The sequence below is a fragment of the Benincasa hispida genome, chromosome 1, assembly GCF_009727055.1.
Source record: "Benincasa hispida cultivar B227 chromosome 1, ASM972705v1, whole genome shotgun sequence".
In the NCBI taxonomy this organism is placed as follows: Eukaryota; Viridiplantae; Streptophyta; class Magnoliopsida; order Cucurbitales; family Cucurbitaceae; genus Benincasa; species Benincasa hispida.
In genome coordinates, this window is record NC_052349.1 from 26,607,196 (window position 1) to 26,679,284 (window position 72,089).

Here is a 72,089-nt window from a genome sequence, read left to right on the forward strand (position 1 = left end):
CGTTTAGTGTCCGCCACAACTAAACAATCGCTTAGCTCTATCATATAGAACATCATCGCGTCGTTCAACATCGTAGCTAAACGATCGTTTAGTTCCATCGTATAAAAACTTCAACGCATCGTTTAGCACCGTATCTAGACGATTGCTCAGCACTGCATCTAGACGATCGCTCAGCGCTATCGCATAACACTTCATCGCATCGGTTAGTGCACGCCACAGCTACACGATCGTGTAGTGCCATCATATAGAAAATCCAACGTATCATTTAGTTCCCACACAAAAGCTAAACGATCGCATAGTGCTATCGTATAGCATTTGAACGCATCGTTCAGCTCTCGTAGGTATACGATCATTTAGTATTCAACATCACAACGACCAGCACCCATTGCTATACGATCGTCTAGCTTTTCTTCACATTGTGTAACGCCTGGAACTAGATGATCGCTTAGTAACTGAACCCCAACAATGATTTTGAGCAGAAGCTGAAAAACTGGAACAGCAGGTCGGCCTCCTTCACTTGTTTCTTTAATTACATCTTAATTTCAAATCTAATGACTCTAAATAAATTACAGATTCTTGCTAACACATAAAAGCTCATCAAACAAGAGCCAATTACAAATTTAAATGAGAAATTAAAGAGAATTAAAATGCCAAAACTCAGAACAGAAAACCATATCAGTGCATCAGTTTCATATAACTTATATAAAACACCCACTACACCAAAATTAAACCGAATTCAATGCTTATATGATGCTCTGAAACTAATTGTAGGAATGTATCAGCAACAACGGAAGCAACAAGGATCATTTAAGCACTCTAATTCATTAATTTTGGCAAAATATAAAGCATGCTCTTGCAGAAACAAGTGAGTTTCATGACATACCTTTGTAGAACTTCTTCAAAGCTTGATCTCCAGTTGCAATCTTCTCCAAATCTTGTTATAGACCACCTCAAGATCTTCCTCACTATTCTCTTGGTGCTCTAGATTGAGTTGTGGGATTCAAAACATGCTCGAATCAAGGGATGAAGGAGAATTGCTCACATGAGCAATCTTGTTGAAGAACACTTTCTTCAGCATGAATTTTCTCTAAAATTCTCTCTTGATTGCATGCCTTAAATTCACTCCAATCTCTTCAATATATTATAGATCATCATGCAAGGAAGAGAGTTGCATGAGTTGCAGCTCATGCTTGGAGTTAATGAAGAAAAGAAATGAAAAATGTGTGAGCAAGAAGAAGATGGATAATGGAAAAACTTGTTTTTTCATTTGTGTATTGTTTTTCTAATTTTCCAATTTTATCACAAAATCAAAACTTGATTTTTTAAAAATTCATTTTGATTTTAAACTGAAAATTTTAATTTTATAAAATTAATTTCTAAATAAAATTTAATTAATTTAATATCATCAAATATTAAATTAATTTTTACATACATCCATCTTTATATATTTAAATATAAATTCTCCTATTCCCTTTAATTCTCAAATTAAACTCGAAATTATATCTCATCTAATTATTAATTCCCTTAATTTTAATTTGAACGTTTCAAATTAACTCATCACGCTATTCTAGAGCTAGTCCAATTACGAGCTAGTAGGGGGACCTCGTGGATCTACAGATCATGGGCTCCAACGATCCAAGATTAATTGGCTAAACTCATTAGACCAAATTAACCACCATTCGTTAACTAATGGGTCACTCCACTAAAGTCCATAGTTACACTCCCAGATATATTATGTCCACATGATTTAAACATAATCAACAAGTCGACCCTTCACAAGTTGTTTGTAATAACGGCTGAGTCAAATATTTGTTTTACCCCAAGATTACGTCTTATTTCTCAAGTTTCTACTGATCCTCTAATGAACAACTGGTTTGTGGTTTGTGATCCAATCATTAAACCAAACTCTCTCAGCCCAGTGAGAGGGTGAGCCTAGATTCAGTACTTGAGAGAATCTTGTTGTTATTTTGTTCAGGATTAGATGCACACAATCTCAGTATATAATCTTTAGAAAAAATTGGCTTTTAACTAAATCTCATGATCGATTTCGCCTGAGATGGACTGAAAAAGCTATTTTTACAATTTTTTTTAAAAAAATACTAGTTTTGTAAGATAAAAACTTAATCGTATAATTTCCAATAGCACGTTAGTGAGTGTCATTGAGGACCTTATTCTTCTTCTTCTTCTTTTTTTTCCTTTTTTTTAATTCAACAACATATGGATATTAGAATTTGGACCTTTACCTGTTTGGATTCAAGAGAGTATTTTTAGTTCGCCATTAATTTATTGGATTTGGATTTTTTTTTTTTTATAATCTTTATGGAAAGTTGAAAACTCACATCTCAAATTTGACGATAAATTAATCGCATCAACTATGAAGCACAGATACAGATACGGCTATATAATACGGATACGATCAAATACGGCGATTCGTCAATTTCTAAAAAACTAAGATACGGATACGTCTAAGGATGCGCCATTTTTTTATATATTTTTTAATATATATATTTCTAAAAAAATGAGAATACTGATACGTTGAAGATACATTTTTTTTTCTTTAAAAAAATCTATGATATAGATAAATTTAGCATACAAGTTAATAATGATAGCATAAAATAGAATACAAACATTAAAATACAATACAAAAAAAGCAACATCCAAGATGTTGAAGTACAATAGTTAATAAAATGTAATAGAAAAGTGACTCATATTGCAAAGAAGAAGAAGAAGATTAAAGGGAGAAGTACGAAGATAAACGAATAACTTATTGTTGAAGATATCCAAATGGTTTATATTTTGGTGGATTTTGTGGGGACTCAAATGTGAATATGAAGATTGGATGATTCTAGTCTAGGGTTTGGTTCGTTATTTATTTATTTGTTTGTTTGTTTGTTTGTTTTGAACTCGAGTAGTGAGCTTTTTAAATAGGTTGTCAAATTTTAGATCAGGAAAGATTAGATGAGTTACTTGTCTTTTTTCTTAAAAAAAACATGCATAAAAATAGATACGTCAAATCGCGTGTCAGATACGTATCTGGGAAGTATCAGAAAGTATAGATACGTCAAATCACATGTCAGATACGTATCCAAGAAGTATCTGGAAGTATCGGTATCTACTGATTTTTTGCCTCACATGAAGTATCTGTGCTTCATAGCGCATCAATAATAAATTATAGAAATTGGATAATGACGTGCTCGTTATTAATAATAGATCAAAATTGCAATGAGTTTAGGGATCACATGTATTTTTATCATTTAATCCAAGAAAAATTATAATATATAGTGTTTAGAAAAGTCTACCTATCTATTTATTATTTTTTTTGTAATTCAGAAAATCTACTTATCATACAAATTAAAGAAAAAGAAAGAATCAACTAAATAAATATGATAACATTCTTTTTACCTAAAACGTGATAACATATAAAAGATCATATATTTTTTCATATAGCGATAAAATTTTAAATTAACTTTTAAAATTAGGATCTATTTGGATTTATTTAAAAAAATAAAATAAAATAAAATAAAATAAAATAAAAAACTTATTTTTATTTAAACATTTTTCATAAAATTTGATTAAAATATACTTGAAAAATTATTTTGAGGTCGTCAAATTCTTAAATTTCTTTCAAAATGAGTTATTTTTTAAATTAAACACCTCAAAATGTATTCCAAACCCCCTCTTAGACACCAAAATTTGAATGGAAATAATAAAAACATTAAGAAAAGAAAGATCAGTCTCTTATATTTTATATATGTGGATTAATTATGTGCAAAAACCTTTAACATTATAAAATAATTTCGTTATAAAATATTTTAATGTATTGAAACTATTATTTTATATAATGCTTATAATTATATAATGGATCCAACAACATAATTGAGCTTCTGATCACTTACATTATAAATAGATAGCAAAATTTTTCCAAATTTGCAAGCAAAAGTCTAAAGAAAGATTCAAAAGGTACATTAAGTTTGTCAACAAAGAACACTAATATATATAAATATTTTTTGGATTTATCAAAGAAAAATTTTTCTATAGGGTTTGTGGTTTTACCATAACTCACAAAATGTGTAAGTTTATCTTTTTCTAAATCTACTATGTTTTCAATAGTTTAAAGACTTTTAGATATGTAACTACAACAAAATATATGAAGATGTGTGTATCTTCAAATCACTAAATCCCTATGTTTAAGATTTTATAATTATGTTTAAAATGTTAGTGATGAGCACGGATGATGGAAAGAGATCGAAATAAAAATTCAGGCTTGAGAAGATAGAGAAAAAAACCAAAGTAGATAACAAGTAAGTTCTCTCTCCATTTTAATGTTCTCTTTTAGATAATTTTGATTTTTTAAAAGTAATTTTATAGTTCAACACGACTTTTGACTTAGTCATATTGTCAATATTTTTACTAGTTGAGTTATGTTTGATTAACATTTTATTGTAATTTGTTAAATGAATAGTGATGATAAACAATTGCTCTTTCAATTACAAATTTGAGCTTAATTGTAACATACCCCCAAAGGTCTGGGTTGATTGATAGGTAGTTTGGAAAACAAAATTTTGAAAACAAGAATTCAATGAAAACAAATTGTATTTCAAGTTTTCAGAGATGTGTTTGATAGCAAATTCAAAAATTAAATTCAAATTTAAAAGAAGTATCAAAATGTGTTTGATAATATATTTATAAATCATAAAATTAATTATAGTTACTCACTAAATATTATGTTGATTATAATGTACTATTAATTAATTTATAAAATTGGTTCATATTAAAAATTGGGGTAATTACAATGGGTAGAACTTTTAGGGTTGTTGCCTCTAAGTCAATAATTAAGTGTACAATAACATTTTAAAAAAAATGTAAATATAGGCAACTATATTTCCTAAGAAAATTTCCAGGAGGTCTCACCCAACGTAGGATTGCTCCAAGCTACGCACGCTTAAATTTGGAGTTCCTATGATTGAGCCACCGAAAAGAAAGGTGCACCGGTTCATTCCTTTAAGCCTTTCTTAACCATACTTTCATGTCCTCAAGATCCCTCTCATTCGGATGTGATACTGGTTCATTCATGTACCCCTCTTAAATTCAGGTCGTTACATAGAAATTTAATGAGTCTAGAAAACTGTAAAAGTTTGGAAACAAATACTAATCAATAAGTTTCAAACATGAAGACTGAAAGTGGAAAAACATGAAAGAAATTTAAACATCATGAGCGGAAGCATAAAACTGGTCCCAGTAAGATGTGGTTTGGGGACGAACCAAGCGGAAGCTGGTGGTTCGGATATTATTATGGTTTAATATTTATGGTTTTCCCATTCCCCATTTTCTAATTAAAAATCCATATGCTGCAGGTCATGAGCCTCCTTCAAGTAGTTGTTCATACTGCATCATCAAAATTGGAGCATCAGTCCCGATCTGAACAGGGAACAGGAAATTCCCCTATGTTGCCTGTTGATGAAGCTGGTGGTGCGGTTTCAAAGGATCCTGCTTTGCCGGAAGGAGAATCAAAGCAAGAAAATAGTGATGTTGCTGGGTCAACTTCAGGTGGAAAAAGGAGAAATGACATACATAATATCTTTTTGCAACTATCGCAGTCTGTTTTGAGCAATTTATGTGCACTTCTTGGCCGCGAGGGTTATTCATCTTCCAATCTAATGTCTTTTGAGTTGTCTGCTTTTCCTGTTGGCTTATGATGATAACTAATTAGTTATTGGTTCAGGTAATGTAATATCATATGTGATGATGAATTGAGTGATTTTTACCCATTGGATGATTTGTTAACTAAATTTATTTTATAGTTACTGGACAGAGATATGCACTTAATGTTGGGTTTTATGTCCTAAAACTCGAGGTATGTAAACATTGGAGCTTATTCTAAAAATTCAATAAAGGTGTTATTGAATAGATCTATTGCTTGAATAGTAATCCAATAAATCTAAAAGTCTCTTGACTATTGGATGAGTACTTGAAATTTATGTGGAGACATAAAGGTGGATCAGGTTCGAGTAAATAGTCAAAATGATCTATAGTACATGGATAAAATTGGATACCTTATTCTGGTAATACTATTGGATGCGGCCTGTTCTGTAGTTGTTACAAGGAGTTGTAAAGTGCTACAAACGAAGTGATCCTAATCCGTTCATGTTGGACATGAGGAGTGAGGGTGTCCTTGTGCAAAAGAGTTTGTACAAGATCGGACCACGAAATGAGTCACTCTTACTTTATAACACTATTTATTGTTTAAGACTGACTATTTCAAAGCGATGACCTAGGTAACTTGACCTTAATCTTGAGCTAATTATGAACTCCTGTTTATTCAGGATTGCCCTTAGATTTGCATAGGTGAGGGTTGGCTCAACAGCGCCGGCTCAATAATACTGTCATTTCCGGGGTAAGACTGGATAGAAAGTTAGGGACATAGGGTGCAAGAGAGAATTCACTCCTACCCGCTTTAGAGATAGTAGAGAGGTTGTTCCCTTAAGTGCTAATTATGAGGTTTGAACAAGGGATCCCGCTCTCTCATTTGGCATGAGAGGGACTCGGTTTTGTGATTGGATCACAAAACAATTGTTTATTAGAGTATTAATGGGGACTTAAGGAACAAGAGGTAATTTCGGGGGTAAAACAGAGATTTGACCCAACCGTTATTGCAAACAGAAGGGTTAACTTACTAATCATGGTTATATCAAGTGAACATAATATATCTATGAGGGGAGTTCATCTATGGGCTTTAGTGAAGTGACCCATTAGTTAACAAATGGGGGTTAGATCGGTCTAATGAGTTTAGCCGATTAATCTCGAATCGTTGTAGCTCATGATCTATAGGTCCATGAGGTCCCCCTACTAGCTTGGAAATAGATTAGGTCTAGAGTAGCATGATAAGTTAATTTGAAACGTTCAAATTAGAATCAAACAGAATTGGAGAAAATATATTTAAATATGATTTAAATATATGAAGATGAATTTGTGTAAAAATTAATTTAATATTGGATATTAAATTAATTAGAATTATTTAAATTGTTTAAATAATTATTTATTAATTTTATTAGAAAATTAATTTTTGAAATTAATTTGTAAATTTAATAAATTTTGATTTTAGAAATAAAAATATTGATTAAAATCAAAATGGGTTTTTGAAATTGAAAAATTGCACAAAACTTGAAAATGGGTTTTTCAAGTCATCTTCAACTTGCTCACAAAGGAACCCACCACCTCTTCTTTGGTTTACTCCAAGCATAGCTGCTATCCATACAGGACATCTCTTTGCATGATATGTGCAATATATTTGAAAAGATTGAATGAAGAAAGAGGATGACATTGCGTGACTTGAATTTTTGCTGAAAAATTCGGATGAAGAAGGTGTTCTTCAATGGGTTGGTTCAGTGAGCTTTCTCCATATTCCCTTTGATTCTAGCTTATTTTGAGTCTCACAACTCAATCTAGAGCACCAAGAGGATAGTAGGAAAGATCTTGTGGTGGTTTACACTAGGATTCGGAGGATTTTGCAACTGGAAATGGAGATTTTGTTGGTTCAGCCAAGGTATGTTCATGAAACTCATTATATTATGTTTTTAGCATGTTTTTTTTCAACCAAAATTAATGAATTAGAGTGCTTATGGATCCTGATTTCTTCCACTTCGTGATGGCGTTGATCCAACAGTAAAAAGTGTGTTCTTAACACAGCCCATGCTGATATCTGCATATAGATTTGTTATTTTGGCGTATGTTTGAGTCTGATCCTTTGGAAGAGACATGGAAGGCATTGTCGTCGTTCGCGTGTCTCCACCGTACGGGTCGCTAGGTTTATTCTACCTTATACTTTTAATGGTGTTGTGTGTGTTTTAGGTGTTTGGAAAGGGTGGGGAGGAGATGGATTTATTGTAATAGCAAAGGATTCACATAAAAATTGTTCCTGGTAAGTGCATTTTTGTATGCTTGCAGTTTTAAGAATAGTTTCTAAGTGTTTTCAAGTGACTCTAATGATATGGAAATTCCTGTTTGAGAAGGTATAGTGTGCTTATTTCTCTTTGAACCATATTGGATTAGAATGTAACACCCGTTGACTAATGGGTACTATTTATTTGTAGTTTAGATTTGATTCAAGGTGCTTGAGTTTGTTGGTTGCACTATGGTAGTTTGTGGGTTATTCATGCACTATGGTAGTTTTTGTGACAACTTTTTGAGATTTGAAGTACATTGTGAGCTAAATTTGCTTATTGATGTATGTGTTCTTAAATATTCCTTTTTTTTTTTTTTTGGGGAATTCTGATAATTCTGTTGAGAACACGTGGTTGTGAAATATTTTTTGGAGTGTGTTTCTTTTAATAGGTTGAAGATAAATTTTTGGTTTTGTTGTGGTAGCATCGTTATGCTGCCGAAAATTTTCCATCGTCTTCGTATCTCATATCTAGGTAACCAAGCTTCTCTTCTTCAAGATCTTGAAAGAGAAGATTCTCTCATCTATTGATATCAACTCTTGAGATCTATCTGTTTTTCTTGGAAGAATATGTTTAAATTGGCTATTTCCTATTTTTTTTCTTCTTGTGTATAAGCTGAGAAAGAAAGATTACTAAAATAATGTCATCTTTTGTTGTTTCTTCTTTAATATTTAAGACATCTTTGGAAGAGACATGAAAGGCATTGTCGTCGTTCGCGTGTCTCCACCACACGTGCCGCCAGATTTGTTCTACCGTATACTTTTAATGATGTTGTTGTGTGTTTTTTAGGTGTTCAGAAGGGGTGGAGAGGAGATGGATTTATTGCAACAGCAAGGGACTCACGTAAAAATTGTTCCTTGTAAGCATTTTTGAATGCTGTTTTCAAGTGACTCTAATGATATGGAAATTCCTGTTTGAGAAGTTATAGTGTGCTTATTTCTCTTTGGACCATATTGGATTAGAATGTAACACCCGTTTATGACTCATGAGTACTATTTATTTGTAGTTTAGATTTGATTCAAGGTGCTTGAGTTTGTGAGTTGCACTATGGTAGTTTGTGGGTTTTTCATGCACTATGGTAGTTTTTGTGACAACTTTTGAGATTTAAAGTACATTGTGAGCTAAATTTGTTTATTGATGTATGTGTTCTTGAATATTAATTTTTTGGGAATTCTGATAGTTCTATTAAGAACAAGTGGTAGTGAAATATTTTTGGGAGTGTGTTTCTTTGAACAGGTTCAAGGTAAATTTTTGGTTTTGTTGTGGTAGCATCGTTATGCTGCCGAAAATTTTCCATCATCTTCGTATCTCATATCTAGGTAACCAAGCTTCTCTTCTTCAAGATCTTGAAAAAGAAGATTCTCTCATTTATTCAACTATTGAGTTTTCTTGTTTTGCAGGTGCAACAAAGGAGTAAAGATTTGGTATCGCAACCTCTTTATGCTTTTTCTTGGGGAACTCTAGATCCAACACATTCACTACTAGAATTTTGCCTTGAATGTACCATTTATGCACATTCCCAATAAACACGGTTAGTTGAATATGAATTCTGATCACATTTTCACTTTTAATCCTTTGTCTTAAACCTTTATTGCTTGTGATCCTTTGAACAACAGTGGTCAGACAAAGATGCTTATAACCAAACACTGCTGAAGCTAGGGGAGGGGGGGGTTCTATTCAAGAAGAATTATGAAGGGATCCATACTTACCAAGTGGAAAGGGACAGTAAACTCATAATGTTTGTTAAATCATAATATTTGTATTACTTGTAATTTTTGTTTTCAAGGCCTGAATTATTGTACGACCTTTTAAATTATAATTTTATAGTAGAATTTGCGGATTAAACTCATAATGTTTGTTAAATCATAATGTTTGTATTACAGTGTTCGATGATGATGTGTCATATTATACTTTTTGACCGAAAAAATGGATTTGGCAACGAAATTTTAAAAAACGGACAGATTCTAGGCTTCAATGTCGATTTAAAGGGATTCATTTAATTATTGGGCTTTAGTTGCAACCAACATTAAAAGGCTTTATTGTCGGTTGCAAATTTCATTAAAGGACTTTAATGTCGGTTGCAATCGACATTAAAGACAGTGTTATTAAAGCCCTTTAATGTCGGTTTAAAACTGACATTAAAGGGCTTTAATAACACTATCTTTAATGTCGGTTGTCAACCGACATTAAAGCTCTTTATGTTGATTTAAAACCGACATTAAAGCCCAAAATTCTTCTAGTGTCAGGAGAAGACTATTTTAGTCTGGGTCGAAACCCCAAAAATGGAGTAGGCAACTTCACCCACTTAAAGTTTGGAGCCAAACATCTCCTTAATGTTTTTACTTTTTTAAAAAAAGTATATATAATTCTAAATTCTAAAATTTCAAATTCAAAATTTGAGTACGCTCAAAACAAAATCTAACCAAACGCCATAATCTAGACTACCTACCAAATGATATATTAGTAGAAAAGATAGTAAATCTAAAAACACAAAACAAAATTTGAGTAAACTACCAAACAAATCCTTAACTAGTATTAAATACCCAAAATTTTAAAATATGCCAGGGGAAAAAATGACAAAGAAAAAATCATGACAAACATATTGATATAGAAAAACAAACTTGAAATGTGAATTACTTTACCCCTTTTGTTGTTTGACACTAAGCTGAAGTGTTTGAATGAATTGTGCAGAGCTGAAAGGAGGTTAGCTTCCACTGAGGCATGCAAGAGCACAAAGAAAGCTGCTTTGGAAGCTGAAGTCAAGAAGATAGATGTAAATTAATTGTCATTCTCCATGTTTAGTTTTTGAATTAATATTCTAATTAAAATTAAATGGAGTATTAATCAATTTGATATATATATATGTGTGTGTAGGGAGGGCTGAGTTGGAGAAGTTGAGGTTGAAGGGGATGGAGAAGGTAAAAAACAAAGAGGCTGAGACTCATAAGGCAGTTGAATCAAAGAAGGCATCCATTGAAGCAAAAGAGAGCAACAAAAAGTGAAGGTTGAAGAGAAAGCTACCAAGCATAGATCTAGCAATACAGTTCCAACTAAGTGTTTTGGCCTTTGCAATGACTAATTTACTAGAGCCTTTTCAATTATATTACATTATATCTAAGTTCATAATAAATTCAGCTATTTCCACCTCTATCCATTTCAATTATGCTGGTGTCAAAATTTGAGCAAGGCAACAATGGAAAATTCGTTTATATGGAGAGAACGAGAAACCCAAAAAACAAGAAAAAGATAAACTTGCACACCACTTATAACTCAAAGAGTTTTCGATGTGTAATTATAAGTAGATTGCCCTAATCCATTTAGGATTAAGTTTCAGAATCTATTTAGGATGTTTTTCAAATTTTACTGGACCTGATGAGTCGGATGGAATAATACCGAAGGGTTTTTGCTAGGCTCGGTTTCGACCTTACACCAAGCAGACCAACTTGAAATGAGCTTTGGCCCATTCCTCCATCCCTTAGACTCACGCTCAGGCCTTATGTGCCAAGTATGGCCCCAACGGGGGGGGCCTCCGGCTTATCACCGGCAGTCTGCTCAGGGGGGGGTTTGACAAGAATGGGACAATTGAAGAGAAGGCATTGTCAAAGGCCCCTTATTGGTTTGATTGTTTGTCATTGACAATTACAAAAATCATCTCTGTTTTTGTGGTTGCAAAGCATAGTTTCTCTAAACTGTCCCACCTTCCAAACCCATCAATGAAGTCATTTTATTTCTAGCTGTGCTCTATACCACCCATGGCTAATCTTTATGGTTGCTGAACTCTTTCTTTAAGATAAAAAGTTTAATGGACTATATAGACGTCAACTTGAAGGCTTAAATATTGATTGGTTAAGACATATATCTTTAATAAAAGGTATGAGGTTCAAGTCCTTACTTTCATGTGTTCTCAAATTTATATATATAATAGACATACAGAATTCGACGTCTTTGATAAAATGTGGATATGAAATTCAGTTGAAAGTTTTCTTAACCAACTATGATTCTCGTTGGAAAAAGAATCCTTTAGACTTCTATCGTACGAATAAATAGAAAAAAATTGTCAAATTAAAAGAAAACAAAAAATTATAATAATTAACACAAGAACTTACATAAAAAACTTCAAACCCCTAAAAGAAAAAAAAAATCCTAATACACACTTAAAGATATTTTATGGGAAGAATTATTCACACCTTTTTTTTTCCAGTTTCCTAATCAAAGGATATGATTAGAGAATTTAATCAAATATTAAAGTAATTCTAACTCTGATGATTTGAAATCATAGTCATAGACTTATTAAATTTTATAATATTTGAAGTCACTTATACCTTTTCGACGTGAGATTTCTATTCTTCTATTATGTTATCAAAACCATACAAATTTCACATTAGAAATATATTTTTTTAAAAAAATAAATTATTATTTTCACCGGCAATCCTAATTTAACTTAAGAAAATTTTTAATGACAAAGACAATAACCAATCAAGCCCATTTACTTTCTTTAAACGACGCATTATAAAATTTTATTATTTTTTCTTTTTTGAACTCTTTGAATTAGTTTTTTTTAATACTTCTAATTTTTTACTTCAACATGTTTAACTATTTTCAACATAACGTGGCATATTTATTAGTCTATTAACTATCTAACATTATATCTCTTGCTTTGGTTGTAACGTGAGCATAATCCAAATTGTTAAGATATTATATCATTTATCAAAATGTTTGAAATTGAAAACCTACCTCCATGTGGTTTTAGAAAAACACATCAATTTAGTTAAAATTTACTAATGAGATTACATCAAAACTATTAAGAATAATGACTAACTCAAATTTTAAACTATTAAGTTAAAGTAAACATAACTCAACTGACATCCGATTGTGTTAATAACCCAAGATCTGTGGTTCGAATCTTCTACCTCCAATTATACTAAAAAAATTCAAATTAAAAAGAAATAAAGTTAATTCAAGTAAACGGTTAAATATACATTAATTTTAGAGTTTAATAATCATTAAAAAGATATCAAGAGTTGGCAAAATGAGCATAGCTCAACTGATATAATAAGTGTGTTAGTAAACATGAAGTCCGTGATTCGAATCTCTTGTATTTGTGCTTCTCTTCTCATTTCGTGTTTGCATTCACGCTCCTTTTCAACTTTCACTTGTACTTGATGTTTTGGAAAAAAAACATTAACAAGTGATTTATGACATTAATAAAGATTATTCTTCGTTGTTTTCGAGATATAGATGAAACAATATTTTAGAGGTGTATATATATATATTATCCTTTCGGATTAATTTATTAAATGAAACATTTTCTCGTTGGAAAAGGGCAAAAAAAAAAGGTATTGATTAGATGTTAATTAGGCAGCGGCCCGGCCCACAGATATTCCTCTTACCACCAACACAGCCCTAATGAATCTTTGGAAGATCCGTATCATACACGATACAACGTCGTTTTGAGTGAAAAATATGTTCTTTCTTTTTCTTTTCTTTTTGTTGAAAGAAAAAAAAAATTCTTTTAGTATATTTATTTAGTATTTTGATGATGTAACGGCAGGATCCCTTGTCCTTATAAACTTATTACTCAATTAAAATTCATTTCATTTTTTAAAAATATTTTCATACCTTTCAATTTTTTCTAGATTTAGGACTCCCCTCATACCAATTTTACTACTAAAACTATATATATATATACTTTTCAATGAGTGGAGTGAGTATAAAGATTTGAATTTTCGGCTCCAATTACTATTAACTCATTTTAACTTCTAAAAATAAATTTGCTCATTTGAAGAAAAAATATTCTTTTACTTTTGAGTTTCTAACTTTGAGGCTAATAGTACGAATACTATATCAGTTGAACTATGTTCATTTTGACATCCATCTGCGTAATTTAAGATTTAAAAACATTAATACTATTGGTTCTTGTACTTCAAAGTTTGTTCCAACTTAGTCTTATATTTTTAAATATTCAATTTTAATTTTGATTAAAAAAATTACATTAAGTGACTAAGTTTAAGATTTATGGAAAATACATAGACTAAAATTGAACATTTGAAATTATGATAACTAAAACTAAACCAACTCCAAAATAAAAAAAATCCAGAGGGTATTTTAACTTTAATTATATTAGATAGAAAGATTTCTTAATTTTGAAGCTTTGTGTGTTATTTTCAAATTGGAAAAAAAAAATTGTCAAAAAAAAAGGAAAGAAAGAGATATTTCATGAAAGTTTTTGTTGGAGTAATAGATATCATAAACTAATGAAATGTGCCAACTCATAACAAGGCAATATATCTCCATCCTCATCCACCTATATTTAATTACCAACTCCTTACATTTCCCTTCTTATTCTTCCAACTATAATATCTCAACCACCACTCTCTTTCTCTCTCTACTTTCCATTTTTCCCTTTCATTTTCTCTCTCTTAACTCAAAAATGGCCGCCGATGAGCCCAACAAAGTAGAGTCTCAATCTCCATCAGAGCGCCCTCCACTGCCTGCGGCGGACTCGATGGAGGAGCGAACCAAAGACGTGGCGGAGGAGAAATCAATTATCCCATTAACCCCACCGGAGGTGAAGCCGGCCGATGACTCCAAAGCTCTGGCAACCATTGAAAGTAATTTATAAATATAAAGCTCTCAACTTTTTTTCACTTTTTTTAATGCTTTTTCCAGCTGTTTGGTTGGTGGGAAAAGGAATAAAGGAATGAAATTTTGGAATTTATATTCCTCTGTTTTTTTCATTAATGTGGTTAGATATTATATTAAATTTCTCTTAACTTATTAATTTAAATTTTTTGTCCAATCGATGAGTTAACATAGTATGAAAGTAAATGATTCAGGAAGATCCCATGTTTAAACCTCTGCAGTATTATTTCCTCCTTGATTTCCACTTGTTTGACTATTCTTCATATTTCTAGTCCACAAGTAGAGGAGAATGTTAATATTAGATTACATTTACGTTCACCCATTAAGTTAAATTTTTAGGTTAATCGATGATTTAAGAACTTGTGTTTAAATTACATGGTTGGCTCTGTTTTCATGTTTTGGAATGATAGAGACTCATGAAAAAGCAGAGGAGAAAGAGAAAGACAGTGAAGGCTCAATTAATAGAGGTGATTAAATGGTGATATGAAATTATTAATGTCAATAATTTAATTACCAAATGAATGATTGCATTAAAATTCCTTTTTTTATATATATGTTTTATGGTTATTAGATGCTGTACTTGCAAGAGTTGCAACAGAGAAGAGATTGTCACTCATCAAAGCTTGGGAAGAGAGTGAAAAATCTAAGGCAGAGAATAGGTACTACAAATCTTGTTTTTATTTTCCCATATAGCTGTTTTGGAAAATATTTTGTCTTATAATTTAATTATATTTATTGAGAAAATTACAATAAAATTTTGTCCATCAACTAGTCTCAAAATACTAAATTCCAAAAAACAGAACCAAATGGTAAGTAAGATTGCCTCTTCCAAAATTGCATTAGGTTAAATTATAAATTTGGGTCTTGAAGTTTAAAAATTATCAAATAGTCTTTTGATATCTCAATTTTATGTCACATTAGCCAATAAACCTTCAATTTTATACTTAATATATTTTTTAAAATATTAATGAATCTACTACATATAAAATTGAATTTTGTGCTTAATAGACCATAAAACTTTCAATTTTGTATCTACATGAATTTTAAAAAATGTCAAATAAGTCATAAGCCTATTAGATATAAATAAAAGTTCAAAAACTTATTAAATACAAAATTAAAAGTTTAAAGACTTACTAGACATTTTTAAAATTTAGATACCTATTTAACGCAAACTTAAAGGTTTAAGGACTAAACATGTAATTTAATATTTTTTATAAGTTAAATTATAAATTTTAGTCTCTATAATTTGGAAAAAGTTAAAATTTAGTCTCTATAGTTCTAGAAGTTAGAATTTATTTCTTATGATTTGATAAAACTCCATTAATGATTCCTATAGATTTATAAAATTCTCATAAACAATCCTTACTGTAGAGACTATTTACGAGGATTTTATCAAACTATGTAGACTAAATTCTAAATATAAACGATAAAGACTAAGACCATGTTTGGTAACCATTTTATTTTTTAAAATTAAGCATATATATTTTTCATTTCTCACCATGATTTGCATCTTTTCTAAGTACAATGGTTGAATTCTTAGCCAAATTTCAAAAACAAAAACAATTTTTAAAGCTACTTTTTTTAGTTTTCAAATTTTGTCTTGATTTTTTAAACTATTGCTAAAAGGTAGATAACAAATGAAGAAATTTTGAGATGGAAATAGTGTCTATAGACTAATTTTCAAAAACAAAAAACAAAAAATGAAATTGTTACAAAAAAGGGCTAAATAATTTGCAGCTTAGCCCTTTTGATACTATTATTTGCTTCATGTAATTATAATGGAACTTGTTGAGCAGAGCCCACAAAAAGCTATCAGCAATTGGATCATGGGAGAACAGCAATAAAGCAGCTGTGGAGGCTGAACTGAAACAGATTGAGGTAACAAAATATATGGAATGTGTTTGGATGAGGAGAAAACAGATAAACAAATGATTGGAACGCCTTGAATATGTTAAGTAGCATTTGTATTGATGCTATTTACGATTTTAGTCTCGGGTTAAAAGGGGTGCTTTATGGATTTTAGAGACACCTCTCTGATTAGTATCATGGACATAACTAATATATTTGTTAACAAAGCACGTAAATCCTTGTATCGATTTCTCTACTGTTTACGTTTTCTGTTTTCTTTGATTGTGGATTTCATAACACGAATAGAATCATTTTTCACATTGTGAAATTGAGAGCAGGAAAAATTGGAGAAGAAGAAAGCAGAGTATATAGAGAAAATGAAGAACAAAATAGCTTTGATTCACAAATCAGCAGAAGAAAAGAAGGCTGATATTGAAGCCAAGCGTGGAGAAGAAAAGATTAAGGCAGAGGAAATTGCAGCCAAATACAGATCCACTGGAACTGCTCCCAAGAAGATCCTTGGTTGTTTCTAATTTAAACAATTATATGCGAATTTCCTTCATTTATTTCTTCATTCTGATGGGAGTTTCTTTGTATTATTGTTTCTTTTATATATTCTTTATTTATAATTAATATATTATATAAATTGATAATTGAACTTCTTTCTTAACCCTATTTTGGAAGTTATTTAATGAGGAGACTGGCATTTTATTGGTAGTGATTAGGAGCTGATGAATCTATAGCAACAATGGATAAATTTAGTTCATTCTTGGTTGATTGATAAGACATTTATTATCATCATAAAGATTGAAAATTTTTATTAGAGCCTGTTTGAATCAAAGTTATTGTTTTATGGGATTTGAATGTCTTGAGTTTTCAATGTTTAGGATAATTAATGTCTGTGTTTGAATATGCAGGATAACTAATATATGTAAGTTAAATATGTGTGTTTAATTCTCCAACTTTGTATATAGAAACAAAATTTAAATAAATACTTAATTAAATATAAGAGACCAATTACTATAGTCATCAAATAAATTTAGTATTATTTAATAAAAAAATAAAAATAAAGGAATACTTTTTATATTAAACCTTTATTAAACATAATTAGTCAATTTAAATTAATTATTAATTAAAATATTGATAATCATCATAATGACAATAACTTATATTAAATAGTTAAAATAACATAAAATATTAATTGTAATGATATTAGTTGAAATTTATTAAGTCTAATTAATATATTTATACTGGTCATTTCTAGGCATAAAAATCCTACAATTTTGCTGGATATTAAAAAACTTATGTCAAATGAGTTTTGAACTTTCTTGAATAATATAATATCCTAGATTTTAGAAAATTGAAATTCTATGAAACAAACAAGGATATTAAATATCTATAAATAACAGAAAAGTTAAAATAAAACAACAAAACTAGTCAACATAACAATTTACGTGGACAACTCTACATTCGAAGAAAAACCACGAGAAACAAAAAGAAATTCACTGTATGAAAATTTGTTACAGTCACACAGAACAATTCTCTCCCCGATCTCAATTGTAAGAGCACTCTCAAAGCTTTTATATCACTCATACCATTTTTTTTTTCAATTACCAAAAAAAAAAAAAAAAAAAAAAAAAAAAAAAAAAAAAAAAAAAAAAAACCTATTTGGGTCTCTTTGTTGAGTCATTGTGTACCAAATTTGACATAAAAAAAATTGAAACAAATCAAACCTAGCAAGGTATTTGGAAAAACTTTCTGAAAAGCCAAAATAGAATATTTAGAAATACCCATTTGTTGACATAAAGTCTTTGGGGTTCTATTGTTGCATACATTTTTTGAGGTTTTTTAAGCTTAAACCCAATTGGAACAACTTGATGTGCAAGTTTGCTTAGTTTTGTCTTCTGTCCCTTACACTATAAAATGGTAAACTTGACAAACCCTATTTTTCCATATCCCATAAAGAAGAAGTGAATCAGAGGTTTTACAATATGGTGAAGCTGACAATGGTTGGAAGGGTTAGAGATGGATTGCCAATTGCACAAGGTATTAGGTATATTAATGAAGAGAATGATGATGTTTTGGGGTACAAAAAGCAAGCTGAATTCATACTCAAAGAGATCTCTAGAGGGACTTTATCATCTTCAAAAATGGCCATTCTAATGCATCATCACTGTTTCATGTACCATCCCTTTCTCTTTTCTCTTTTAATTCAATCAATTTGTTTTTTGCCATTCACCTCTATTCCAAATCATTTTTATTCATTATTGAATCTAGAAGAAAATTTGCAAAATTCACCTTGAACTAATATTGATTGATTAATAATAATAATGTTGGAGAAAAAGTTTTTTTTTTGTGTGTGCATGAGTTTTAACAATATGAGACGTGAGTTGCGGGAATAATTCGAATATTCAATCTCTTAGTTGAAGGAGCTATGCTTAAGTTGATGACATTGGCTTGTTCATTTTGAACGAAAAGTGTGATAATCTCACGAAATGTATAATACTCGATCTTACAAAATCCACCTTAGGAGTGGAGTTAGCTGAAAACTTTCTTAGAAAGTTTAGGTCCCGTTTAGTAACATTTGATTTTTTAAAAAAAAAAAAATTAAATCTATAAATACTACTTCCATCTCTAAATTTTTTGATTTGTTATCTACTTTTTATCAATATCTAAAGCAAACCAAATTTTGAAAACTAAAAAAAGAGTAGTTTTTAAACAATTTGTTTTTGTTCGTTTTTGGAATTTGGTTACGCATTCAACCCTTGTATATTTAAGAAAAGATGGAAATCATGGTAAGAAATTGAAAGAAAATAGGCTTAATTTTCAAAAATCAAAACCGAAAAATGAGATAATTACCAAACGAACCTTAGGTCATTATACTTCAAATAGAAAACTAATCTACAAAAATAATCACAATTAGCAACACAAACCTAAATTTGTACATATGTTCCTTTTGTTTTTTGTATTTAGTTACTTGGTGGAGAATGGTGTGTGCTATATGACATTGTGCGATTCTTCATACCCAAGAAAGCTGGCTCTCCATTACTTGCAAGATTTACAAAAAGAAGTTGGCGAGTTTGAGTATGCCCTAATAAATAAGCTTATCAAACCCTATAGTTTAACCCAATTTGGTAACCTTTCTAAACACTCTTCATACATATTATTTAGTTTTTCTTTCCAAAATGTGTTCAACAAGGAAACATTATTTTCTACCTTCTCTATAAATATACTGTTTTCTTTATCTTTTTAAAGAAATATTTGATGCCTTAGCTCCCCCCAACTCAATAATGAAAAGAAAAGAATAACTTAATACATGTTTGCTAGAGTTATTCTCATTTTTATCCCTACTTTACTTCCTTCTAAAGAAAAGTCAATAGTTTGCTCTGTGTAATAACTCAATGACTAAGATTCCGTTTGATAATCATTTGAGTTTTTTTTTAATTTCAGAAAAATTATTTCCAGTTCTAAATTTCTTGTTTAGTAGTTATCTACTTTCTACTAATATTTTAAAAAACCAATCCAAGTTTTCAAAACAAAAAAGTATGTTTCTCACAACCTGTTTTTGTTTTTTAAAATTTGATTAAGAATCCAACTCTTTTACTATAAAAAGACAAAAATCATTGTATAAAATCAAGAAACTGACTTGGTTTTCAAAAACCATAACAAAAAATGAAAAATTTTCTCTAATAGTCTCATTAATTATTATTATTATTTTTTTTTTTTTTTTGAGGTATTTGGATTGAAAGACTAATTAGCCCATATATATTTGATATATTTTAGATGGTATTATTAGCAATATTAGGAAACAATACATTGATACAAGAACACAGGCCAATCTATGCAAGCTCAATGCAAATCGTCGTCAAGCTGATCCAGACATGCTCACTTGTTCGCTTTCTGAGATTTTAGAGAGAAGGAGAAAATTGGGTAACTATTTCTAATTTCTTATTCACTCATATATCTCGTAAAAGAATTGTGAGTCCATGCCTCTCAATTTTTCTAGTGGAGGATCTGCATTCATTATTCTTCAACATTTTCTTACCCGAGTACTTGTATGGCCTTCATGGACTATGATACTATGTCCGTAGGATTTCATCTTAAAAGTACAAATCTAACTAGCGCAATATTTTTAGGGTTAATAACCAAATATTTTTAGGATTAATAATATAATATCTAAATTTTATCATATTTGTAATTTCTTTTACATTATACTATATCTAATAATATTTTAGACTTGATTACTATATTTGCAACGGTCTCATCTAACAATAAAATAAAGATATTGAGGTTTCTCTATTTTTTCAATATACAATTCTAAAATTACATCGAATCTCTGAACTTTGAAAACATACTACGTCTTTACAATTTTCGACATATTCAAAAAAAAAATTTAAGAATAACTGATCTAATAGATATAGAAAAATATCGAAGAGGTCAGTTACCTATGAGGCATACAAAAATTCAAGGACGGACATACAATAGTTTTTAACATGTAAGAGCTAAATAAACACAACCGAACTAAAGTAATAATTTAGTATGACATTTGATTAATCTTAATATTAAGATTATGGTTAAATTAATATAATTCAGATATGGTGGAAAGATCAATGTGTAATAATACGAATTCTCAAGGTGCGTCCTCCTCCATTTGGGGGTCTCCCTGTCTCCAGGTACGTTGAAGTTGGTGGATTAATTAGTTTAATTTTAATTTATTGTCACTCAAATATAGAGTATAAAGTATAAATTAAAGCTATTAATTAATTAATTTTCTTGATGTTTATGTATGTGATCAGGAAATTGGCCTCAAATGGACGCCAATGGTTGTAACTTTTGGCGTAGTGCTTATCATTCTATGGGCTTCCTTTCTTCTTTTCGACATCTCATTATCTCAACATAATGAATTTGTAATTCTATATAACAATAGAAAATTGTTTCACTAATTTTAATATTCATTTCTCCCGATCATTTTTTTGTTCTTCAAATTTAAATTTAAAGTAAAATCTTTCATTTTTTTTTAGGTGTACGTGTTAGAGATTCGAACTTCTAACATTTTAAGAGATATTTCTTTAACAGTTTATCGGTTAAATTATAACCTACTCTTTTTTACAATAAATTATACCCTTAATCCCATGACTTAATTTTTACGATAAAATTTACATTTAAATTTTATTTCCAATTAAAGATGTAACCAGAAACTCTCATTTTATAAACTCCTTTATCTATGATATATTTGTTTAATTATTACACAAAAATTACATGAAGACATGAAAGTTTTCGATACTGAAGACACATGCATAAAAGTTAGTAAGTTACTATCATACAAAAGAAATAACTAAACAAATAAAGAAAAAAGTCATTCTTTTAAGTGAAGGTATAAATTTAATCCACAACATTGTGCTACTTAGTTATAGTGCTTCATATATATATATATATATATATTTGAACATTATGCAAGATAGATACAAATTTTATGATCATTGAACTAGACCAGTGTTGGCCAACACTTTATTTTATCTTTTATATGAGAAATTGTTATAAATAACTTCTTCAAGTTTTCCTTCTTTAAAAACTAGCACATTTTTTCTAAAATTCGTTATAATAATTTTTCTTAGTCCATCTCATCAGAGATTGACCATTGAGATTTACATAAAAATTCAACTTTTTCTATTGTTTTGAACTTTCTTGATAAAATCGCAGGCAGTTAACACTGAGATTCTATTAAATTTTCTAAATATTATGTAATCTTTCCAAATTTTATATCAAATCTTACTTAATTTTTCAAATCTTTGAGCGCAAAGATCAAATTTTGTCAAAAATTAATTAAATAAGATTTATGAGATATAAAGAATCTCGGTCTATTTCGCAAAATTAACACCAAGATTTTATATATTTTGACTTTCTCGATGAAATCTCAGGTAGATTAACCTTGAGATTCTTTATATCTTTTTCCAAATCTTAATTTTTTTTATTTGTAAAATTTGATCTTTTACAAAATTTAAAAATCACATTGCACTCAAGTTCCATCTAAAAATTTATAATTGATAAATTCATTTGGAAATTTGGAAATTCATATAATTGCGGAAACGAAAATTAAGCTAGAGATTTGAAAAATTATGTAAAAATTTTATATAAGATTTGATAAAAATAATTGAATTTAGAGAAAATTTGAAAGATATAAAATTTGGTATAAGATTTAGAAAGATTATATAATATTTAGAAAAATTAGTACAATTCAGTATTAATATTCAAGATTTCACCGAAAAAGTCCAAACAATCGATAAGTTAGAAAATTTAAAATTTTTAACTAATATTGGTGGTCGATTTCCTCCAAGATGAATAGAGAAAAACTAGTTTCAATCTTTTGTTGATGTTGTTAACATTAATTAAATTGAAACAAAATTTAAACTTGTTTTCAGTTTAAGAAGATCAAAATAATCTACCTTTATATTGTTAATAAGTTTAAAAGAAAATTTAAATTAATAATTCAACTCATTTTTTAAATTTATTGACTAATTTGTTTCATAAACAAAATTATTGCAAAAAGGCCAAAAATATAAAAAAAATAATTAAGAAAGTAACATTCACAAGAAATTTATCATTCATCGTTGCACAATTTGACCATTTCGTGAGAAACTTCTCTCCCATTTTTCCACTTGTTTAATAGAATCTTCTCTGCTTCTAAACAAAAGTTGAAGAGATTGGGGATCGTACGGCGGCTGTAGGGCGCAGGGTTCAGAATCTGCAGGGCTCGTCACCGCCGACTCCGTCATCGATTTTCTGATCGACCCTGTTGCGGCCGAAGTCATGGATTCCGACGAGAGCTCCGTCGCATTCGGCGGCACAGTCGGTTTGAACGTTAAGAGCTTGGAATATTGGTTTAAGAGATGAAACATGTAGTCGTAAATGTACTCCATTTTCAGCTCTTCTTCAATGAACTTGCTTGCTGCCTTTCCAATGTCCATTGCCTTAAAACCCATAGATTGTAGGTCAATTATTAGTATCTCACTTATCTTATTTTTCATATCGTTGAACAATTTTTGTTAGAATTTAAAGATATAATTAACCACTATCATCATGAACAACGAAAGAGAAAGTATGTATGCAGATTTGAACTTTTGAGATAAAAAAAAGCAGTCCATGAATACATATTAATTATCACTGAATTTATCTATTCATATTGTTGAATTCAAAAAAGAAAAAACAAAGCTATACTCTTGTGTAGCCAAAATCAACTTTGAAATTCGAAAATTCAAATCTCCAAAACTCTCATTTGTGTTTTGTACCCAAAAAAATCAAACATTAATTCAATTAATTTTAAATGAATGAAGTCATATTTCAAAGTAATTTCAAACGTGACAAAAATAATTGTAACCCATCTCAAATATGTCAAAAGTAATTAATATCTCCTATCCGATCGCTTATTTTTGAACTAAAAAAAAAGAGAGAAAAAATACCTTTTGATGATGGATATTACCCCAATCAACAGCAAACTTGATAGAAGAACACTTGCGGTTAGAGCTGATAGGCCAGTAGTGTTTCAATGGGATCAAACTCCTTGTAAAGAAATCATAATAACGAGGCCTCACAATTAGGCTTACAGAATCACATGCTAGAATGTATTTTTCACTTACTGACCATGCCTTTCCTTCAATATATATTTTATACCTGCATCAAAATAATTCATTACATTATCATTCATATATATATACATTTCAACTAAAAAGTTAATTAAAAAGTTGTCAAATATTATTTACCTATAAACACATTGATTGGCCAAGTTCGAGTCTTTGAACCCTGCTTTGGACTCTTTATCCCAATTCTACAGCCAAAAAAGCATAATTAACTGAAATTAATTAAGGAATATTATCGATCAATTTTATTGAGTTATAGTGGAAAAAATTGATTTATATACTTGTCTATATAAACGAGCATTCCAATCTTGTTTGTGGGTGACATTGCACTTTAAAAGGTCTCTCCTTGTGTAAGCCACCGATGGATTTCCCTTCCAATAAGCATATGGTTCCCTCTTCATCCACTCCGTTTTCTTCTTACCCTCTTTTATATCTTTCAATATGCTTTCCCATGGCTTTATGTTGATTTCAGGCCTACCAACAAATTCATCTTATTACTTTTATATAGTAATTAATTATAGGGAAAAAAAAAAAAAAAAAAAAAAGTGCAGTAATTCAGGGGAAAAATCAAATCCTTAACAAATATGACTTAAATCAATTCAACTTTATTACTTGAGCTTGAATCATCACTTTGATAGAGTATCTCATAAGTAATGCACATTTGAAATCTTTCAAAATTAAAAAAAAAAAAAATGCTATTTGGATTAAAAGAAAATTGTAATAACTTCTATAGAATTTGTATTTATTTAATGAAAAGCAAGTGAAGGGATCTATATAATTAAGTGCATTTTCATCCATTTACTTTTGGTTTTGGTTCATTTTTGTCCTTATACTTTCAACTTTGTTTCATTTTAGTCTCAAGATTTTTCAAATTGTTAATTTTGGTCCTTGTTCTTTTAACTTTAGCTTATTTTTATTTTTATATTTTTTATGACTATTTTGGTTTATTCATTTTTGAGAAATCAAAAAGGTCATTTTTTGAAAGTTTAACAACCAAAATGAACTAAAATTAAAAGTATAATTATCAAAATGAATCTTTTAAAAGTAGAGGGGTTAAAATGAATTAAAATTGAAAGTTTAAAGACCAAGACTAACATTTAAAAATAGAGAGACTAAAATGAACTAAAACTACAAATACAAGGGATAGTTGCAAATATAGCAACTAAACCTAAAGTATTAATAGATATAATATAATATAAAAATAAATTAGATATTATAAAATTTAGATAATCTATTAGTGATAGATATATATGGTGGTAAGAGTCTATCACCATATGATTGATAAAGACTTTACTATATTTATATTTTCTTAAAAAAAACGTTGTTATACAATAATGAAATTAATATTTAAATCTTAAATTTAGGAAGAAATTCCAATTTAGACATAATTTAAATTACCATCCCCAGAAGGACCAATCAGGAAACACAATGTCGTACGTGGCATCATCTCCACTGTAGCCAAACAAAGGAGGTGGGGACGGCTTCTCGGGGCCAGTGTAATCCTTTTGATAGATCTCTGGCCGGTCATCACAGTTAAACATCAGATCAAGATCCGGCAGTTTCCCTGGGTACCTACGTAACAACTGTACAACTCCCCACAACGTAATATTGTCTCTGCTTTGATATGCCTTTCCGTACGCCTCCATGTAAGCTTTTCCCTCCACGACCACCAGCCTGAAATGGGCCTTCTTTTGGGCCTCTTCCAACATCGTCTTCGTTATTCCTCTTCCCGCCCACGGTCGTAGGTCTCCGTGAATCCAACGGAAGTACTCTGGACACGTGGCGGACGTTGGACGATCTGGATCTTGTTTTGTTTGTCCTTCTGGTTGTTGATTGAGAAGATTGGATTTCAATCCCTACATTGTACATTGTCAACATTTTAATTATTTAATTTACTGAAGTATCCTATGTGGCACCTAGATTTAATTTCTTAATTATTAATTATTCAATTGGGATTCCATTGTTTCGAGAAAAAAAAATTAAAATCAACATAACTCTAAGACAATAGTTGACATGTAATTTTCATGATTCAAATATAATATTCAAATCTTTATGTCCATATTTCATTTAATACACATCCATCTGATGACAAATATTATTGTTGACTTAAATTATTCAATTTAGTAGTTAAATACTTATCGTCTAATAATCCTATTAGATTAAATTAATGAAATATAGGGAAATTTGATCAAAAGTTTTATAAATGACAGATTATAACTCTAAAAGTTGAAATAGTCAAATATGTATACAACTTTAAATTTTGGAGCATCTGTCTAATTCAACCTGCTTTGGCATTTTCAGTGGCTGGCTGGAAATTACACCTTTTTTTTTTTTTTTTTTTTTGAAGAAATGATTATTAGGCTATCTAGAAAGTATTATTAACCAATCTAATTACTTGAAAAGTAATTATTCTTTTGCTTTTTTGATAACCCTGCCTTATATCATTAATAATCTGAGAACACACCTACTGGAATAAGCAAAATTTTAAAATTATGAGATTATACTAGAATTATATGTGTTAGCAATTAAAAAGTTTTTTATTCGGATTCCTCTAGTACAAAAAAAAAAAAAGAACCAACGGTACTAAAAAAGAAGAGCAAAATTACTTTAAGTTATAATATATTAATAACTTTAAGAGGAAAATTTAGATTTTTACTAAAACATAGTTGAACTGAAGAAAAGAAAGGAAATAATTAAATTTCGTGGGTTATAATTGATATAACTTACAAGTAAGAGGCTGAGGAGTCGGCCGGAGAGAAACATGCCAACGAGGAACACGACGGCGATGTATATGATAACAGATGATCGATGCGGTCCATTCAAGAAGTGTAGCAGTTTGTCACCGGAGAGGTGCTTCTGAAACTTCCGGCGAGAATCGTCTCCTCTGATCATTTCTAAGAACCCTATTGATGGAGTTGAAAATATGATAAGTTTGATGTGGTGAAATGGAAATGAAGAGACTGAAATTTATAATCAACTGGTCAATGAACTTCTTTAGATTATCTTACGTGTTACGAAAAATCAAAATGGGTGTCTCGTCATTGTCATTTGATTAAAAATCAATTTTTTATAAAATATCAATTTACACATTACAACCACCAAACTTGGGTCTATATATCACTTTTAATCCCCAGACTTTAAGTAGATATTATTTTTTTTTTCAAATTTGAAATATAATTTAGCCCTTGAACTTTAATAAATAACAATTAAGTTATTATACTTTACAATTTGTATCAATTTAGTCTTTATTGTAAATAGTATTATGAAGATTCAATGAAATTTTTACACATGCAGATCGATAAATGGATCCGGAATCATTTTTTTTTTTATAAACTATAATGACTAAGTCCTTACAAAATAGAAGATGAAGCTTCATTTTGAAGAAACTTTTCATGATAGGAACAAAATTGTTATTTATTAAAGTTTATGGTTTAAATTGTTATTCTAAAACCATACAATGATTAAATCATTGCTAAATAAATTTCAATGACTAAATTGCTACTTTTATAACAATTCAGGAGCCAAAAGTGATTTTTAGTTTTTTTTTTTTTCTATATAATATAAATAAGGAGATATAAGAAATTTGTTATATTTATATTTCTTTAAAAAGGTTGAGATACACATAATTATTAGCCTTAAAAAGGCTACCCATTACAATTCTATATTTCTGCAAGTGTGTCAATCCTCCCTTACGTGTTGTTTGGATAAATTACTTCATGTGAAGCTTATAATTTTATCAATTAAATCTGAGAAAGTTTCTAATATTGGTAGATCCTACACTATTTTTAAACGCATGCTGACTTGGTTAATATTGGAAGATCCTACACTATCTTTCCTCCTTCTCTCGGATTTGAGATATTGATACTAATTTTCAGCATGATTAGTGATTTCGACAATGAAAAGTCTCATCTTCTTATTCTCACTAAATGTGTTGCAATAAAAAACATGTTCTATCTTCCTTTCTCATTTCAAGTATGTCTCTGCATCCACCGTTCCACAAAATAGTGGGATTTTGAGCTTGACTCCGCTATCCCTATCTTCATGGATTCTTTCTCCCCTTCTAGGTTGCATAAAACTATTTCTTCCTCTTCCTCTCATGTTTCCTCTTCCTCCAACTTGTCTTTCTTGTTTAACTAATCAATCAATCCCTCATCTTCTCGTAATGTTCGTTCTTCTTTTTGTTGTTGTATCCTCTTTTCTTGCCTATCTTTCCCTCATCATTTCCATCAAGCCTTGAATAGCTTGAAGAATAGCCATATCAGTATCTTGTACTTGTGGTACTTTTTTACCCTGTGACATTTTAAAGTTAGTAATAAAAGGATCTCACCACACTTCTTACCAATTTCACTTAAGGACACTCATGTTTATCACTCAAGGGTAGGCTTTGGATACTAGGTCAAAGACATAAGGGTTAGCTTAAATTTTTGTTCAATCTCACTAAAAGTTCAATGAAAACTAATTCAAATGAACAATTCTCTCACAAACTAATGTGAAGTTCGAAACGGAAGCGGCATCGATCCCAATTTTAGTTTTTCACATAATGTAAAATGCAGAAAATATAAAATATGCACTCAAGACAAAATTACAGCATGCTTAAAGAATTAGTAAAGAAAGGAATTAGGGTTTCAGGTTTTACTAACCTCTTAAAGACAAATCTTCACGAATTCCTCTTGAGATGATTGATAAATCTCCTTGAATCACAAACAACAACAATACCAAAATAAATCATTGGGCGCACCATAAGAAAGACCTCTATATTCTCAGGATTTAAGAATCACAGGAGTGTGGACTCTGTGAAATTAATTTTGGGAGTAGAGGAAAAATGAGAAATTGAGAGAACTTTTTCGTTGATTCTTGGGGGAGTGGAGCAATCGATTGCAGACCCAGATCTTCTGTGTATTTTTGGCAGAGAGAAGATGAATCTACTACAACCACCACTCTCACCACTCTCATGTATAATTAAAGAGAGAAAAAAAAGTGAGGAAAGTTATTTTAATAACTCCCTCCCTTTAATTTAAATTCAAATTAAAAAATAAAAGATAAAATAATTTTAATTTTAATTTATTTAATATATAATTATATAGTAACCACCTAACTATGTAATACACATATTATACTATATATTATATCTAACATAACATATAATTTATAATTTATATTATATCAAATATAATATAACCTATAATTTATAATTCTCTCATTAATATATAATATTTAATGTGAATCAAATCCAGATTAAATTTAATTATATGAATCTAATTTATAATTAGTATTTGAATTATATTCAAATATTTATTTCTTCTCAAATAAATATAAATATATTATATCAATTATATCGAGAGGGAACCTTGTGGACCGGTACTTTTCCATTAACTGCACTCTCGATGACCCTTCACAAATTACGGTAGGACCAGTCCAAGAATGCACGTAGACTCTCAATGACCCTTCACAAATTACGGTAGGACCAGTCCAAGAATGCACGTAGACGTACAAATTCTCGTACTTTATATTTATTCTAATTAAAAAATAATTTAAACATAACTCAATAAATATGACAACAATTATCTCTACTATCTATTACTATATTAAAAGGAGCAAAATGGGAAGAACCTTTAACTCCCCATTTTGCCCTTCATATTTAGATATACTCCCATTTTGCTCTCAACTCTTATTTAAGGGCAACTCATGAATAGATACACTTTTTCACTTCTTAATAACTACCCTAGAACTCTACAATACATACGATTTTTCACATTAGATAGTGCAAAACGTATCAATCCTCAATCTTCTTCCAACTATTCTAATGGAATTCTATGGTAGAACACCTTTGGTAGTGGAAAATGTAAGAAGGTATATAATCTATATATTTTTTCTTTTAGTTTCGATTTTTATCTCTTCAAGATGAATCCTGCATTAGAATGTCCTATAAATGGTATGAATCCTTCCAATGGAATTCTATGGTAGACTTAATCACTAGGGATTTCTTTGTTAAGATTTGACACATAGATTTGAAATACAATCAACAATTTTACAAATTCATTTTATTGTTCCATTTTGATATACAAATTTGTTTGTGTTGGAAGTTGGAACACCCAATTTGTTCTTTTTTAGTGTCTTTCTTTAATCACTAATAATTTTATTTTTAAGTATGGAAGTCAAAATTGGAGGGATTTACTTGAGTTTGTTTATTATTTTTATATTTTATGAATATTCAAATCTTGAAAATAAGATTTTATATTTAAACACTTCTATTTATTCGAGAAATTCATTTTATTGTGATTGCATATGGCTAAATAGAATTGTTTAGATATAATGTATATCATAATAAAATGAATTGTTTAGATATATATTTGAAAAGGAGTTGGGATATAAAATCTTGTTAGATAGAAATTCATTAGTTGGGATTCTAGTTATAAAACATATGCAATGCATGTGGTTAAAGATCTTTAGAACATGAATTTTGTCGATGATATTTTAATAATAAATTAATATAATTTTATTAAATTTAAATAATAAATATCTAACATAAATGTTAAAAAAATAAAATAGTTAATAGCCAAAGTTATATATAAATATATTGTATTTTATGTCCATTCACAACAAATATAAAAATGAGTTGAATGTGTTTGAGGATCTTTAGAACACTTGGAACATAAATTTTGATGATGATACAAATTTTGAATCAATATACATTTGATGGGAGTAGTATAAACTATAAATTTTTTACATGAAATTAAAAGGTGATGAAATAACCATATAAATCATCAACTAATTCGAGGATAATATCTTTGATGAATACTGGTTTTGTTGGTGTGATTGTATAATTTAAGGGTAGAGATATATATGACACTTGTTTTTTTGGATCTTCTGAATTTATCAAATTTGATCTCATTACTCATTGTGATAGTTTTCATGGATAGTTCTCCTAACACAATGAATAAACATGTTAAATTCAAAACATGAAAAACGAGTTAAAATTTTGGTTCAAACAAATAAATAAGATATCTAAGATTATGATAAAGTTGAAACTATAGAAATCTAATCAAAGATCTAAATGAAACTAATAAATAATAATAATATAAAATTTCAAGTACTAACAAAAACTACATGCTCAACATTTAAATTTTAAAGTAACACAAATATATAAATCTTTGTTATGGTAGAAAATAAATACACTTTATATAATTTCTTACAAATTGAAAATTAAAAAGTGTTGTCTCTCTTTGATTGAATTCAACTACTACCTTTATCAATCCAAAATAATTGTCATATCCTTTACTTTCACATTCGTTCTTCTCCCTTTTTCCTTATTCAAACCCACTTCTATTCCTTATCTACCGACCCAAATCTTGTTTTATTTTTGTCTCTTGTAATTTATCTCACTCGTCTCCTTAAAAAAGAATCTAGAAAAACAAAGAAAATGGAATTAATTTTCCTACGAAATCAGAATTTAAATTTGAGAATAACAAAAAAATTTCTTAATGTTGAAATTGAATCTAATAATCAATATTATATCAAAATTTAAACTTCAAGAAACTATGCATATTTGACTTTAAGTTTATGGACTACCTAAGCTTCACTTTGGCATTATCCAACATTTTCTTTACGAATAACGAAAATTTCAATTATCATTCTACTATTTATTCTATCATGATATTTTTAAAATGGAGATGAGACTAAAGAAAACAGGAAAGCTTGTATTTATTCTTTAAAAAAATAGTTAGTTATTATGTGGAGGGTTGTGTACGGATGTGTTTATTTGAATTTTAGTTTTCATGTGAAGGGATACATCAAGTGGATAATTATTATTTATTTAAAAAATATTTAGTTATTATGTGAAGTTAATTAAATTACTTATTCACGACACAAAGTGATATTTTTTTTTGGTATTTGTATTTGTCTGAAAAGTATAAAATTGTGAAAGAAAAGTTTAAAATATCAACAAAAACTCTAAAGACTACAAATAAAGTTGTTTTTATTTATAAATAGGTATGAGTATAATCTATACTTAAATTACTTTTTCACTCTCTCATCTCTCTCAATTCTTCATATTGTTTTTCTCTCTCTTTCACTCATGTGATTCCTCTTTGTAGGGGGCTAATTTGTTGAAAACAAAACCTTAAAAAAAACATACATAATTTATGGGAAGGATATAATGGGCATTTAACAAAAAAAAAAAAAAAATGAAGGGCAAAATAAGGAGAGAAAGATTCCCCTTAGAGATTTCAATCTCACTATTTTAAAATTTAGGTCAAATATATTAATAATTTAACTTAATGGAATTTATATTCATTCACCAAAGAAACTCATAATCCAACTATGTCTAATTTATTTTATTTTCTTAGTAAATTAACCTTTAGCAAATACATAAGTTTTAGCGACTATATTTTTTAAAATTTTTTTATCAAATATCTTTTATTCAAACTATATAAAATACATATCAATTCAATATTCAAATTTCACCATAGAAATTTAAATTATAACAAATTTTAACCATGTGTGATGAACGTGTCTTTTAACTAGCATGTAAAAGGGGAAAAATGGTGAGAATCTTTACATTCCCTTTGCTTTTAATGGTTAGTTGTTAACAAATCTATTTCAATGTACGACACATTTCCAATAAAATATCTTTTCAATAAAACACGACATTTCACCAAAAGACTTATTCTGTACGTATTTAATTAATGTGAAGGGAGAGGTTAGAGATTTTTGGGCAATCTATCTCTTCTCAAGAACAAAGGTAAGCACCATTAATGCGTTCATTGATAACATCTAAGCGTTCATTGATAACATCTACAGATAAACTTTCTAATAAAATATTGTAAGTGCTCGTGCTTTTTTAAGGGCTTTTCATATATGTTGTTTTCTTGTTTGTTTGTTTTTTTTCCTCCATTTCTTCCTCTTTCAAAACAAAGAAAATCCTCATTGATGTGTGTTGCATGTTTTCTTTTTGCCTTTTGTTAGAGATTTGTTGTTTGTCTTTATATTTTTCTAAGGCAACTTCTTGCCATTTTTACAATTGTCACAAATGAAGTCTTAATATCTACCTCAGATATTACTATTTCCTGCAAAATATTTTCATTCATAATATGAAATTTATATGTGGAATATTTTTATTTTCTAATCTAGGAAAGCTCAGCAAAAGTATTTTGATCAATTTTTTCAATATTTATGGTGGATTTTATTTTGACAAAAAGGAAAATATTTTTCTAAAAATTCTTTTCTTATTTGACCATTGTTTTAAAAGAAGAATTTTGACCCTCATTTAGGGGTGGCTGCATTTGTTTATTGTGAGGAGTATATTCGTTCTTGGTGGCCATTTTGTTCAACAAAATGTCTTTTTTTTTTTTTAATCTTTACTCACTATTTTTCGTTGTGCAACTTTATTGTGTGAATCAAGAATGTGAAGATTATTCTATTTTAGGGGAGCCTAAGGCACAATTGAAGAGAAGGGATTCTCGGTCTTAGAGGGAGCCTAAGACTTCATTCACGAGAAGGATTTCTCAAGCCTTAGGAGAGCCTAACGTGTTATTTATTGAGAAGGGAGTTTTCAAGAATTAGGGGACCTAAGTTCTCATGTGAAGGGAGTTCACTGAGTTACAAGGAAGATAATCAAGTGGAGAGGAGTCTCACACATTATCAAAAGTTGAAGCGTTCAACACTAATATTATCACACTTAGGGGGAGCCTAAGTATAATTGAGAGGGAGTCTTATATTTAGGAGAGCTAAGTAACTAGTAAGTTGGGCTCTACGTGAGTCACTATAGTAGTCGTTGAATTACTAATTAGTACTACATTGTAATTACTTGACTTTTTAATATTAGTCAATTATCTTTCCTGGACACGTTGCCCCAGGACGTAGGGGTCTGTTAGTATTTTTTGTTGTTGTAGTACTTATCCGTGTTTTCCGTTTAACATCTATATTTTGACTGACGAGTCATCCTATTGCTTTTCACCTTTTGTTTTTTTCTTCAATTCTCCTATTCTAATTACACCTTCACCGATAATATCTCCAACATTATTTTTTTTTGGAAAATTTATTTCGATCCATATGTTTGTTTTTATGGCAATCTCTCTATCCTCCAAAGGTAACTACCATTGATGTGTGCGTGTTTGTTTTTTTTTTTTGCCTTTTTATTTTCTTTCTTTTTTTATTCTTCCTTCTATATTCTCAATAACACTCTAAGTGCTTTTTTATCGACTTTATTTTCATTTATGTGTTTATGTTTATTATTACTATGGAATATTGAATAGAAAATGAAGAGCAAACAAGGAAGGATAAAGAGAGAAGAGGGAGATATAAGGGAAGATTCAAGAAAATGAGAGAGGAAAATGAGATAAGGAGGAATGAGTTAACAAATTTAGAGATTTTTTATCTTAATCATATTTAATTTTAATAGCAAACAATTTATCATTTTCTTGAATCTCATTGTTAATTCAATTCTCCTTGAATTTTTAAGGTGATTTTTTTTTTTTTTTTTTTTTTGTTCTCCAATAAAAACATCTTATATTTCTAAAAGTAAAAGATATGCATATAGTTATTGGGTTGTATATATTAATTAGTTTTTTTTTTCTTAATCAATGAAGGTAGAGATATAAGGAAGAAAAAGTTGATTGGAGTGGGTGAGAAAAAGTGAGAATCAACGAGAGGGAGAGATACAAGGGAAGATTTAGAATACTAAGTAAAGGATAGGTTTAGGGAGAATATGAGAACATAATCTTTCTAATTTTAATTTTTAAAATTTGATTATGATTCAATTATATTATATTCATTATCCCTTTCTTTTCATAGAAAATTTGTTTGAAAAGTAAAGATAATATTTTAAAAAATAAAGTTATAAATTATAAAAATAAGATTTTATATAATGTGGGAAGAAAAACAAGTTTATTGGATTTCTTTGTTAAATAATTTCTAATTTATAATTTTATTTTATAATTTTAAATATAGTGCATAATATCTTTTACGAAAACAATATCTAAATAATATCTATTTATGACATAAGTAAATTTTATAAACTAAAAACTTTTTAGTTGCTTGAATTTAACCTACAAGATTTTAGGTATAGGTCTTTTTCTTTTTACATGACCGTCAAAGACTAAAATAGGGTTAGGGAGGAAAATTCGACTTCCTATTTTTCCTTAAATTTTTTATGAATTTTTTTTTTCTTTTCTTCAAACAATTGCAACTATTCCTTCAAATGTATCTATTAAGAGAATTCGAAATAACAATGTATGAGAGTGATTATGTTGATGATAAATATATGAGGAACATTAAAATAAAAAAAAAAATGTTACATTATCCAAATTACAATATCAAAATTCATGATATATATATATTTATTTGATAATTTTAATAACCAACACAACTTTTTTTTTTTTACTTATGAAAAGAAGATAATATGAAAACACAAAGAAAAAAACTATATAATTCTTATTACATGTTAAAATTTTAATATTTTTAAAAATTCTTAATTAAAACTATGAGATTTTACGTCATTTTAAAAGTTGATTATTAAATTTTCACTACTGCAATTATACAACTTACGGTACAATTAAAATATCACTTAGAGTTATTATTATTATTTCAAAAATAATTGTACATATATGTCTTGTAGTGTTGTCCAAAATGCTAGTATTGATAGATTTAAAAAAAAAAAAAAAAAAAAAAAAAAAAAAAAGAGGCTAGTATTGATTTTTTTTTATTATTATTATTTGTTTGAGCATCTCGGTGTAATTCAATTTAGAAATCTATTAGATAGATTGTTTCGCCACTAACTTCATAAGTTAGTGTTAAAATTCAACTTCAATAGTAAACACTATTACTATTGAAGTTTACACATTTATAAAAAAATTTCCATTTATATCGCTTTCTTTATTTTGTACTAATTCCTTCTTACAAACAAAAACTTCTTAACCTTAACATATTAGGCAATGATTAGGTTACATCTAATCCAATGCTTTCATTTTTTCAATGTAGTAAAAATAAAATAAAATAATTCAATATTTTTTAAAATAAAATTATCAAATGGCAAATTTTTGTTGGATATAGCTTGGGCTGCACAAATGATTGCACCTATATTTTTTTAGATGATTGTTTTAAATGGCAAAATTGTTGAAAATATTTTCAAATAGAACAAAATGTCACTGTCGGTGTCTATTAGTAGTAATAATAAACACTATCACTAATAGACATCTTTCGGTGTTAGTGAGTATCTATCATTGTCTATCACCTATAGACAGTGATATTTTGCTATATTTGTAAATAAATTGTCTCATTTTTCTTTTTTAGAAAAAAATATATTTTTTAACTTCATACTTCATAACTCAATTCAGTGCAAATACCTCTTAATAGATTAAATTGTATATATGTCTTCATTCTTGCGTAGACTTAAACTTGGTAAATTTGTATGTATGACCCAAAAATTGGGTCAAAAATGTCAAATGACCCAGTTTTTTTAAAAAAATTCGAATGACTCTTTGCTTATGTCAAATTCAGATGAAATTACCAAAATATACTTGCGCGCATGCGGAAAAGTATTCGCTCTCCCTCTCCCTCTCACTAATGATCCATTTGCGAATGTCCATGGAACAATGGGTTGTCTTCTTTCCCCTCTTGCCAGTCTTGCTCTCGCCCATCTCGCTCTCGTCAGTCCCATTGATGATCCATTTGCGAACATCCATGGAACAATGGGTTGTCTTCTTCCCCCTCTCGTCAGTCTTACTCTCGTCAATCTTGCCCTCGCTGGTATTGTTCTTCCTTTCCTCACTCACAAAATCAATCTTCTCTCTCACTCTTACTGTAGTTCATTGGAGTTGGTCACGTCGGAGCTACCCGTGTGAACTCGTCGTGCCAGATAAGAAGAAGAAAATGTGCAGAGGAAAGAGATACGTCAGAGCTACCCGTGTGAACTCGTCATACTAGAGAAGAAGAAGAAAATGCGCAAAGAAAGAGATCAAAGAAGAAGAGACGATAGGGAGAAAGGAAGAGAAAAAAGAAAAAAGAAAGGAGACGGAGAAGAAAGGAAAAAAGAAAAAAAATCAAGAAAGGGAGGATAATATTGTAAATTTACAAGATCATGACATCAGCAAAGGAGCATTTCACTTTTTTTTTTTTTTTTTTTTGAATCTGAGTCATTGTCATTTTGGACCTTAAAATGGATTATTATTATTATTATTTGCAATTTTCCCTTAAAACTTCTGAAAAGATGAAGAATTTACCTAGTCGATCCCTTTTACATATAAGTGGAAAACTAATAACAAAACGAGAAAAAATTGACACGTATCGTCCCATTTTTGGCTCAACTATCTGGAACTTTTTATTAATATTGTTATGCAAACCTCCACCATCTACCACTTTTTTTTTTTCCTCATTTCATCGTTTAGTTATTTGTTGCATTATTGTCCATTGAAAAGATGAGGATGGTTCCATTTTTTAATTAAATGTGTGAAATTAAAATTCAAAGTAAAAACTGGAACAATTATCTACATTTAAGGTACAAGTTAATGAAAATTGTTACCAGGCAAATTTTGGAGTGAAATTGAACTTTTTCGCTATATACATAATATATGTGCATTTGTTTTAGTTAGTTGCGTTATTTAGTGCATATTGGAATGATTTTAAATCCTCATAATCATTTTTAGTTTTAAAGTCACTTTAAAATACGTTTTTAATCACTCAAAATTAAGAGTTATTTTCAAATAAATGAAAGTGAACAAATTCATTCATAAATATAACAAAATGTCACTATCATCTATCTAGATGTTGATTATGATTTATTGCGGTCTACTACTGATGGACAGTGATATTTTAGTATAGTTAAAAATATTTTCAACCGTTTTACTATTTAAAATAATTATCTAAAATTAATTAATATTAAATTTTATAATTTTAAATGTAATTTTCCTAGCATCAAAATTAATTTTGAAGTCTAAAAATATTTTTATAGTGATTTTAAAAATGAAAAAAATGATTTTAACTATCATAAATTAATTGAAATTAATAATAGCAACTTGATCGTAGATTCCATATAAGTCTTACACAAATGATTTATGTAGTTGCCATATAAATATATATTTAACTTTTCTTAAGATATTTATTTATAATACACAATTACAAAAGTAACCCTTAAAAAAATTAAAAATAACACAATAATTAACTAGCTAATTAAAGAAATTTAAAAAATATTTTAAGAAACGATGAAGAAAAGAGTTTAGCACATGTCACAACAAATTGTAATTAGATAATCGAGTGAACTTTACAAAGATGGATGTAGTTCATAATATACATCTATATATGTATTTTTTGACATTTTATAATTTATTAATATCGTTATTGTTCGACATTGCAAAAGAGAGAATGCTACTACATTTAATATAAATGTAAAAAGTGTCCTTAATTTACAATTTTATAACTGTCTAAGAACATCCAATCTTCAATTCTAATTAAGTTGATTACTTAATTATGAGGTTATTTTCCTAATACTACTAACTGCCCCCTCCTTTATAAATTTGAAAAAGATATGCATCAAAGAAGTAGAGAGAAGTTTGGTTGGTGTTCTTAGGCTTTTATGATTTAATGGGTGGCATTGTTAGAAATGGAACGGCTCAACTCTATTTCACCTATTTTTCCCTCTATGTTTCGCTCTTTGTTGCTACTTTTTTCATAATCTATTCACACAAATTTCATTATGTGGTAAGTTTTTTCCCTCTCCTTTTGAATTTTCAAAATCACCCTATTATGAGTTAAATTTTTTAGTGTTCAAATGCGACGGGATATTGAGATTTAATTGTTTAATAGATAATTTTTTTTATAATATGTAGGGTGAGAAAACTGAGTCTCTACCTATAAAATTAATAGAATAATTATGTCACTCAAACTATACTCATTTTCGCTATTCAAAAAGATAAATAGTGGAAGTGGGTTTAGTTTAATGATAATTGACATAATTTTATTTCCTAAAAATTGAAGGTTTGATCCTTATTCTCCTTATTATTGTACTAAAAAAAAGATAATAAGTAACGGAGATATATATCTATATATATATATATGACTTCTTGGTAATTTTGTTATAAAAAAATGATGATTATTATTCGATGCGTCCATTGATCTAATTTTTTCACTTTGCCGTAGCCTATGGGCGAGAGAGATGTGGAATTACATATTTACCCTAAAATGGAAGTCAAATTTTCACCCGTTAATTGTACGGCATATTCAAGGAGCGAGAAGTGGCATATGAGCAGTCCCACAAGAGTGAAGGAGGAAGAAGATCGAGACGGTCAAAATGGAGATACGTGTCCAGAGTACTTCCGTTGGATCCACGAAGATCTAAGGCCGTGGGCTCAAACAGGGATCACGAGGGAGATGGTGGAGAGAGGCCGACCGGCGGCGGATTTCCGGCTGGTGATTGTCGACGGTAGGGTTTACGTGGAGAAGTACGCAGAAGCCTTTCAAAGTAGGGATAGTTTTACTCTGTGGGGGATTCTACAGTTGTTACGGTGGTACCCAGGTAAAATTCCCGATTTGGACCTCATGTTTCATTGCGGAGACCAGCCCAACATTTTTATTGGTAACTATAGTGGGCCTAGGCCCAATACAACGGCACCACCACCTTTGTTCCGATACTGTGGGAATGACGACACGTTGGACATCCTGTTTCCTGATTGGTCCTTTTGGGGATGGTATGTATTTCTTCCTTACCTTAATTTCAATTCAAATAATTTAATTCGTCATTCTAGATTAAGGACTCGTTTGGGTTCATCGGACAAAAAATAACTTTAATTCATTTTTTTATAATAATTTTTAAAAATATTTCAAAAGCTATTTTGAATGGTTGTTAAACAATTTTTTTTTCAAAATGACTTATTTTCAAAATCAAACACTCAAAAAAATAAACCAAACTCACCCTTAAAAATGTTTAATACAAATTTTCTTAATGAGTCTTTGGTGTATTTGAGATGTTAAAAAATCAATAAATCTATTTAAAGTTGAACTGAACTTTTGGATGAGAGATTTGAACTACAAGTCTTTCATTCATTTAATACTTGCTATATGTTTGTTGAATTATATATTTTTGTCTTAGATTAAATTTTGATGTACGATAATAAAGACCCTAAAGATCTCTTTGGTAGACCATTCAAATTCTATTGTTTGTTTTTAAATTAACTGAGATATATGCATTTGATAGATAACTTGGATCTATTTTAAAAATTTATTCTTAGATTCTCCAAATAATGTAAACATTCTTATGTATTAAGTGTTTTCGATTGTGAAATTGTAATTTTATAATGCATAAATATATTTAAAAAGACATTAATAAATATAATATTTCTTATTATAAACTCCGTTGTTTTAGTTAAAATTATATAGTGTATTATAAATTATATGATTTTACATAATAATAATTATATCATTTTTAATATAAAAAAAATCGATAAATTAATTAACTATAGTTTATATGCAACACAATATTTGGTTAATAATTATAATTTGCTTAATGGTTAACAAATATACTACCAAACATATTTTGAACTATTGTTTAAATTATAATTTAATTTCTAAATCTACTAAGAACTATATATTTGAAAACATGAACTATAACTATATTTACCTTATATAGCTTGTTTTTAAATTTTTATTTTTAAATTTCCTATCAAATAGACCTTAAATTTTTAATAATATTTTAAATAAATCTATGAATTTAGAAAATATGTTAGACTAGATCAATAATGTATTATACTCAATTTTAAAAGTTCAAAGATCTCTTATATATTTTATAAGGTTTAAAAATTTATTAGACATTTATCAAGTACTAACAGCTTACTACACACAAAAGTTAAATTTTACTAATCAAACTTATAATTTAAACATTTTTAAAAAGTATTCAGTGGGTAAAGATGTAAGTGTGTTTGGTTGGTGATCCTGAAAATAAAAAGAATTGCATATTTTCATGATTTTTTAATTTGTGTTCGATAGCATATTATTTAAAATGGAAGGCCATCTAAGGGATACATTATTCTAAATGATGGTTTTTTTTTAAATTAAAAAAAATTATATTCTTTCTTTTTTCTAATAGAACAAATATTAATTTATACATTTAAATTTCGGAGGTTTATAAATTAAAATCTTAAACTAATAATTATATCAATTTAAATAATAAACTTTCGTAAATATATCAATTTACACCATTTTCTAGATTTCATTCGACCAATATCATGTAAAACTTATCATTTGAATCAATTAAAATCTTAAATTTTCATAAACCAATCAATTTAAGCCCTTTATCACACTTACCCTAATCATCCACGATTAATTCTCAAACATATTTAGACTTCTTCAAATGTTAGTTATACAAATGTGGATGATTAAAGTAAATACATGGACACGATTCTCAAATAAAATTATAATTAAAAGTATAAATTTATTCATTTTATGAAAGTTTAGAGGTATAATTTAAATGATATAACTATAAGTTTCACAAGGAGTCTTTTCAAATGAAACATGGAGAGTGTAAATGGATACACTTACAAAAGTTTATGGTTTAAATTGATATCATCTTTAAAATTTAAGGTATAAATTGATAATATACCTTTTATTTATAAATATATGTGATGATTTTTTCTATGAAATTATATTAATTTTGAATTGTTGTAGGCCTGAGATCAAAATAAAGCCATGGACATCACTGATGAAAGAACTAAAGCAAGGCAACCAAAGGAAAAAATGGATAGATAGAGAAGCGTATGCATATTGGAAGGGGAATGCTCTTGTTTCTTGGTCGAGATATAGACTTCGCAAATGCAATCTCTCTACTCAATACGATTGGAAAGTTCGTGTGTACATGCAGGTATTATATCATAATTAATTCTTTTATAACACTTGTAACGCCCCAAGTTCAACTTTAGGAGGGTAACATGAATAAATCAATATATATCACATCTGAATTAAAAGAGATTCTGTATGCTTAAAAATGACTTATAATATTGAAAATTTTTACCAATACCAATAAGGTACTCTTTCCTTTTTAGTTCAAAGGAACTCCAAAGTTAAGGATATAGCTTGGAGCAATCTTATATTGGGTGACATTCTTGAGAATTTTTCTCGGAAGCATACGAGTGAGGATAGAGTCTACAAAAAGATTTGATGACCTATGTAAGGATAGTTTTCACTCTTAGAAACAGTTTAGGATGAATAAAGATGAAGTTTCACAAAGATACAGGAGAATGGCATGGCAGGATCATCGGGTGCTGAATATCCAAATTCTACATCTTAGACCTACGACGTTATGAACTATTATTTTCCAATTTAAAACAACTTTTTTCAATTTTATCAATCTAACAACTTACAATGATCTTAGTGCTTCCATTATTATTACACCTAACATTTCATGAATAATTATGGATCTGCAGGATTGGCTTAAAGAAGTTAAACAAGGATTCAAAAACTCCAATTTAGCCGATCAATGTGTTTATAGGTAAATTTTGACCCTTTCTTTTTAACTTAGGTATTTTTTTTGGGGTTAAATTTAAGTCATCCAACTTCCATGTTAATAATTATTTTCTTTATTTATTTTTTTTTTAGAAAAAGGTATAGTAATCAATGTTATAACTTGAAATATGTGTCTAACATGTCTGAGATATATATTTTAAATTAATGAATCCTTTAAATATAAAATTGAATATTGTCTCATAGAACACTGAACATTCGATTTTATGTCTTAAAGGTTCATGAAATTTTTAAGAAAATGTTGAATAGGTCAAATATTTATTAGACTTAAAATTGAGAATTTAAGAACATATTAGGTATGAAATTGAAAGTTAGAACTTATCTAGATATATAATATATATATATATATATTAATGTTTAGAGACTCTTAAACATAAATTGACACTTTTTAAAATTTAAGAAGCTATTTGACACAGATATAGAATTAAATGTATTTTTTGCTGTTTTATTTTATTTATGGGGATGAATGTAGCAATAACATGAGAACAATCGTGTAGGTATAAAATATACATTGAGGGGATTAGTTGGTCAGCGAGTCTGAAATATATCCTTGCTTGTGATTCAGTGACATTAATGGTAAACCCCCATTACTATGATTTCTTTTCAAGAAGTTTAGTCCCAATGCATCACTATTGGCCAATCAAAGATGATAATGAGATGTGCAACTCTATCAAGTTTGCTGTTGACTGGGGCAATGCCCACAAACAAAAGGTACTTTAATTATTCGACGATGCTACCATAATGTGATTGACAGTTTAGTACTACAAATGGTTATCGAATAAATTGTCGTATTTTCTTAAATGGATTGGCATGCAGGCACAAGCAATTGGGAAGGCAGCAAGCAAGTTCATTGAAGAACAACTAAATATGGAGAAGGTGTATGAGTACATGTTCCATAGTCTAAATGAATACTCCAAACTCTTAACCTTCAAACCAACCATTCCACCAAATGCTACTGAACTCTACTTGGAGGATTTGGCTTGCCCTACCCAAGGCTTAACCACCAAGTTCATGATGGATACCCTCATAAAACGACCTTCTTTCTCAAGCCCTTGCTTCTTGCTTCCGCCTTTTAGCCCGACTGCTCTCGGCTACATTCAAACCAGAAAAGAAACTCTAATCAAACAAATCGAAATGTGGGAGAAAAATATGTCTTTTGGGTGATTAATACAAGACTTATCATTTGATTTCTTTTCCAAGATTGATGCTAACTTGTTCCATAATCATAGCTTTACGCAATTGTTATGTTATTCAGTCCAGGTTTAGAAATGATTTTAAAATTTTCATATTATCAAAATTAGTTTTGAGTACTTAAAAATATGTTTTATAATAATTTTAAAAATGAAAAAATGATTTTAACTCTTTTAAAATCACTTTTAAATCTTTTAAATAGAAAATTTTATGACAATCTAGGCAGAATTAGTTGGAAATAGCAATAGCAACTTGATCAAACATTCCATATAAGCCCGATGCACATTTATGTAGTAACCATATATTTACCTTTTATTAAAAAAAAAATATTTATACCAAAAAGAGTATTATTTATTAATACAAATTAAAAAGTAACCCCTTCAATAATTAATAATAATAACAATACAAAAGTAACTAGCTAATTAATAAAAATAATTTCATCTAAAATTCAAATAAATATATAAATTTAAAACTAATAAACAAAGTTAAAGTATCACGCTCAATATAAGCCACACACTGATGAAAGATATACATCAACTAACAAAATCTAATCGATAATTTATGCTTCAGCCATACTTTAAATTTGTATACATGTAGCAAATACTTTGAATATGACCATCTTCTGGCGTATCTTAGATTACATCTATCTTTGTGCAGTCCACTTCAATCACACAATAGAAAATTTCAAAAATATTTTAAGATTAGAATAAAATAGAATTTAAACATGTGACAAACTGCAATTGAATGCAATTTATAATATACATTGATATATTTTTCGATATTCGTAGATCTATTGATATGATTGATGTACAATATTGCGAAAGAGAGAATGTTAGTACATTTAAGTATAAATCTAAAACATGTCTTTTGGCTTACAATCTTGCATGAAACTGTCCAAGAACATCCAATCTTCAAATATAATTATATTTGAGGAGATTACTTAATTTTGAGGATATTTTCCAAATAATACTCATTGCTCCCTCATTGTATAAATTTGAAAAAGATTATGTATCAGAAGAATCGAAGTAGAGAGAGAAAATATTGGTTAGTATTCTTAGGCTTTTATGATTTAAAGGGTAGCATGGTTGAACTCCATTTTGACTATTTTTTCTTGTACGTTTCGCTCTTTGTTGCTTTTTTTCATGATCTCTTTAAAGCTATTCCATTACGTCGTCAGTTTTTTTTTTTCACTCCTTTTTTTACATTTCAAGTGTGACAGATGAGACATGGAGATTTGATTATTTAAGTGAGATAACTTTCTTTTTGACAATACATAGAGAATCGAACTTATAACTTTAAAGTTGATAATAGAAGCACTCATCTCATTTTAGCTTGAATTTTTGGGTAATTTTGTTTTAGAATATCAATGATTTTTATTAGATGTGTTGGTTGGTCTAAATTTCTCACTTTGTCATAGTCGATGGATGTGTCTGTGACGAGGGATGTAGAATTACGTATTTACCCTAAAATGGAAGTCGAATTTTCACCGTTAATTATACTGAATTTTCACAAGGGAGATGGTGGAGAGAGGTCGACCGAAGGTAGATTTCCAACTGGTGATTGTTGACGATAAGGCTTACATGGAGATGTAATTAGAAGCCTTTCAAACTTCAAAGTATGGATACTTTTACTTTGTGGGGGATCCTAGATTTGTTACTGTGGTACCCAGGTAAAATTTTCAATTTGGTCTTCAAGTTCAGTTGCGATGACCAGCCCAACATTTTAAGATTGGTTGAACAAATAATAATCAAACTCAAAATAATAAAAGATGTAGAATAAGAATAAACATATTAGGGATATAGTACAAAATTAGCGCCAAATATCACTTATAGTAGTTATTAGCGATAGCTATATAGGTAAATGACCAAAAAGCCGACAAGCAGTCCACCATTTCGCGCTTCTTCTTTGATTTTCCCAAATTGAAAATTATTGCTGATAACAATGATCAATTATAGCAACTGATAGCAGCTATCAGTGTTAGCTACTTATAGTTACTATTAGTTGCTATTAGCAATAACTTTGAATTTGAGAAATATTAATACAACCTTAAAATAGAAACACTTGAAATATCACATTTTAATTTGCTATTAGTTTTCAATGGCTATCATTGATACACTTGATCAATTGGAATCAAACTTAAAATATTAACACCTAAGGATATTAGTGGATATCAATGGTAGACTTTTATAAGTAGTTATCAACTTTTGAAAGGAAACTAGCATCTTTCAAAGATTAACATTTAAAATCATAAGTGATAGAAGTCTAGCAATAAGAGGTCTATAATTGATTGTCTCTAATATTTACCTATGTCATATCTCCAATATCATTAATATCATTCATTTTATTAATATATACCAAATCATATCACTGATATACGAATATCACTGATAACTTCAACCAGTGGCTATCACCAATAGCATTTAACAGTGACTATCAATGATAGACATTCATCAAATGGAATTGACTTTTATATCATTGATATCATCGATATATGGATATCACCTAAGTTCTATCACTGATATCATTGATATCATTGATATCAATTATATCGTAGTTATTGGTGATAGTTTCCATCATTGATAACATGCTATTAGAGATAACTTTTGTCATTCTTTTTTACATCAAATAACATGTCATCGTTGATAGCTTCTATCACTAATAAACATGCTATTAATGATAACTTATAGGCATTTCACTTACACTTTAGTTCGATATTCAACTTTGTTAATTAAATTCACTAAGTGGTTGTTAACTGTGAAAAAAATAATCAATGATTAAGCTATCAATGATAAAAAGATATTAATGTCTATCACTGATAGACTTTCATTTGTTATTTATATTTTATATTTCGTTATATAATTAAACTTGATGATTTGTTTGTTGGTGTTAAGTCACTTATGAATTGGGTAAAGTCTTGAGTATGAAACTTAGCCTCATAATTCTTATGAAAACAAGAGAAGAAGATAAAGGAAATAATTTTTTTTTAAAAAAAAAAAAAAAGAAAGAAAGAGAAGAAGCAACAACTAAAGAAAGGAAAGAAAATTTAAAAAAACAAAAAAAGCAAAAATTGAAGAAATGAAAAAAAAAATTAAAAAAAAAAGAAGGGGAAGAAGCAAAAATGGGAGAAAGAAAAGAAAAAGAAAGGAAAGAGCAAAAATCGGAGAAAGGAAAGAAAAAAAAAGGAATAAACAAAAATCAAAGAAATGAAAGAAAAAAAAAAGGATGAGAAGAAGGAAAGGAAATAAAAGAAAAATATTAAAAAAAAAAAAGAGGGAAGAAGAAAAATCGGATAAAGGAAAAAAAATAAGATAAAAAAATAAAGGGAATAAGCAGAAGCAAAGCTGAAAAGAAAAGAGAAAAAAAGGTGTGAAATAAGACAAGACAAGGAGAGCGAAATTGGAAATTAGAAAAAATTCAAAGGTTAACTAGTTAACATTTCCATATTTACAAATATTTTAAATAAGTGATATATTTTTACATTGTTTTCCTTATTTTACTATCTATTACACATATCCAACATTTTACTGGTAATGGACTTAGGGCCCAATACAACTACCCCACCTCCTTTGTTTCGATAATGTGGAAATGATGGCACACTAGACAACGTTTTTCCTAATTGGTCCTTCCAGAAATGGTAAGGGTTTGTTTGGTAGAAAATTTGAAAATAGAAATTTGAAAACAATGAATTAATTAAAACATTGTTGTATTTCATGTTTACATATATGTGTTTGGTAACATAATTGAGAAATTGAAATCTAATCAAAACAATTGTAAACTAGTTACAGTTATTTACTAAGCATTAGTTGACAATAAATTATTTTTAATTTATTTATGAACATGCTTTAGGTTAAAAAAATTATATAATTATTGTTTTATAATATTAATAATTTATAGAAAAATTTGAAAATTTGGTCCCAATAGTTTGGAGTAAATAAAAATTTAAGTTTTATAGTTTATAATTAGAATTTACCCCTATAATTTGATAAAAGATTCATAATAAATAATTTCTATGGTAAGGGCTATTTAGGAGGATTTAGCAAACCATATATGAACTATCAAATCTTAGGAACTAAATTCTAAATTTTAAAATCACATGGACTAACACTTTTAACTTTATCCAAATCATAGGGACCAAATTTAGAATTTAACCTGATTTAATTTATAATACATTATATAATATATATTTTTTAATTTTTAAAAATTAAATTAGGTTTATAACATGGCATACTATATTTCTAAATATCTTTTTATCTTTATTTAATATAATTCTGCATTTTAAATTTTAAAATTCAAACTCTGGATACAAAAAAAATATAAAAATCTTGTTTTTCAGAATTTGTATATTTGGATCACAGAATCTAAAAATAGTTTTCAAAAACAATATTTGAATTGTCTGCGAAACATACATTCGTTGACTCAATGAATCTAAAAATATAAAACAGAATCTGAATTCCAAACCAACCATGCCGTAAATATTTCTTCCCTCCTCCTTTCCTTAGGTTTAATTACAATTTAAATTTGTCATTGATCCAAGCTTAAGAAATTGTCCATAATATTTTCAAATATTTTAGTTCATTTTTTTCTTAATAACTCTTTCCTATATTTGACATTTTTAAATATCAATAAATATATCCAATGTTGAATTTAATATTATTTTTTTAATATAATATAGATGAGCGATTTGAATCACAATTTTTTTTATCACTAACCAATACTATATGTTAGTTAAACTATCTTTGTCTTGGCTTAAATTGAATTTTTTGTTCTCATAATTAAAAAAATAATAATAAAATTGTACCAACAATATGTGGGGTAGGAAATCAAACCTTTGACCTTGGGGTTGATAGTACATACATGATACTAGTTGAGTTATGTTAATTTTGATCGGTTATAAACTAATAAAGACCCTAAATTTCTTATATTTTATTTAATAAATCTATAAATTTAAAAATATGTTAGATTAGACCAATAATTCATTGTATTCCATTTTAAAAGTAGAGGTTTATTATAGACATTTTACCAAGTTCTAAAAAGTTAAAATTTAGGAATTAAAATTAAAGTGTAAACATTTTAGTAAAAAGTATTTTGTGGGTAGAGAGGTAAGTGTGCTCGGTGAATTTGAAAATAAACAGAATTGTATTTCATCATTATTATTTTTTAATTTGTGTTTGATAGAATATTATTTAAAATGGAATGACATTTAGTGGACATATTATTTTAAGTGATGGTTTTAAAAAGATCTATATTTATTTATAAAAAAATATGTAATGACTTTCTTTTTATGAGGTTTTATTTATTCCAAGGGGAGATTTGCCCCTTGGAATGCCCGTGTGCACATGCAAGGTAAGGTATTATATCATAATTAATTATTCTGTAATATCTATTTTTCAATTTTAGTGATACCATCAGTTAAATTAACCTAACAGCCTAAATATTCCTAGTGATTCCTTTATCATTATACCTAAAATTTCATGAATAATAATGGATCTGCAGGATTGGCATGAAGAAGTTAAAGGATTCAAAAACTCCAATCTAGCTGATCAATGTGTTTATAGGTAAATTTTGACCCTTTGTCTTTTCCTTCAATTTTTTATTTTTTATTTTTTTTAATCTACGTCTCAAACTTATTTAACATTTTTTAAAAAAATTTAGAATTCAAATTGAAAATTTAAGAACTTGGCAGGCATAAAATTAAAAATTTAGGACTTTAGCTTATTTAGATTTTTTTTTTAATATTTAAAAACACATAGTACATGGAGTCGATGCTTATTAAAGTTTAAAGAGTTAGTTGATTTAAGTATTTCTTTTGGTTTGTGTTATGTACTTTTATTTTATTTTATCTATGGTGGTGAATAGTGAAGGAATGGAATTCTATAGCGGAAGCGTCTGAATGCACGTGTCAACGTAATTCAATTTGAAAAACTCGAAAAAAATAGAGAAATTATAGAAAACAGGATAAATATTTATAAATTACATCATGCTTCTAGGGAGAAAATGATGAGAAGTACTAACCCTTGAAGACTTTTCTTCTCATAATTATTCTCTCCTCGAAATTGAACAATATGAACGCAAATCTCCTCGAACTGGAAAACGACTCTCATGAACAAATAAGTCGTGAACAAGGGGCACCACCACTTGGTTTTCTCACTATTCTCCGAACAAAAAAATCAAGGATGTGTGAGCTCCTTAATTTGGTAGGAAGAAGTGCTTTTGTGTGAGAGAGGTTTCTTGAGGAAGAAGATGAAGAATGCAGAGAAAACTTTTTTCTCATCTGAGTGATCTATGGGTTGGATTGAAGCTTCTACAAAATGAATTTTCTTCCTCTCGATGTATGCGAGAGTGAGTTGGTTGGAGAGGGAGTTAAAACTCCCCTCCACTAACTCACAATAACTCCTTGGGAGTTATTATTTTGAATTTAAATAAATTATATATTAAAACCACAAGATTTGTACATCGTGTGGTCTTGTAGTTTGTAAATTGTATTTGTACAAACATATTATTTATTTAATAAAATAAGTGTTATTTCATTTGACATTTAATTGCATTAACTCACAACCAATAAATTAAGATCCAAAGTTATTAGATAAAGCTTAAACATATATGTGAAGACATATAGGTGAATCATGTTTAAGTGATAATCTGAACGATTTGTAGTAGATGTATAAGGCTGGGTACCTTATCCTGGTGACGCTACAAATACGACTCTGATCATTCATGTATAGACATTGAAGGGGGTATCCTATACAAAGAGTTTGTATAAGATCGAACACGAAATAAATAGTCTCTATTTATAAAATTGTTGCCAGAAGAGACTTACATTTCACCAGGATGACCATATGTGACTTGACCTTAATCCTGGGTGAGTTATGAACTCTTACTTATGAGGACGGTCCTTTGATTTGCATGGGTGAGAGAGGTCAGTTTTGTCGACTCAATATTCCTACCATTTGAAGATTCGTCTGATTAGGGAGCTGGGAACACAGCTACACAAGAAGGAATTCACTCATTCATGTGTTAGATGATGTGTTTCTATTGATGCGTTAAAAATAATCATGTACTATGCCTTCTTAAACTGATAAACATATTGTTTTATCTAATTAAACCAAGTGCAAGTTTAACTAGAGTCCTAGTGAGTCTAGTAACGAACTTAGAGATTGCCTTCTAACGATGCAATGAAATGTTTGTTTCGATTTTAATGTGATTTATTACCAAATATGTAGTGAATTGATTTATCTACTTTATCGCTAATACTAAAATAAATGAATGAGGATGCGATGATTATCACAACTTAGAATGAAACAACTTGCAGAGAGAAATGTAAGATTCCAATGAATGGAATAGGATTGAGAAAGATATCCGCTAATACTTCCTAAACAATGCATAAGCCATGCGTTCAAGCAATTTACTCATAACCAAGCTACACTTCTCAGTGCATATAGCCACAATATCCTATTTCTAGGATGCATGCAATAAGTTTTTCATGCAAAAGATGTATCTTTATTTCTAAAGGTATTTCTTTTCTTGTTTAATGAGATCTAAAATCCCTTGCTTTTTCAAACAGTGATTAGTTCTATTTAGAGCAATTACATGATTTGATCAAAATAGTTTATGAAGCACACATTAAACAAGTTGAACACAAGTTTATGCTTTACTTAGTACATGTTAGTTTCATTTTCCTCAACCCATTATGAAATTAGTTGCTCATGCTTGATGGTAAAAAGATTGATAGATAAGAAAATATGATGGCATTTATATTGATAATGGAAGTTTTTCAACTTTACACAGTGATACAAATATTAATGAAAGGGTAAAACAAAGAGATAAGGATAGAGAGTCAAGTTGTAGGTTGCAATCTCTTGCGCCCTTGAACTTCTTGGATGACTGTTTCACGGTGGTTGTGAGGGTGGTGATATTGTTCTTCCTCCTCTATGGATAGAAATCTTGAGCTCTCACTTACAATTTCTCAAAGGGAAAGCTTGGAAAAAGTGTTTATGATGATGAATTGAGGTTTTTGTAGAGCTTGGCCAATTTCTCTGTTAAGTCTCTTATATGAGTGTACTCATATAGAAATCTTGTGGGCTATTTATAGGTGTCAATAAGAAGTTTCTTCGTCTCTCACTAATGATTACGCTGACACCATGCATTAAATTACATGCTCTATCACACCACATGCCTTGCGTCAAAAGTTCATTGCCTCTATTGCGAATCTTTCAAGTCAACTACCAACTTGATCTTTTTTATTTGACCTCCATCGACCACGTGTCAGTTGCATTTAATATCATCTGTCATCTTATCGCATCGACTATGCGATTCCAAGTTGGACGTCAGGATTTTTTTTATGCGTTCATGCGGCTGCAGCTTGCTTCGTCGCCTTGTTTTAAGTAGATTTCTACATTCAAAAAGCGCAATTTTATAACTTTCAAAGATTATGAATTTTTCGTGCTTGTGATTGCATAATGCAATAAATTGCATGATTTTCTTATCAAGCTAACACATTTTCTATGATTTTTCCTAATTGTTTTAGATAAAAGAGGTAAAATAACTTGTATTTCTACAAGTTATCATTAGGTAAGTAGATAAATTGCTCCTTTAAAGGCTGATTCTAAATCTTGAACAATGTGATATCACACCCTCTCCTGGTCCGAGAGAGGTTAAGTTATAATTAGACTATGACTAATTGTTCATTTGAGGGATCAATGATACTTAAGGAGTTAGATGTAACTACAAAGAGTAAAACGGTAATTTTGACTGAGTTGTACTTACAATCAATTTGTGAAGGATCTGTTGATTGGTTATATTCAATGAAGACAGAAATATATCTATAGTGTGAAGAGAGCAGCTACCGATCTTTAGTGGAGTGACTGACAGCTAATGAAGGTTTATTAATTTAATTAAAGAATTTAATAATTAATCTTGTATCATTGGATTTTCAATCTATAGGTCCATAAGGTCTCTTGTTAGCTGAATAAGGATTAATGAGAATCAAATTAATTTCATATTAATTGGAATTGTTCAAATTAATTACAAGAAATTAATTCTATATGATACAATTAATATAATGTATGTGATATATTATAATATATAGTTTTAATGAGAGAAATAAATATTTGAATATGATTCAAATATTAATTATATAAATGTGATTCATATAAAAACTATAGATTAAAATTAATTTGAATATGATTCATATTACTACTATAGGTTATATGAGAGAATAATAAATTATAGCTTATATTATATATGATATAATATAAACTATAGGTTATATATTACATGTGATATAATATATGGTTTATTATTGATATATATTAAGGTAGTTAATATATATAACATTCAAATTTTTTAAATTTGAAAAATTAACTCCCAAGGTAGTTAATTCTCAAATAAGGGAGGGAGTTGATACATAGAGAAAGGAAGTAGTACGTGAAACAGTTTCACAAATCTCTCTTCATCTTCATCAGTTTAATCTTCCTCCCTAATCCGTCTATATTTTTCCTCTCTACCAAGAAAAATCCTCTCTTCACTAAAATTAACCCACAAAAGGCCACACGCTCTCTGTTGATTCTCACTTTGAGAATAACTTGGAATTCTTTTGGTAGTGTCCAAAAGGAGGTTGTTCTTTTCATGGTTGATTTGTTTGTGAGGAGAAGATCAAGTTCGTACTGTGAACAGGAGAGGAAGGGAGAAGGCGATTCTTCAAGGGTTAGTATTACATTTCTCTTTTTCATCTTTATTTTCATAGTAGAAAAGCATGGTTAGTTCTCTTAGATTATCTATGTGTTTTGTCACTCTGTATACTCAAGTTCTTTAAAATGAAAATGAGAGACACATGACATTCGATTGCTTCCGTTTCGGGGAATTTTAATCCCTTCAATTAGTATCAAAGCCAAATTGTGTCTTTGGTTTTTGTTTTTTTACTTGACTTTAGAGTTTTGGTGGGATTTAAGTTTTTCATTATGAATGTATGATGGTTTTATACATGGATTAAAAAATTGGCATAGTTCACTACTTTATTTCAATTCAATCTGTAAGGGTTCGGTGTTTTTGGACATTTAATTTCTTGCAATTGAGTCTGTAAGTTTGTGCCACTCGTGGTGAAGAGTTTACCAAGATTCAAGTTTCAATTTTGAGAAATTTAGAGCAAAAAGGGAGCAAAATGGACGAAAGATTGAAGTGGACTCTGTGCATGCAGCAACTTCTTAAATAAATGAGGGACCCCCTACTTCTCATATACGTGAGATACACAAAGAAAAGAAGAAGTATGTGAAAACAATTCCATAGATCTCTCTCCATCTTCATCAGTTTAATCTTTCTTCCCTAATTTCTCTGTGTTTTTCCTCTCAACCAAGAAAACTCCTCACTTCACCAAAATTAACCCACAAAAGTCAACGCACTGTCTTTTGATTCTCACCTTGAGAATAACTTAGAATTCTTGTGGTGGTGTCCAAAAGGAGGCTACTGTATTCGTGGTTGATCTATTCGTGAGGAGAAGATCGAGTTCGCACTGTGAGCGGGAGAGGAAGGGAGAAGACCGTTCTTCAAGGGTTAGTATTATGTTTCTCTTCTTCCTCTCTACTTTCACACTAGAAAAGTGTGATTAGTTCTTTTAGTTTATCCATATTTTTATCATTCTGTATATTTAAGTTTGGTAAAATGAAAATTGGAGATACATGATATTCGATTGCTTCCGCTTCGGGGAATTCCAATCCCTTTAAAAACTCCATTACTATGATTTCTTCACAAGAAGTTTAGTGTCAATGCATCACTATTGTCCAATCAAAGATGATGATGATATGTACAACTCTATCAAACTTCTTGTTGATTGAGGCAATGCCCACAAACAAAAGGTACCGATATATGCTCAAGTTTATTTTCATTTTTATGTGGTAGGATTTTCATTTATGTACATTCCCATGGTTATTTGATTTTTAATAATATCATTGCCCCTTTATAGAAAAATCATTTTGAAGATGTCATAACAATGTGAATGATAATTTATATTTAAAGAAGTTTGACTCAAATACCTCATATTTTCAGTTTGTTTATAACTAACATTTGTAACGGTCAGCTGGTATAACCTGATAAATAACACTGATTTTGAATTCAAAAGAGAGAGTTATCATCATTTCTTAGTTTTCTACAAACAAAAAATCTGTAAGCAATCTTCATTAAGTAAAAAAAGATTTCAGATCTTCCTGTGGACGTAGGCAATCTTCTGTGTCTCTTTTCTTCTTCTCTTATCTTTCTGGTTCAATCGAGTATTTCTTTACTGCAAATCATGCGCCAATCGTTTACATTATAAATCATATCGAGTCAATCGTGCATCGATTCATCGCTATCGAGTAGGTCCGAGTATATCGTTTTCACCTTCCAGTTGTACCGAGTATCATTCAAGAACCGTCAAGTACGATCGAGTATTAACTCTGTTATCATTGAGGAGTTGACAGAGACTAGTCAGACGAAAAGGGAATTCTGATCGAGGATCGAGTAGCAAGCAGTCGAGCGTCGAGTTTCGAGCATCGAGAATTTGGCAGAATTGATTTGAGTCATTTCTTCATCTCTTCAATGGTGATCTTGAGTATTTGGGACTTGTGAGGGGTCATCAGCCCAACAATATTGTTAAAAAGTATAAGAAAAACTATGAAAACATATAGCCAATGAATAAAAAATTGTCTTTTTTTCCCCCCTTAAATGGCTTGTTAGGCACGGGCAATTGGAAAGGCAACAAGCAACTTCAGTGAAGAACAACTAAGCACGGATAAGGTGTATGACTACATGTTCCACGGTCTAAATGAATACTCCAAACTCTTAACTTTCAAACCAACCATCCCACCAAATGCTACTAAAACTCTGCTTTGAGGATTTGGCTTGCCCTACACAAAGCTTAACCACCAAGTTCATGATGGATACCCTCGTAAAACGACCTTCCTTCTCAAGCCCGTGCTCCTTGCTTATGCCTTTTAGCTCAACCGCTCTCGACTACATTCGAACTAGGAAAGAAACTCCAATCAAACAAGTCAAAACGTCGGAGAAAAATATGTCTTTTGGGTGACCTATACAAGACTTGTCATTTGGCTTTTTTTTCCAAGATTGATGCAACTTGTTATGAAATCATAGTTCAACCATTTTGCTTTCACAAATACTACAATCAAAAGATGCATGTTGGTTTATACATTGTTTAGTGTGGTGATCACAAAAATGGTGGAGAAGAGTCAAACCTTCTTTCCTTCTACAATAAAATGATTGAATTACTTATTGACTCAAAAAGTTAAACTGATGAAGATAAATTTAGTATTATACCATCTAATAGTAATGAACATATTTCTAACTGTATTTTACATATTAGGGTGAATGTTTCAAATTGAAGTTTGGAAAAACAGCACATAATTAATCTACCATAATTTAAGTTGCAAAGCCATCAGAAATTTGTCCCTCGAAATCAAGGTCCCAATTGAGCATCTCAAAACCATAGCCTTCTCTGCTTGCCGTTCTTCCCTCATTATCAAAGCTTCCTTCCATGGAGCTCCCACCATTAATATCATAAAGCCATTCTGCAAACAAGGCCTTCGGTTGGCTTCCCCTCTGCTCATTTCCCGATCTTCCCATCTTCTCCAACAGCGGATCTCGATTCGAATGAACTCTACTTTTTGAATCCTGCAATTCCAAGATTGCTTTCTTCTTCAAATGAGAATTCCAATAGTTCTTTATCTCATTGTCTGTTCTTCCTACTAAATGTTGTGCTATTTGAGACCACCTAATTGAATTCATCGTAATCCATCAATGATTCTAATATGGTATCAGAACTTGAAAAAAAATTTAGATTTACCTGTTGCCTAACAAGCGATGAAGGGTCAAGATTTTCTCTTCTTCTTGTTGGCTAAACATTCCTCTTTTCAGCCCTGGCCTTAGGTAATTGATCCATCTCAATCTGCAGCTCTTTGAGTTTCTTAGTAACCCTGCTCTTGAAATTTTTAAAAAGGGTTCAAAATTTTAATGTTATGAAAACAAAGAATGATTGGTTGGGAGTTAAAAGGGAAATGCTTCACTAGCTTTAGTGGGGACAGATGTCCAGCAGCCATGGCCATTTTTGAGAATGAAGCTTCTCAGCTTTTCATCTTCCTCAGGTGACCATAATCCTTTCTTCTTTCTTTTCTCTTTCTCTGTTTCTGTACATCCCATCTCTCTTTCTCTTCTTTGATTTTCCACCATGTTTTTATTGTTTAGGTCTTTTCATTTTGGCTTCCCCTTTTATACTATGTTTTTCCCTACTTTATGTACTTATTATTTACGAGATAATTGTACAATTGGCCTAATCTCAAATTTTAGAATGATTTTTCCTTCACTTTTTTAAACTTAAAAATTTTGTCCTCTTGCTTACAGCATCATTGGCCAAAGTTAAAAAACGACCTTTAATTTTCTTTTTTTTCCTCTTACTCTTTTTCTTCTCAATTTTTCTTCCCCCATTTACGTTGACCATTCTCCATTTTCCCTTCATCCATTCATTACCAATCATTAGAATGTTGCAGAAGTGTCATTGTTGGCCATCAGCCTATTGTTCAGAATGTCAAATGCAGTGGAGCGAGAGAGGAGATTGAAAGTGAGAGAGAGAGGAGACCAAGAAGAGAGAGTGAGAGAGAGACAATGAGAAAGAAGAGAGTGAGACAACAAGATGGTGAGAAAGAGGAGAGTGAGACAACGAGACAACAAGAGAGCAAAGAGTGAGAACAAAAGGCCAATATGCATGTGCAAGGTTCCATTTTGGAAATTTCATGCAAATATGTCGTAAGCAAAAAGTTAAAATCCCTCCATTTTGAAATATAGGCCATATTTCATCCCCTGCCCCACCAATTTTAGGTCATCCACCTCACCCATTATTTCTTCATTTCAACCAAAGTAAAAAGATCAAACCTTCGAAATATGAAAATGGAACCTCAACCAATTTTCTCAATAGTATATTATCTATTGAAAATATTTATGTGTATCCTAAGCTAAACCTATCTTTGTACATCCCACCAAATTGTCCAATTATAATTTTTCATATGACAAATTCTTCTTACATCTTTTTAAAAATATTTTAATTATTTTTTGGTGTATGTGATGAGAATGAGATACATAGAGATAAGTACATCTTGGATACATGTAGATAGAAGTTCTTGTAATTTTGCTTCTAGAACTACTCAAAAGATACTATTAATATAGATTCAATGTGTGTTTGTGTTTAATTTAGTAAATAAATCATTTTTAGAAAAAAAATGTAGCATTTGGCAATCCTTCGAAATAGCTATATTTTAAGCCGTTTGATAAAAAAAAATATTTAAATAAAAATGAATTTGTTTAACAACATTTTTTTCTTAAATGAATCCACCCTTATTCATTCTCTAACTAACTCGCAACTTTATTTCTAACCGGACTTAGTAAAACGTAAAATAAGGAAAAATAAAAAATGAAAAAACTAGCTACATTTAAACTTTCGATGGATGAATTCCCTTCAACCCTAGGAATACTTTTACAACATTAACATAATTCAACAACAACATTACTACTAGTAATTGATATGTACTCATATTTTAAGTCGGATATTCAAATCTCTATACCTCATATTTATTGTATTTGAACAAAAGAAAAACTATGAAGATTATTATTTTAATTATATAGGATTTTTACCATTTAATCCGATTTTTCAAACACTAAAATTTAAAAACTATAATACTAACCAGTAAAAATTTTGTCGTTGTTGAGCTTCTATATTAGTTTAATGATCTTTTTAAAAAATGATGTAAACAATTTGAATTTGATCGTAACAATGTTTATATTTAATTGCTATAATATGAGTATAAATTGACATATATGGAACATGTATCATTTATTAAAAAGTCAAAAGTTTAAATTTTCTAAAAATATAGTTGTAGTGTTGTGAAGATTGTTGATCAAATTAAAATATTGAGTAGCCGACGGTTCTGCTGTGCAAAACAAATAACAACCGAAATATTCTCCAACATCATTCCTTGATTTTTTATTTGTTTTTTTTCCTTAAAGAATCTCAGTGGGACCAGAAGATAATGTGAATAATTAATTAAGCTAAGCTTTGCATTCTGTGGACATGATTTGTTTGGTTAATAACAAGTATAGTTGTTCTCAAAAAAAAAAAATATTATATTTATATATATATAAGATTAGTTCTCCAGGTTTTAGATTTTTCGTCTGCGTCGTTTTCTAAATTTTAAAATGATTTTGTTATTTTTTAACCTTCCTTTTATATAAATGTCAACGACTGCCCGTCTTTAAACATTTTTTCAAAATTTATGATTTTAAATACAAAATTTAACATTTAATGAGATATTACACAATTTTTAGATTAAAGAAATTTTAAAAATCTATTAAACATGTTGTTGTCAAATATAAAGAAGAACGTGAGACTTATAAAAGGGAAAACTTGCACATCAATTGATGTGGTGCTTCTCACACACACTTCAATGATTAAATCAAAGAGTAAAAAAATGTGATAACTAAAGAATTTAAAAGTATGACTAAAATTACTTCGGATAAAGCTATAGAGAAAGTTGATTTAAGTTGTTCCTAAGAGAAAGTAGATTAGATAACATATCAAAACAAAAAATGTCCTAATTCTATGTTTGGTTAGGATTAATCTCGGAATCACCTTGACGTAAGTCGAGCATCTTCTTAGGTCATATTCCTAAATTTAGAAGGTTTTTTTTTTCCTTCATAAGGAATGCTTTGCAATTTAATAAGCTCCACTGTTTTTGGAGTTGTTCGCCTACTAACCAGAAGTTAGCCACCGACAGAATGGAAAAGTCGAAATTGACATAAAAGACAAAATGCTCCCGTCTTCATTTTCCCATTTTAAATTCTAGAGATAATTGAGTTTTTGAGACATCATCTTCTTCATCAATAATTAAAACATGGTCGAAATATTGACATATTCGTAAACGAAAGAGTTCAATATCGAAATTATAGATTTATTGATATCTCTGAAATCTTTTATAAATATTCATAAAATATTTTTAAAAATATGATCTATTTAGTCAAATATGAATATAAATATTAATAACGATATCCCTAACTTAATTTGGAATTTATTTGGGTCGATTATGATTCCTAAGTATTAGTTAAAGGTCATTCCTAACAACTCTATGCAAAATTCTCAAATTGAGATTATTGTGGAAGAGATTAGAGAGTGGATGATTCATATTCACATTTTGGGATTTAATTTCGTTTGCTCATTCTTCTACTGAAGTAGCTCATAGTTTAGCTAGGTGGGTGATTTCAAACGTTTAGGGAGGAATATGGACCGTTAACATGTCTTCATGGTTGACGCTAGTTATTGATTTTGATGCTTAGTTTTGTACTCGTTAGGGGATGGCTCTTTTTATTGAAGTATTGTTTCTTTCAAAATATATATATATATATATATATATATATATATATATATATATATTTGCAACTTAATTATTTATCTAAATACTTTTTATAAATGTTTTGTCTTACAAAAGTATCCTTTAATATCAATTTTCTTGATATCGATATCAACATTGATGTTTTAATTCTTGCTCTTAATATATATGTTAATTTCTAACATACATATACACATATGTGACCTAGCCAACATATATGTTTTAAGAATCAAAATATAAGATTAAGAATATGTTGTCTTAATCATAGTATTAAATTTCCATTGACATGTCGATATTTCTATCGATATTTTCACGTTTTTATAGGTTTGATATCGAAATGAGGGTGGTGAATCGATATCTCCATTATATCGTTGAAAAATCCACGAAACGTAATATTTAAGCAACAAAAATCACTAATATAAATATAATACAAATAATATACATTTTAGCTTGTTTAATAATCTGAAAATGTATATTTATTGATTTTTTAAATTTTTTTTATTTTTTTTCCAAAAATATCATTTCTTTTACAAGCATCTATTTGGTCTTTACTTGTTGTCTCATGAGTTTTAAGATTCATTTCCTCCTTCCAAATGAAAAAGGTTATTTTTTTTGGCATCTTATTTAATGCCCCTTTTCCAAAACCAATAAAAATAAAATAAAATAAATTTTAATTTTAAAAAATTATCACATGATACACTTTTATTGGATGCACCTTAGGTTGTACGTATACCCATTTTTTTTTCTATTTCCTATCGCTCCTATTCAATATTATTATGAAAAAATATTGATGATAAAGAAATTTAATTGTTACCAACTAAAATTTAAAAAATATTACAAATATCATAAAATATGTGTAAATTAGATGCCCATGCTTAATGTTCAAATACCAAACATCACTTCTCCGTTACCCCATGTGTTGACCATGTGTCATACAACAACCCATGTTTAGTGTCCAAGTGTGCCACATCCTATTCCCAAAAGTCCTTTAAATAAGTGGTCATTTGTGGATTTTGTCGACACACACATTGGTGAGAAAATCCACTTCAAATTTCCATTTCCATATTTTTTATTTACATAATGCTTATAATTTGATATTTTATTTTATTTTAATTATTATTATATTATATTTTCTCCATATCAGGATTCTCGTTGTGCTCCTCAATTTTACAACAGTTATCTGTACAAGCTCCTACCATTTCCTCCGCTAAAGGTAGACCTTAAAGGTATGCCGTTTTCCCTTTATTTACTACAATTAATAAATTAAATGTTGTTTTGCATGTTTTAAATTTCTAATATAAATACAATGTTTTGTGATAATGTTAACATGACAAATCTTACAAAACTAGAATCTGCCGCTCTTGACATTAATCCTAATAATTATTTGTCTTGGGTGCTTGCCAAAATACACCTGGATACAATGAAACTTGGGAAACAATTAAAGAAGATAATACGACATCCAATCAGGAAAAGGCAAAAACCATGATCTTCCTTCGTCATCATTTCCATGAGGGATTGAAAATGAAATATCTAACAGCAAAAGATCCTCGTATCTTACGAAAGAATTCGAAAGAAAGATATGATCACCAGAAGACAATTAATCTTCCTAAAGCTCGTTATGAATGGATGCATTTGAAGTTCTAAGATTTTAAATCAGTAAGTGATTACAACTCTGTATTATTTAAAATCGATTCAATTGTTGTTATGCAGAGAGAAAATTATAGAGATATGTTGGAGAAGACATTTTTCACATTTCATGTTTCAAATATGCTTCTACAGCAGCAATATCAAGAGAAAGGTTTTAAATAGTATTCTGAACTAATTTCATACCTTCTCGTGACCGAACAAAATATCAAGTTATTGATGAGAACCACGAATCTCGATCAACTAAACAACACCATTCCTTGAAGTGAATTTTGTGAACTTTAATAATCGTGGTTGATGTCGTGCTTGTGGCAGGGGAATAAATAATTATTATTTTCCTAGTGGACGTTTTAATCATCCAAATTTCAAAAGAACCCCTCAAATGATGATCATAAAGGAAAAGCTCCACAAGATAAGAATTCAAGAAAATTGAACAAAAATGCTCCTAATGTGGTATGAATAGACATTGAGCATGTACATATCGTGCATCAAAACATTTAGTTGATCTGTATCAAGCTTCCCTGAAAGAAAAAGAGAAAAAGGGAAAAATGTGGAAGCAAATTTTGAATACCAGGATAATGATATATTTGACTCATCCTATATGACAAATTTGAATGTGTCAAACTTCGTTGAATCTCCTGAAGAGAAAATTAGCACCATCAATGAAATAACAAGTGCTTCTTTTGATTTTGAGAATATCTAGGATCAATGTTATTTTTTAAAAAAATTATTTTTCATGTTTGTAGGTTAAACTTTTGTATTTCAAGTTTTGTTTATCTTATTGTATTTATCTTATTTATGAAGAACCATGGACTATTTTTATATGTTGAGTGACTCAAAAATGAAGAATGAAGATCTATGTCTCGCTGACTATGCAACTATATATACAATACTTACAAGTAAAAAATATTTCTCTAAACTAACGATGTTGGAAGCAAAAGTCAATACAATATCAAGTTCTACAAACTTAATTGGTAGATTTGGAAAAACAAATATTATTTTGCCTAGAGGAGAAAAATTTACAATTAATAATACATTGTTTTCTAATCAATCAAAGAGAAATCTACTAAGTTTTAAAGATACACGTTGCAATGGTTATCATATTGAGACTGATAGGAAAATTGAGATAAAATATCTTTATATCATATCTATTGTCTCACATGAAAAAAGTATACTAGAAAAGCTGCTTGCTTTATCTTTTGGATTGTATTATACTCATTTACAAGTAATTAAAACATATGCAACAATGAACTAGAAGTTCATGAATCCAAACATATTTACAATTTGGCATGACCAATTAGGTCATCAAGGGTCTATAATGATGAGAAGACTTATTGAGAATTCACATGGATATCTATTAAAGAGCCAGAAGATTCTTCAATCCAATGAATTATCATGAAAATTAATAATTAGACCATCACCAGTTAAAGTTGGAACTCAATCGCTTGCATTTTTTGAACGAATTCATGGTGATATATGTGGATTTATTAACCCAACAAGTAGACCATTTAGATATTGTATGGTATTAATAAATGCATCCAGTAGATGGTCACATGTGTGCCTATTATCAAATTGAAAATTTTCATTTGCAAGATTACTTGCTCAAATAATTAATTTAAGAGCATAATTTTCTAATTATACAATTAAGACCATTCGTCTTGATAATGCTGGTGAATTTACATCTAAGTTTTTAATAGTTATTATATGTCAATTAGGATAAGTGTTGAACATTCTGTAGCTCATGTTCATACATAAAATAGTTTAGTAGAATCATTCATAAAACGTTTGCAATTAATTTCTAGATCATTGCTTATGAGAACTAAGCTTCCTATATTGTACGGGGTTATTTTATTTTGCATGCTGCATCACTTGTACGTATTAGGCTAGTAGCTTATCATAAGTACTCACCAATACAATTAGCATATGGCCATGAGCCAAATATTTTTCATCTGAGAATTCTCAGATGTGCAATATATGTTTCAGTTGCTCCATACAACGTAATAAAATGGGTCCTCAAAAGAGGTTAGGAATATGTATTGGATATGATTCACCATCAATTAATAAATGTCTTGAGCCCTTGACAGGTAATGTCTTTACTGCACGATTTGTTGATTGTCATTTTAATGTGACAAATTTTCCAACATTAGAGGGAGAAATTAAGAAGGTGGAAAAAGAAATTACATGGAATACATCGTTATTGTCTCATTTAGATCCCTATACAGATTAATATGAACTTGAAGTTCAGAAAATAATTCATTTATAAAATATAGCAAATTAGTTGCTAGATGCATTTATAGATGCAAAGAAAGTAACTAAGTCACATATACCAACTGCAAATGTTCCAACAAAAATTGATATCCCAACACAGCAAGTTGTCATTAATGAGCCTGAAACACGCCAAAAGCATGGTAGATTAGTGGGTGATGTGAATATTTTTTATTGCACGCATGTGTACGTGGTCAAGTTATAATATATTAAAATGACTTAAGAGGTCGAGTATCGTCTCCAGGGATCAAATTAAATAAGTTATTGTTTAGCTATCTCAGAATTGTGCCAATTTTAGCTAAGGAAATGGAATCAAGTTGAATTTATGATTTGTAAAGTGATATAAGACAACAAGAAAAGTGTTAAAAAAATCAGAGAATAAAAGTGTTCTAGGGTATTAAATCCGTTAATTGTTTCATTAGATCTATTCTAGCTAATTCATGGAATCATGTATAAACATTATACCTAAGTCTAGAAACTTAATTCAATATTACTTTTTCCCAAAAATAACCTATTCTTATGCAACTTAATTGATAACTAATCTCATGAAATTAAATTAAGAAACAAGACAATAGGAATTGTCATTAACAACTTTCACTATTAACCTGACTATAACCATGATAGATTAATAACGATTTAATGGTATAGATCTGGTAAAACATTCAATCTCTCAATTAAAAATTCAACTTAATAATTATCAATGATCAATCAATAAAAATGAAACATGATACCACTAAAAAGCAAAGTGTTCAACAAACATCTATGAAAAGAACTAAATTCAATCTAAATTCATAATAACTTCATAAATACTCTAAAACAACAAGTTTAGCCCTCATAGCTTGGAAAAACATATTTTCATACATCAATCCAAGTATAAGATTGATAGAAAGAAAAGGGAACTGAAGAATCCTCTAACCTCGCCTCAATTGTCACCTTAGAAACTCAAATGACCTTTAAAATATCCCTCAAATTCTTTAACTTTTAAGCATAAACTCTCTTTTAGGTCTCAAATTTCGTTCTTCAGCCCTCAATTTGGTCAGAATCCTCCTCCTATCAGGTCAGAATGATGTCCAATTATATAGAGAATGAGAAATTTGGAACAAAATCCTTGCCAAAATTAGCATAATTTTCAAATAAGGAAAGTTAGTGTCGCGATGCTCAGACACAGTGTTGCGATGCTGGTCAGATTTTTCCGTAGCACCCCACCATGCTACATATAGCGTTGCGATGCTGCCTCATCAAGTGTAGCTATTGCCTTCAAGCATATATCTTTGTTTCATGTTGTAACGTTGCAATTCTACGACTAGCATTGAGATGCTCTGCCATTTGGCTTCATTAGCATTTTCCCTCCCTTTTCATCACTCCCTTTAGTCCATTGCTCAGTTTTGACTCTTGTAAGCCTAATTTATTCCTTTTTTGGATTATTTTGAATATAATTCACTTCTTGATCATAAATCTTTGGAATCACTAGCAAACACGTCAAATTTGATAAAAACATAATAAAAACCATTCTAAACATAAGGGAAATAACGTACATTTTGTGTGTGTTTCAGTGGGTTCTAAAGATAAAATCCTTGAAAAAGAAAATTAGTCAACAGTAAAAAAGACTTGGTTGAGTATATAAATATCCATGAAAAAAATCCTTGACATGACTAGTGAAGAATGTGAAATACCTAAATAATAATGAAATTTCAATAAATTATGTCACGATATGAAAAAGATGGAACCAAACAGTTATTGATAACATTTTTGTGTATAGTATTTCTTTTGATATTATACCTGAAAGTGAGGATTTAGAACCAAAATTAGTTGAAGAATGTCGACATAGAAAAAATCAGCTTTAGTGGAAGTGAATGTATTTGTATAAAATTCTTGTTTTAAGTAATTGCTAGCAAAAATCTTATTGATTTGCTTAATTGGGTCCATATTAGTAAAAAGTTTTCATTGGTTCCCTCTATAAGAGCGAGGTCGTTCTTGTTTTTAGTCAAATTTTTATCAAAAGCTATTTCATTTTATACCTATTGGTTGAGTTATTTACTCCAAAATTTGGTATTAAAGAGATTGTTCTTTTAATAAAATTATTTTTCAAATATTATTTTGGTACTTGAAGTATCTTACTAATATTTTGAAAAAAAATATTTGAAAAAATAATTGCTAGAATTATGGCAACTTAAGAAGATCATTCTATTGATAGATCCTCATTCTTTGATGGTATTAGAAACTTTGGTGTTTGGAAAAATAAAATGAAAACTTTTATGCTTGTTGTGGATTTTAACATTGTGTATGTTTGTAAGCATGATCTATCAAAATTGCAATTGAATAACGAGTTGCTTATTTTTAATGTCAAAGCCATAAACATCATATATTGTGCATTGGATAGAAAAATATATAGTAATATTTTCCATTTTGATTATGGATATGACATTTGGAACTTCCTTAATAATATGTATAGTGTACAAAATTCTCCTTATACTACCAATACTTTATTTGATGTTGTTAGATATTGTGCGGCTGACAATATTTGTTTAAGTGGTGCAGATGTGATCTGAGATATCTTTGCATTTGTGGTGTTTTGACAATGGGATGCTTTTTGGAATTATTGATTCAACTCAATTCTTTCCTTATCGGGGTTTTTCTTTCCAAAGTATTATTTGCCAATTCATTTCCTTATTTAGTGTGCGACTGTTTTGAAAGGTAGAGTTGCTTGTTCATGTATATGTTATGCATATTTAAAGAATATTTAATCCTTTGGCTTGAGTAGACCGTTTTGTTTTTTTGAAAGAAAGCAATATTGTTTTCTATTATAGTGAGTGTTCGGTCGCAATTCAGATTATTTTTGTAAGAAGATTAAAGAGTTGAATTGCTTGGAGACGTACTTCAAGTTACTCACGACTTATGTAACATGATTCATTTGAGAAGGGATTCTCAAGCTTAGGGAGAGCCTAAGCTAATCAAGTAAAATGGACTTTGTGAAGAAACCGGTGAAGATTTTGAGAGGAAGCGGGGATCGGTCCTAAATTCTAATTTTTATAGAACATTAAATTTTACAGAAACATATAGAAATATTTATGCAATAAATTAAAATTATAGGATGCCAATTATAATTGAGATTAGAGAAGATGGAAAGACTAACCCTTGAAGAACTGATATTCACATATTTCCTCTTTTCCGGAATCGATCACAAACAACAACATACTCGAAATCCTAATGGCCACTACCAAGAAAGTTTCCTCTATATTCTCTAGGATGAGAATCCAAGGAGTTATATGGGTTTTTGGTATTTTGGAATAGAGGGAAATTGAGAGGAAGAAAGGTTGAGATCCTGAGAACTATTTTCTTTTAAAAAAAACCCTCTTGTATTATTTTTCTGTAAATCTCAAGAGCAAGAAGAAGAAAACCTAACCACTCTGCATGAGAAAAGAGAGAAAAGCCATCATGGACGTGAGCAAACTAGCCAGAAATAAGTGGTCCCTGCGTTATCAAATGATCGCAACTTATCAGGGATGCAAGTTTTGGGAAACCTCAATTCTTCAACTCTTTTCTCCACTACTTGAAATTTTTACTATCTTTTCAATTCTGATCTATCCTTATTTTACTATTACTATCTTTATTTCAAGGAAAAAAAAAAGTGATAACGAGTTTTATTTTGTTTAAAATAATTTGACCCTCTCTTTGTTTTTCTTGCAACGATCGAAGTGCTAGATTGCGGAGATATTATGCGAAGAAGTACTTATCTTATTCTATCACCGTAACCCAAAGAAGAGAGATCGCCGCAAAGATGGATGCGCCAATACAATGCGGGCGACAGCACAAAATTTGGGGTGTACTCTTCCTTATCTTTATTTCAAATTTTACGCTATCACATCACATATTAGTTTTTCAAGTTTTATCACCGCAATCATTTGACATAGATAAATCTAGTGAGTTACCGCATTCTGTTTCTTTGCTAAGTATGATTTCAGTGATGAAAAATATGCTTCTATTTCTTTCGTATATATTAGTGTCAACTTAATCTTAAGATAGTCACCTCATGAAATATTTCTAGAAGTTAGGGGTTTGATAGCTCTTTCAAACTCTCTTTACAACGCATTCTAGAACATCGCATAACTTATTTTAATCTTTTGGTAATGAGGACATTGTCACATTTTAAATTTGGGGGTGAGGTATTTGTTTCCGACCTTGCTATTTCTCTAAAAAAAAATTGAGAATAACAACTCCACTGTCAACACAATGTGAAACCCATGTTGATAAGAGTTAAGTTGTGAAAGGCATTTACCCGTAGTTGGATGTCCGCATGACACACGTAGGGGCAAGCCAAAACGAGAGTAAGTTACCAGGATCAATGCATAAATAAATGACCGCAACTCCACTACCAAATAGGTATGAGTTTAGTTTAAGAAAGAGTGCATTGCTTGTAGTTGGATGTCTGCATGACACACGTAGGGGCAAGCCAAAATGAAGGCAAGACACTCGGATCAGCGCAAGGTCAGAAAAAAAAAATATCAATGAAGAAAATTTTTGTGCAAGGATAAAATCATTTGTCACTCCGGTAGAAAATTTTCTTTTTGAAATAAATCATGTGATGTTCCGGAATTTAGTAAATTTCTTTTGAAAGTTAAGCTTGCAGTCCCTAGGTCTTAGAAATATTTTAAGAAGAAACTTGAATAAGACCTAAGAAAATTCTGGTATATAAGACTTGAATGAAGTATTCTTGAGAAATCTAGGAAAAGAACTTTGCGGTAGACTTGCTAAAGGAATCTTTAGCTTATGCTTGAGAACAAGCATTATTTAAATTTGGGGGTGTGATCACGGGCAGAAATGCACGTTATCATAGTGCTAAGTTTTTAAACAATGTTGAATTGCATTGATGAAATATGTTAAATTGCGTCCATTAAGCATAAATTCTATAATATTGCGGTCATATGCGTTCAGCGCATTAGAACTATTGATTTTTATATTTTTGTACAGAATATGCGTTAACGCAATGCAAAGATTGCGATCATAGGAATTCATTGGTCGAGCGCAACTTCATCGCAAGACTTTGTGTTGATCGTACTCGCAAACATTTGTCCGAGAAGGATCGCCGCAACTTGGTCAGCGCAACATGGTGGGCGCTTATGGGTAAAAGGCCAATTAAGAGCGATGAGACAGAAAGCTGGTGACAGTCGAATCCAAATTAAGATGACAGCCGATAACGATCACGAAGTATATTCAGCTTTATCGGTGATAATTATTTGGCGCGTCAATTAGGAATTAAAGTTGTCCCATCTGTACAACTGAGAGAGAGAAGCCGTCTTTCACCATTGATGCTCTATAAATACCAAGTGCATTCTTCAGAAAAGGGGTTCACAATATATATAACCGGTTTACCATTTTTACAACCAGTTGCTTCTGTTCATAGTTTTCTTCCATTTTAAGGCGGAGCAAAAGAAGAGTGGTGGCGTCGGAGATCGCTTAGGCAACTCGAGGGGGAACCTTGGGGTGTAAGAGCAGAGAGGAGGTCGACTCTCGGAGAGCGAGAATATCTTTAAACCACGAGTAGAAATAATGTAAACGCCTGGCAGCAACAAATTGCTACCAGGCTCTTTACTATACTTGCATTGTTATTTTGTACTTCATCTTCATATCTATTCAATGGAAGTTCTATTTCTACATCTACTCACTCTATTAATATGCATGAGTAGCTAAACTAGTTGAATGGGTTGAGAAGAACTAAGCTAACATGACCTAGGAAGTTCATTGCTTGTGATTGTCTTGTTTTATGCTGTGCAAAATACCCTTTAGAGTTACTCGAGAGAGAGTCTAAAGAAAGAACCTAATGTCTCGAGAGAGCTGAGATAGAATCTGGACTTGAAAGAGCAACATTAGGCTTGCACAAACAAGAGATAGGAACTTAAAGATAAGCTCTGTTTGTCAACTTGCATCGCATGCATCCTAGGAATGGGAATGATATTATGTGGTCACATATTTGTGTGAATATCATGTTGTCATCGCATAAATAGAGATAGAGGTTTATGTGTAAACCCTGTAGACTTATCGCATACAGGAATGGGAATGATATTATGTGGTCGCATATTTGTGTGAATATCATGTTGTCATCGTATAAGTAGAGATAAAGGTTTATGTGTAAACCCTGTAGACTTATCGCATGCGTTCTAGCCTTAGAAGACGTGGTATTCGCACCAAGAGGTGATTTACTGTTGTATGCATGTTGTATGATTGCAAGCATGAACGCATTCTAGGGAGTGTTAGCCGAAATCTTTCTCAACCCGTTCACCACATATTCATCGCATTTCCCGTTTGCCAACTCTTTTCAAACTCCACCGCATTTTTTATTTATTTTTAATCAACGCAATCGACAAATCAAACACTTTATTTATTTTCCCGGTTATCGCAAAGTTTTCATCAAAATTACCAATGCAATCTATTTTCACAAGTCCTTGTGTTCGACCCTGGACTTACCAAGAAACTCATAGGAATTTATAATTGAATTCCGCTGGGGAAAATTGAGTACACAACGCAATTCCATCAGCGCATATCATCCATATTTCCACTTCAATAAAATAACGCATCAAAGCTCCAATGGTAATTGAATAATTAATTAAACTCCTTTAATTAAGTTATGCAATATTCATTAACTGTCGGGTACTCTACTAAAGATCGACAGTTGCACTATTTGCACTACAGATATATTTCTGTGTCCATTGGATATAACTAGTCAACAGTGCAATAACCTTTAACAAATTGCTCATAAGTACAGCTAGGCCAAAGTTACCGTTTTTTCTCTGTAGTTACATCTAACTCCTTAAGTACCATCGATCCCTCTAATGAACAATAAGTCATAGTCCAACTATAACCAAACCCCGGTATGGCGCCACATTGTTCAAGTTTTGGAATCAGCCCTTAAAGGAGAAATTTATCTACTTACCCCGACATTGGAGAAGGAGTGAATTCTGTCTTGTGTAGCTATGTTCCCAGATCTCCAATCAAATGAATCCCCAAAATAGTAGGCTTATTGAATCGACGATTTGACCACTCTCACCCATACAAATCAAATGACTGCTTACATAGGCAAGAGTTCACATCTCATTCAGGATTCAAGTCATGTCACCTATGGTCATCCTGGTGAAATGTAAGTCTTAATTAAGAACGACGTTATATAATGAGACTAGTCATTTCGTTATTCGGTCTCATACAAACTCCTTTATATAAAATACTCTCGCTCACATGTCTCCACATGAATGACCAGGATCAGATCATTTGTAGTACTTTACAACAATTGTAATATCTACAAAACGGGTCATATTTGTAGTGTCACCAGAATAAGGTATCCAACCTTATCCATCTATTACAAACCATTTAGGTTATCACTTAAACATGATTTACCTGTATGTCTTTACATACATGTTTATGTTGGGTTGTATGTCTTAAAACTCGGAATTTGTAATGTTAAACATTTCTATTATCAATAAAGATGTTCATGACGTTTATTTAATAAAACTGTTGTTGAATATGTAAATACACTTGTAAAGATTAAATCCAATAAACTAAAGATCCATGGCTGTTATATGAATACTTGAACTTTATATAGTGACATAAAGATGGATCAAGTTCGAGTAAATAGCCAAAACAGTCTATAGTATATGAATAAGATTGGGTGTCATATATTGGTAACACTATTGGATGCGGCCCACTCTATAGTTATTACAATTTCTTGTAAAGTGCTACAAACGTAATGACATGAGGAGCAGAGGTGTCCTATGCAATGAGTTTGCTTAAGATCGGACCAAGAAATAAGTTACTCTTACTTTATAACGTTGTTGTTTAAGATTGACTATTTCAAATCGATGGCATAGGTAACTCGACTTTAAATCCTGAGCTTGATGGATAAAATGAAGCATGCACAGTGGAAGCAATAGATCAATACCGCCCTAATTACAAGTAATAAACAAGGATTAAGAATTCAAAAGAGTTAGAATTACAACCTTTGTAGTTTCCACAAGAATCTTTCT

The 72,089-nt window shown here is 29.8% G+C and overlaps 5 protein-coding genes, 1 long non-coding RNA gene and 1 pseudogene across 10 annotated transcripts; 4 read left to right on the forward strand and 3 right to left on the reverse strand.

The window, feature by feature from the left end:
• Positions 1-4,792: 4,792 nt before the first annotated feature.
• LOC120091772 lies at positions 4,793-11,539 on the reverse strand. Of its 2 annotated transcripts, none has more exons than XR_005485829.1 (3): positions 11,334-11,539; positions 10,583-10,693; positions 4,793-5,682 (listed from the first exon to the last, which is right to left on the reverse strand). It is a non-coding gene; the product is annotated as an uncharacterized LOC120091772 (long non-coding RNA). The 2 variants fall into 2 exon arrangements; XR_005485830.1 differs by having other exon boundaries at positions 11,310-11,539.
• A 2,719-nt stretch (positions 11,540-14,258) lies between these two features.
• LOC120068231 (remorin-like) lies at positions 14,259-17,100 on the forward strand. Of its 2 annotated transcripts, none has more exons than XM_039019948.1 (5): positions 14,259-14,551; positions 14,978-15,049; positions 15,154-15,241; positions 16,379-16,460; positions 16,769-17,100. In XM_039019948.1, exons 1-5 carry the CDS (start codon positions 14,371-14,373, stop codon positions 16,961-16,963), a joined length of 618 nt encoding a protein of 205 aa, XP_038875876.1. In that variant the 5' UTR covers positions 14,259-14,370; the 3' UTR covers positions 16,964-17,100. The 2 variants fall into 2 exon arrangements, with proteins under 2 accessions (XP_038875876.1, XP_038875881.1); XM_039019953.1 differs by having other exon boundaries at positions 14,269-14,551; positions 14,993-15,049.
• Positions 17,101-18,284: 1,184 nt separating this feature from the next.
• On the forward strand, positions 18,285-21,469 carry LOC120068248 (25.3 kDa vesicle transport protein). Its single transcript, XM_039019964.1, has 5 exons — positions 18,285-18,612; positions 19,404-19,564; positions 20,214-20,360; positions 21,024-21,103; positions 21,227-21,469. Exons 1-5 carry the CDS (start codon positions 18,422-18,424, stop codon positions 21,371-21,373), a joined length of 726 nt encoding a protein of 241 aa, XP_038875892.1. The 5' UTR covers positions 18,285-18,421; the 3' UTR covers positions 21,374-21,469.
• A 1,488-nt stretch (positions 21,470-22,957) lies between these two features.
• On the reverse strand, positions 22,958-27,025 carry LOC120068212 (protein O-glucosyltransferase 1-like). Of its 3 annotated transcripts, XM_039019938.1 has the most exons (7): positions 26,792-27,025; positions 25,463-25,920; positions 24,346-24,538; positions 24,188-24,252; positions 24,069-24,098; positions 23,888-23,951; positions 22,958-23,398 (listed from the first exon to the last, which is right to left on the reverse strand). In XM_039019938.1, exons 1-7 carry the CDS (start codon positions 26,954-26,956, stop codon positions 23,033-23,035), a joined length of 1,341 nt encoding a protein of 446 aa, XP_038875866.1. In that variant the 5' UTR covers positions 26,957-27,025; the 3' UTR covers positions 22,958-23,032. The 3 variants fall into 3 exon arrangements, with proteins under 3 accessions (XP_038875866.1, XP_038875857.1, XP_038875850.1); XM_039019929.1 differs by lacking the exon at positions 24,069-24,098 and having other exon boundaries at positions 23,888-23,987; XM_039019922.1 differs by having other exon boundaries at positions 23,888-24,098.
• A 12,171-nt stretch (positions 27,026-39,196) lies between these two features.
• On the forward strand, positions 39,197-43,729 carry LOC120076535 (protein O-glucosyltransferase 1-like). The gene is made up of 5 exons (XM_039030396.1): positions 39,197-39,741; positions 41,714-41,906; positions 42,469-42,533; positions 43,063-43,276; positions 43,382-43,729. The coding sequence occupies exons 1-5, from the start codon at positions 39,197-39,199 to the stop codon at positions 43,727-43,729; spliced, it is 1,365 nt and encodes a 454-aa protein (XP_038886324.1).
• A 10,742-nt stretch (positions 43,730-54,471) lies between these two features.
• Positions 54,472-55,878, forward strand: LOC120076544 (annotated as a pseudogene).
• Positions 55,879-56,024: 146 nt separating this feature from the next.
• On the reverse strand, positions 56,025-57,211 carry LOC120071686 (transcription factor LAF1-like). Its single transcript, XM_039024066.1, has 2 exons — positions 56,583-57,211; positions 56,025-56,510 (listed from the first exon to the last, which is right to left on the reverse strand). Exons 1-2 carry the CDS (start codon positions 56,639-56,641, stop codon positions 56,159-56,161), a joined length of 411 nt encoding a protein of 136 aa, XP_038879994.1. The 5' UTR covers positions 56,642-57,211; the 3' UTR covers positions 56,025-56,158.
• Positions 57,212-72,089: the final 14,878 nt, after the last annotated feature.

Bases quoted from the DNA above. Each gene is read 5' to 3' on its own strand.
- LOC120068248 (XM_039019964.1), top strand. From the start codon at position 18,422: ATGGTGAAGCTGACAATGGTTGGAAGGGTTAGAGATGGATTGCCAATT. The intron at 19,565-20,213 runs GTAACCTTTCTA...GATATATTTTAG, and splicing joins CTATAGTTTAACCCAATTTG to ATGGTATTATTAGCAATATT. The intron at 21,104-21,226 runs GTACGTTGAAGT...GTATGTGATCAG, and splicing joins GGGGGTCTCCCTGTCTCCAG to GAAATTGGCCTCAAATGGAC.
- LOC120068212 (XM_039019922.1), bottom strand. From the start codon at position 26,956: ATGATCAGAGGAGACGATTCTCGCCGGAAGTTTCAGAAGCACCTCTCC. The intron at 25,921-26,791 runs GTAAGTTATATC...TGTACAATGTAG, and splicing joins GACTCCTCAGCCTCTTACTT to GGATTGAAATCCAATCTTCT. The intron at 23,399-23,887 runs GTATTTTTTCTC...ATGGGTTTTAAG, and splicing joins GTAATATCCATCATCAAAAG to GCAATGGACATTGGAAAGGC.
- LOC120071686 (XM_039024066.1), bottom strand. From the start codon at position 56,641: ATGTTTAGCCAACAAGAAGAAGAGAAAATCTTGACCCTTCATCGCTTG. The intron at 56,511-56,582 runs GTAAATCTAAAT...GAATTCAATTAG, and splicing joins CATCGCTTGTTAGGCAACAG to GTGGTCTCAAATAGCACAAC.
- LOC120076535 (XM_039030396.1), top strand. From the start codon at position 39,197: ATGGGCGAGAGAGATGTGGAATTACATATTTACCCTAAAATGGAAGTC. The intron at 41,907-42,468 runs GTATTATATCAT...ATGGATCTGCAG, and splicing joins AAGTTCGTGTGTACATGCAG to GATTGGCTTAAAGAAGTTAA. The intron at 42,534-43,062 runs GTAAATTTTGAC...ACAATCGTGTAG, and splicing joins GCCGATCAATGTGTTTATAG to GTATAAAATATACATTGAGG.
- LOC120068231 (XM_039019948.1), top strand. From the start codon at position 14,371: ATGGCCGCCGATGAGCCCAACAAAGTAGAGTCTCAATCTCCATCAGAG. The intron at 15,242-16,378 runs GTACTACAAATC...CTTGTTGAGCAG, and splicing joins AAATCTAAGGCAGAGAATAG to AGCCCACAAAAAGCTATCAG. The intron at 16,461-16,768 runs GTAACAAAATAT...AATTGAGAGCAG, and splicing joins CTGAACTGAAACAGATTGAG to GAAAAATTGGAGAAGAAGAA.